This window comes from Spinacia oleracea, chromosome 4 (assembly GCF_020520425.1).
Source record: "Spinacia oleracea cultivar Varoflay chromosome 4, BTI_SOV_V1, whole genome shotgun sequence".
NCBI classification, from domain to species: Eukaryota; Viridiplantae; Streptophyta; class Magnoliopsida; order Caryophyllales; family Amaranthaceae; genus Spinacia; species Spinacia oleracea.
In genome coordinates this window covers 112,231,181-112,303,269 of record NC_079490.1, presented here as the reverse complement: position 1 = coordinate 112,303,269, position 72,089 = coordinate 112,231,181, and the positions used below count along the sequence as shown (strand labels likewise).

At 37.5% G+C, this 72,089-nt stretch overlaps 5 protein-coding genes across 5 annotated transcripts in view; 3 read left to right on the top strand and 2 right to left on the bottom strand.

Moving 5' to 3' along the window:
* The window catches only part of LOC130472514 (protein trichome birefringence-like 31), a 2,336-nt gene extending 149 nt beyond the window's left edge, over positions 1-2,187 (top strand). The window contains exons 1-5 of the mRNA XM_056843733.1: positions 1-324; positions 901-1,072; positions 1,163-1,362; positions 1,479-1,625; positions 1,824-2,187. The exon at positions 1-324 is cut by the window's left edge and continues 149 nt beyond it. Of these exons, the coding sequence (XP_056699711.1) occupies positions 1-324; positions 901-1,072; positions 1,163-1,362; positions 1,479-1,625; positions 1,824-2,172 (1,192 nt within the window). The 3' untranslated portion in view covers positions 2,173-2,187. The remainder of the gene's footprint in view (positions 325-900; positions 1,073-1,162; positions 1,363-1,478; positions 1,626-1,823) is intronic.
* Positions 2,188-2,395: 208 nt separating this feature from the next.
* LOC110788221 (uncharacterized) lies at positions 2,396-3,710 on the bottom strand. The gene is made up of 3 exons (XM_021992856.2): positions 3,484-3,710; positions 3,127-3,287; positions 2,396-2,683 (listed from the first exon to the last, which is right to left on the bottom strand). The coding sequence occupies exons 1-3, from the start codon at positions 3,583-3,585 to the stop codon at positions 2,644-2,646; spliced, it is 303 nt and encodes a 100-aa protein (XP_021848548.2). The 5' UTR covers positions 3,586-3,710; the 3' UTR covers positions 2,396-2,643.
* A 21,892-nt stretch (positions 3,711-25,602) lies between these two features.
* On the top strand, positions 25,603-27,939 carry LOC110788219 (protein trichome birefringence-like 31). The gene is made up of 5 exons (XM_021992854.2): positions 25,603-26,076; positions 26,653-26,824; positions 26,915-27,114; positions 27,231-27,377; positions 27,576-27,939. The coding sequence occupies exons 1-5, from the start codon at positions 25,682-25,684 to the stop codon at positions 27,922-27,924; spliced, it is 1,263 nt and encodes a 420-aa protein (XP_021848546.1). The 5' UTR covers positions 25,603-25,681; the 3' UTR covers positions 27,925-27,939.
* Positions 27,940-29,778: 1,839 nt separating this feature from the next.
* On the top strand, positions 29,779-31,247 carry LOC130459083 (uncharacterized). The gene is made up of 2 exons (XM_056842103.1): positions 29,779-31,156; positions 31,234-31,247. Exons 1-2 carry the CDS (start codon positions 29,779-29,781, stop codon positions 31,245-31,247), a joined length of 1,392 nt encoding a protein of 463 aa, XP_056698081.1.
* Positions 31,248-38,192: 6,945 nt separating this feature from the next.
* On the bottom strand, positions 38,193-48,998 carry LOC110788212 (uncharacterized). Its single transcript, XM_056842102.1, has 5 exons — positions 48,785-48,998; positions 48,502-48,739; positions 48,000-48,441; positions 38,473-38,722; positions 38,193-38,431 (listed from the first exon to the last, which is right to left on the bottom strand). The coding sequence occupies exons 1-5, from the start codon at positions 48,996-48,998 to the stop codon at positions 38,193-38,195; spliced, it is 1,383 nt and encodes a 460-aa protein (XP_056698080.1).
* Between the last annotated feature and the right edge of the window lie 23,091 nt (positions 48,999-72,089).

The following is a 72,089-nucleotide window of genomic DNA, read 5'->3' as shown; positions in this document are numbered from 1 at the left end:
TATGCTAGGTACCGCGAGGCTAGTGTTCGACAACCTAAAGAGTATCCGGGAAACCATTTTCGGCCACTGGCAATTTTGGTTACGAGGGACCGGATTTCATAGGTACATTATCAATTCTTTCGATGATGACGATAATAGTTATGAAGATATTGAAGATTGTAATGTTTTCGATGGGAAATGGGTTTGGGATAATGAGTCTCACCCGTTTTATAATGAGGAGAGTTGCCCTTTTCTGGTTAAGCAAGTTACTTGTCAAAGAAATGGGAGGCCTGATAATTTTTACCAGTTTTGGAGATGGCAGCCTAATGAATGCAATTTACCAAGGTACTACATACGTACTCCATTGTTGCTTCCGTTTCATTAAGTTTTTCCCATTTCTATATTACATGCTCTCTAATATGTACATTATTAACCGTTAATTAATATCTCTATATTGTCGTATTAGGCATATATGCATATTTATCTAAGTATTTTATGATAGTGAAAATACACAATCATGTGAATCTAATAAGATACAAATTCATAGGTTTTCTTATACATAAAATCACCAAAAATGGCCGGACTAGCTTTTAAAACTTTAGTACTCCCTCCGTCCCGAAATACTCACATCGTTTTGACTTTTTGCGTTATTCACATAATTCGCTTTGACCCTATTCTTTTTATAGTATATATATGAAAAACAAATGTTAGTATATAATATATTGTTGGCTTCATTTTAATATATTTTTAATATATTTTTAAGTATTAAAATTTTATAAAATATTTAGTTAAAGATATTAGTGGTCAAAGTTGAGCATTATCCAGCGTATTCAGTGAATACGGTGCGAGCTGAGTATCGCATGGGTTGTATACAAGACCTCTGCGTTGTTTGATAATAACACTTGTATGTGATGCGTGCAGGTTTAGTGCAGTAAAGCTATTGCGTATACTAAGGAACAAACGGTTGATGTTCGTAGGAGACTCGATTCAAAGAGGTCAATTCGACTCGATGGTTTGCATGTTACAGTCTGCAATTCCTGATGGAAAGAAATCACTTGACAAAGTTCCTTCTAAGAAGATTTTCTATGCTCAGGCACGTATGGTTACACTAGCTAGTAGCTTCTTCAGTTCTCTTTTATTTTATTTACAACGTTTATTTATGATAAATATTTTATATTTGCAGGAATATAATGCAACAATTGAGTTCTACTGGGCTCCATTCATAGTTGAGTCGAATTCGGACCATTCCACAAATCATACAGTAATTAAGAGGCTGGTTAAGCTTGATCGTATAGCTCATCACAGCGAAAACTGGCAAGGAGTGGACTATTTAGTATTTGAAACCTATGTTTGGTGGATGTACAAGCCTATAATTAATGTAACGTAAGTTTTTTAACTTAATTAGTATTCCTGATGTACAAAACTAATGATGATTCGATGCATGTATATTTCGAGTTTTCTCTAATTTAATTTCTATACAATGGATAAATATGTTACAGGTACGGAAATCTCAAAGATGTACACGAATATAATGTTACTACAGCTTACAAAATGGCATTACAAACATGGGCAAATTGGTTGGATTCCAGCATCAATTCTCAGACACAGAAAGTGTTCTTCATGAGTTTGTCTCCTACACATTTGTGGTACGATTTTCTTATCACAAATTCTCTACGTATTTTTTAGAGATAAAGTTTTCATTTTAATAAAAGTTATTGTTCAAATTCACTAATAATGAATAAAGGTAACCATTTAACCCATTTGAAAGTTTATCCATCTAAGAAACAATGCAAGACGTTGAGTTACTGATGTTAATTCTTGGCTTATTTCTTTGTAAATAACAGGAGCTCAGAATGGAACCCAGGAAGTGATGGAAACTGTTTTAACGAAAAGGAACCTATCCATGGACCGTACTGGGGGATGGGTACGAGTCTCGAAATCATGAAGATAGTGCAGGAAACATTACAAGAATTAAAGATAGATGTAACATTTATGAACATTACTCAGTTATCAGACTTCAGGAAAGATGCACATACCACAATTTATACAGAAAGGAAAGGCAAACTCTTAACCAAGGAACAAAAATCTGACCCCACAAACTTTGCAGATTGCATTCACTGGTGTTTGCCTGGAGTTCCTGATACATGGAATCATATTTTGTATGCAAATTTGTTACAGGAGTTTTATAATTGACCGATTTCTTTGTTATCCTAGCTCCTAGGAGGACCAAATTTTGATTCCATGAAATACTTTCAACACCAAATATTGCATTTACAATGTATTATCCTGTATATCAAATTTATCACCAATATCACGGTTTCCAGTAGTTTGGAGTTCAACAAGCTGATCTAAATCATGTAATTGATTTGCTTTGGATTAAATATTTAGATAAAATGATTAAAAAAAAGTGTAGCTCTACTTAAACTGTTGATTCATAATATACCATGAAAAAAAGTTTAGCCTTGTCTTTGAATTTTAATGGTCCTGAAGTTGAAATTTTATAAGATATCAGTCAAAAGTTTCCTTCCACATTTAAGTTTATGATCTCCCAGTCCATGTCTTCTACATACTCCACTGTTGTGTACTTGATTAAGACATCCTGAGCACTCAGGCTGAGATGACTGAAATCTCCACCGAGGTGGACGTTGTTGCGATACTGCTTTTCTAACTCTTCATTTTCTTCCACTGTCCTCTGTATTGCATTCTGGAACATTTCATGAAAGCAAAACCAGAAAATTAGAGACAGCTTTTAGGATTCAATACTTTCCATTTCATGAAAGAAAAATCAGACAGATACCACAGATCCGCAGAGGCAGAATTTTCAAAAACTACAAATCAAGTCATACAACTAATGAAAATTAGACTGAATTTAAGAACATGAGACTGCAAGCTCATAGTGTATTCGCATACTGATCTAATGTCGACAGTCATCTATTCAAAGACATTTGAATTCCTTAATTTTGCGCGAAAGCACCATCAGTAAGTCTAAACCTTGCTGACAGACAGTATATCAATATATCATATATCATATATCATATAACAAAGGTTTTGACTACACTACATGCATGCACTAAATGTGCAAGTACAGAAAAAAGAAAACAGAAAACAGAATTCTGTATAAATTAAACAAGGCTAATGTGGAACTACCTCAAAGCATTTTCATATATTCCATATCTTCTCCTATATGAAACAGAAGATGTATCCTCTTTAATGTCATCATCAAAGAGGGGTAAATTCTTCATGGCAATATCTAATAAGTTCCTGTATTTATTCTTGCTTTCTGTCTCCTCATGTTTTCCTGCAGCATTCTGCATTCACAAACGAACAAATCAAACATCCATCAGTAAAATAAAGTGCTGAAAACAGATTTTACTTACACAAAGCAAATACGTACCAACGGAACATTCAACAGCAGCATTAAAATTTAAACAAATAAACAAAAATTATCAAAACTTAGAACATCCTAAAACAAATACTAAAAAGAGTAACATGAAAAACTGTAACCTTGGTCATTATGGCATCAATTTCATGGAACAAATCATAGATTTTACGGTATATATCTGCAAGCCATGATATACACCCGCAACTTGATTTTGAGTTTGACATGATGGATTGGAGCTTTTGATGGAAATTAACTAGTAAGCTGCAATATCCAGAATTTATAATTTAACAATATAAAATAAGCCAATTAGAGCAGAACGTACAAATATTCAGTGTAAATCAAATTTATTTAGCATCAATTGTTTCCAAATTAATAAATGTATTAGAAGAGCCGCACATATCATTATCATTATCCAAAATAATATCATGCCAAATTTTGTTATGTAAAACAAATAAAATAAGCTTGTGAAAAATTATTATACCTAATTATGTCATGTAACAGGGTAACCCTAGCAAAACAAAATATTTGGTAAAAAAAGACGTTGTAATTTGTATGAATAGATAATAAAATTTGATATCCGATGTATTTCGAAATTAGCATATGATTTGCATATTGCATTTGTGAGTGTAATCCACAGGCAAAAACTAATCGCGACAGACAGCTAGGCAACATAGGGTTCCTAAGATTCGGAATTAATAGTCGTATTAAAACCTCGTTAATCGTGTAACTTTAATTAAAGTGATCGGAGCATTGGAGAGAAAAAGTGGAGACAGACGTAAACGAAGAAGAAGACGTAGAAAGAGTGAAAATAAACCTGCGACAACGTATAGCGATAGACGATAGTACGTTCTTCAAAGTCCTCTGGATTTGTTTGTAATGGAGTACTCCGTACGTATTTAAAGATTAAATTAGTCAGAAGGCAATTTGTAAATTACAATTACGACTTGTTTTCGGAAAAGTAGTTAAATATCGGGATTTGAGTTGTAGTCAAACTGAGAGCAACAAGGGAACCTGCTACATATTTAAATCTAAAATACCAACTTCACATGAAATTTAAAATTATAGACCAATTACAATCAAGGGTATTATATCCTTAGGGTATATGTAGCATTTATGTTAATACTTTTCTCATATGTTATATCAGTTTTCCACTAATATTTAACCCTTCTTCAGACTCATCCAATTTTAGCTTTTCATCCCCTCAAACTCATTTAAAATATCTCAAATAATATAACATTTTTTATTTTTTATTTTATTTAACTCACACATTGAGTCTTAAGTTGAATCTTAGTTTTTCAAGACTCGATTTAAGACTTTGTTAAGACTAACCCACTTCAATATTACAAACTAATATATCTAATCTTAAAAATAGCTGAATCATATGGCATGTCAGCAAAATTCAAATATTAAGACTTGGCGCTAATGTTGTTCTTATACGGACTTACGGAGTTTATCTTACTCTCTTTCCCGAATTACTGCCAAGTTTGACTTTTTTTTAAAAACTTTTGAAATACAATTTTGAATATTATTAGTAATGTTATGAAACTAGAGAAAAAGGGAAGAGGATAAGAGATACTCCCTTTGTCCCTTAATACTCGCACCGGTTTGACCGGTGCGGAGTTTAAGGCATTTAAATTGACTTATTAATTTAATGGGTGTTAGTTGATAGTGGGGTATTTTTTTAATATAGTTAGTGGAAAATGGGTAAGAGGTGGAGAGTGGTGAGTGGGGGTGTGAATTTTTAAATGATTTTTTGTAGGGAATAGGGGTGTAGGTGGGGTTAGTAAGTAAGTGCGAGAAATAATATAATATTGGTATAAATTTCCATTTATAGAAGCGGTGCAAGTATTAAGGGACGACCCGAAAAGGAAAGCGGTGCGAGTATTAAGGGACGGAGGGAGTAAACGGTAGAGAATAAATAAGTGGTTCTCTTATTGTAGAGATCAAAGTAATATATACTAGTATGTGCTCGTGTTATTGCACGGGTACCTATAAAAAAGTACGGAGTATAAAAAAAAATTCTTAAACGAAATCTCGATATTCATATTGGTCAAGTTAAGTAACATGATTCGAGCATTCCGAAACATCGCAACATATGGATTTACAATGTCAAACATTTTTTTTTGGCAAATAATAAGGGAATATATTTATTACCAAAGAGTGTTTACAACAGGACTACAACACACCAGAAACACCAAAATTAAGGAATTGAAATAAACAAACTGCCACACAGTTTGCCTTTGTTCTTGCTACTCTTGCACATCTTTTGAGCCCACTGAACTTCAGCAGACCAAGAACCAATACTTCTATGAATCCCACTTCGAAGCAAGACTTGAGACCAAATATCAGCGGTATAGCTGCAGCTAAAAAACAAATGGGAGAGATCTTCATCACATCCTTGACAAAAGCTACACAAACTGTCATTGATCATATTCTACTTGACCAACCTATCCTTTGTTGCTAGCCTATTTTGTAGAGCCAGCCAAGTGATAAAGATGCTTTTTGGACTAGCTCTACTATTGCAAATGATCCTTTTCCAAACCACAGAATCTCCTTGTTTCCTCAAAAAGTTGTAAATTTTCTGAATCTTGAATTTACCAGCAACAATAAACTGTTGTATATATGTCTCCAGACTGGCTAAGAATGTCTCTCTACTGCCATATTTTCCTTAGTGACCAAGAAAGACCATTAGGAACTGGCATGCTCTAAAAGTGTCTATGCTGCACATAGTAGGTGTGGATCCACCTCACCCACAACCTGTCTTCCTTCATAGATAAAGCCCAACAGTGCTTGGTGATGGAAGCCTTGTTCCAGATGATGAGATCTTTTAAGTTCCACCCCCCACAGCTCTTAGGGAGACACAAGTGTTCCCAAGCTATAGGAGCTTTCCTAGAACCACCTTCAGTACCAGTCCATAAAAAGCACCTGCAAATCCTTTGAATCTCTTTCATTACTTTTTTGGGCATCACAAAGATTTGATACCAATACAACTGGATGCCAAACAAAACTGATCTGATAAGCTGGAGTCTACCTGCATAAGACAACAACTTAGCTGCCCACCCTTTAACTCTAGCAACAATTTTTTCAATAAGTGGTTTACAGTCAGTGAAACTTAGTTTCCTAGTGGTTAGGGGCACTCCAAGGTATTTAAAAGGGAAAGATCCCCTAGGCATACTTAGCTTAGAAAGGAGATTATTAGCAATTGTATCAGTGACACCAGCCAGATACACTTCACTTTCATCAAATTGGCTTCCAACCCAGAGGCTGCAGAAAACTTACTAAAGGCATCAAATAACAGAGAGACGGAGGGGACATCACCCCTAGCAAACAACAACAAATCATCAGCAAACATCATATGTGTGAGCCCAATTCTTTTACATCTAGGGTGAAACTTAAAGAGATTATTAGTACTGAGAGTGTTCAAGCATCTGGAGAGATATTCCATACCTAGTGCAAACAGGAAAGGAGACATAGGATTTCCTTGCCTTAATCCTTTCTTTGCTAGAATAGGGAGAATGGGAAACTCATTCACCAAAATGGAACATGACACAGAAGAAAGGCAGGCCATCACCCATTTTACAAACTTGTCAGGAAAACCCAATTCATAGAGCATAGTCTGTAAAAATGGCCATTCCAGAGAATCATAGGCCTTTTTGAGGTCCACTTTGATCATGCATCTGGGAGACACATGTGTTCCTGAGTAGCATTTGATCAATTCTGTAGCCAAAAGAATGTTATCAGAGATTGCCCTTCCTAGAATAAATCCAGTTTGAGCTGAACTAACAACATTACTTATAACTAGTTGCATTCTATTAGTCAAAATTTTGGAGATCAGCTTGTAAATGGCAGTACAGCAGGCAATTGGCCTAAAATCTTTCACATGAGTAGCATTCTGAACCTTAGGCACCAAAGTCAAACAGTGTTATTTACTTGCTTTAGCATGTTTCCAGTAAGAAAAAAGTGCTTGACAGCAGCATAGACATCCTCCTTTACAATCCCCCATGTCTTTTTGAAGAAAAGACTATTAAACCCATCAATACCAGGGGCCTTATTACTATCAATCCCTTTTAAAGCAGCATCTATCTCCAAGTTAGTAACAGGTTGAATCAGATCTTCAGCAGCAGCAGATGATAGTTGATTTCCTTTCCTAACTAGCTCAATATCAATGGAGGTTAAAGGGGGGCAGCAGTACCAATAAGGTTCACATAGAAGCCTTTGATCTCCTCCTTGATAGCATCTGTTGATTCCAGCTTCTCTCCTGTAGCACTGTAAAGGACATCAATACTATTTCTTGCAATCATCTCCTTCATGGCACTAAAGAAGAATTTAGTATTAGCATCACCCTCCTTTAACCACTGAATTCTCGATTTTTGCTTGTAAGAACTTTCTTGCACTTTCAGAAATTTTTTCAGCTTCAAGCTGCACTCTGGAGGAAATATGTCCTTCACCCAAGGTGCATTAAGTCTAATAACAAAGGATCAGATTAATTGCGAACAATTAATTCAGTGAGATCAAGTGATCGGAACAGCTAGCTGGAGCAATGCTTCCGATCAGTGAGTTCTAATGGATATTAAACTCACAGCTTACTCTAGACTGAACCTACAAGGTCACACCAATGACACGTAACAGATCAACGGATTAAATGAATCGGAAATTTATTTAATATCTTTTCGGGAATTAGTTGGAAAACGTATTATACGATACGACCTTGCATTGAAATCGTATATTGTATCGCGAATATTCGTAAGCTGGGCGACACGAATAAATCGTATCGTACGACGGTGATTCGTCGAATACGAAACGATAAATAATATATCGGAAATATATTAAATCGCGAATAAGAAAGGCATCGGAGTTGACGGCCCGTCAAGCCAAGCACGTAAGCGTGCAAGGCCCAACGAGCCAGCAAGCTCGTGAGCAAAGGCGAGCAAGGCCAGCCCATTGGGCGCGAGCACGCAACAGCACGCACAACAAGCAACGCAGCGACGAGCGAGCAGGCCCATGGCCCAGCTGCTCGGTGCGCGTGCGCTGTGGGCTTCGGCCTGCAATGTGTGTCGCTGGGCGGGGCTGTGTGGTCCGTGTGCTTGCGTGATGTGGCCGGTCAAGGCTCTTTATGAAGGAAATAATGCCCTTGGTCCAAGTATGCATTCTATGTTAAGTCTAATAAATGCGGTTCAGTATTAATTAACAAGTTAATAATTCAGTGAGATCAAGTGAGCTGAATGCCTAGCTAGAGGCCGCTTCAGTTCAAGTGGAATTAATGATATTAATCCACAGCTTACTCTTGACTGAACCCGTAGGGTCACACAAATAGTACGTAAACGGATCAAGTATTTAATGGCATTAAATACTCCATCTATGAATATTCGGAACCGACGGATCTTGGTTTCAGTGGGAGCTAAGATCGTCACAGGCAAGAAATGAATACTCCGGAAACGATGATATTGCCGGAAACGGAAATATGGATCGTATCGGAAATATGAATATTATCCAAGTCGTAGATGTTGCCGGAAACGGAAACATGGTACGTATCGGAAAATATTATTGGAAATGGAAATATTACCAGAATTGGAAATATTGCCGGAAACGGAAATATTGTCAGAATCGGAAATATTACCGGAATCGGAAAATAATTTCGGAAACGGAAATATTAAATATTTGTTCGAAACGGAAATTAATTCCGGAATCGGAAATATTAAATATTGTTCGTATCAGAAATAGATTCCGGAAATGGAAATTTAATCGGAAGCGTATCGTACGAATTAGCATCGGACGAGGCCTGCCGGACGAAGGCCCAGCACGAAGCCAGGCCATCGCCCAGCAAGCACGCACGCCACAGCCCAGCGCGCACAAGGCCGCGCATGCGTGGGCCGTGCTGCGCGGGCTGCTGCTCGCACGCGCATGGGCAGCCCTTGTGGCTGCCGTGTGTGTGTGAGTTTCAGCTCATGCGAGATTCCTGAATCTGCAAGAGTCAGTGTATGATTAAATGTCTATTCCTATTGGATAAATTGATTAAGTAGAATTCATGTAGAATTCTAATTCCAATTAATTCGCATCCTACTAGGATTACGATTCCTTTTCCATAACTCTATAAATAAAGGCCTAGGGCTCATAATTTATACACAAGTTTTCAAGTATTCAAAAGTGAGTTTTTTGAGAGAAAATCAAACACACATCTTGCTCAAAAGTGCCGAATTTTCTGAGTACCTTAAGGGCGATTCTAGTTGGTCAATCTTAAGGCGGATCCGGACGTGCTGTGGACTTTCTACGGAGGGACGACACTTGGAGTCCTAAAAGACTTGTTCTTGTTCGGTTCGGGCGCAGCTAGGGAAGGCACGCAACAAAGAGTATGCATCTAATTATGCTATATGATTATGTGTAAATAATATGTTTCCTGGGTTAATGGTTGTTTCCGCATGATCTATGTATTTGTCATATGTATCATAACCTAACAGTGGTATCACGAGCCCCTTATTATTTTCATAATCTAAATTGCATGAACATGGTTAAATATTACAAATTTGCAAGAATTAAAAGGGGTGATTAATTTTCGTAATTGTTAATTAGTTGCAAATTGCGTTTATTTAATTATACGTACGCAGTTTTTCGGCAGTTTCTTCATTACTCATCCGAATTGAGTGATTTTTGTGTCAATTCCACATGTAAAAGGCATTCTAAAATTTTGACAAAAATAGTATTTTTCTGCCGAACCCAGAATTCTCAAATTCGAAGCCTAACTATGACTTTTCGAAGGTTTTAGTTTTTCGGATGCAAAATTTCGTAAATTTAAGATGTTAAATTAAATATTTGCGATTCCTGTTGATAAATCTTGAATTTTTGATTGACCTACTGCATATGTTTAACAAGTTTGAATGCCTAGTCTTGTTAATTATGCAATCTAATTTGTAATTATGATTAATTTGTTGAAAATTAGAATAATTTAGAATTAATTTGATTTTCATAATTAATTATAATTTAATTAGAAACCTATGATTAAAAACCACCATAAAAATTGTAAATTTACGATAAATTTTAAATTTTTTATGACCTAGACTTGAATCCATATCAATCGGAAATCAATTGGATAATAAATTTTCGATTTTTCGCCCTAAAATTATGAAATTAATAATATTTATTAATTTGTCATTAATTTTAAATATAAATTTTAAATTTTTATGCGATTCGTTCAAATAACTTGCACGCACGAAGCAATGGACGCTTCGTGTTACCCTTAAGGGGTGTTGTATAATGCGGGCATGCGACGACGAGCAAGGGAGCTCGTCGCCCGTGCGGCACGAATGCAATGAGCAAGGGCGTAGTGCACGAGCACAAGGCAGCAGCCCTGCCTTGTGTCGTGTGCCACGAGCAATGAACGGATGGGCATGGGCGAGGGGCGAGCCAAGGCAGTCGCGTGTGGGCAGCAAGCGAGCTGCGCCACAGCGCGCGCTGCCTCGCATAACAGCGCGCAGCCTCGTGCGCAACGAGCGCAAGCTCGCGTGCCACGAGCGCTGCGCATAGCATCACTCGCGCGCACCAGCGCGCGATCTCGCGCGCCAGCGAGCGATGGCTCGCGCGCACCAGCGCGCGATCTCGCGCGCCAGCGAGCGATGGCTCGCGCGCACCAGCGAGCGATGCAGCGCGCACCAGCGAGCGATCTCGCGCACCAGCGAGCGCGGTAGCGCGCGCGCGCTGCGAGCGATAGCTCGCGTGCGGTGGGCGCTGTGCGGAGGCTTGCGTATGGGACAGCAGCAGCTATGCAACGAGCGCATGGGCTGCGCGCACATGGCCAGCAATGGCTGTGTGCGTACAGCCCATGGGCGTGCAACGCGTAGGGTGTTTGCGTTTCGATTAGATCGTTTTGAATGTTTAATTTGAAAATTTCAGTTCACGTAATTTTAATTAATTTTAAAATTAATAATTTGAATAAATTTCTTGGATTTTAATTTTGAATATTATAATTATAATAAATGGAATTTATTCTAATTATTTTACTAAAATTAAAATCATGAATTAATTTAAATGCGACTGAAATTAAATTAAATTTTGGATTCAATTATAAATTTATATGAGCTTTAAATTTTAATTAAATTTGTATGTTTCCGGTTAGACTAGAAATACAATTTTATGTTTAAAATTAGTAAAGCATATGAATTTATTGGTTTGAGTGGGAGCACTTTTAGTCATAAACTCTTGATTAGGTCTACAAATCCTTAAGGTTAAAACAACTCGATTAGAATTAATAAGGACTGAATAATTGGTAGATTATTGGTGCCCTTGATTAATTGCTGCAAATGTTTACGTGATGCATAATGTGTTTTAACTAACCAGCTATGTGGGCCATTCATGATAATGAATGGGTGAATGGTATATATTGTATATGTACTGTTTTGCAGGTTATGAAGTGACTAGTATGGCCCAAATAGGATAGAAAATATGGTCTGCGTACCATTAATTTGAATGTAATTGGTCTAAAGTACCAAAATTGTTTTTCAATTCAAATATGGTCTGCGTACCATCAAATAGTTGTAATTAGTTATAACTTATCCTATTTGAAGAAAATGGTGCCTCCCACGGAGATTTTCAAGACGGACTTTGAAGTCAAAGCTTCAAGATGAAGTCGGGCCATACTAGATCACAAATATCTTATGCATGTTTTAAGTTATTTATTGCTTTAAATATGTCTTAAAACGCATGAGATCAAAAGCTTGATTATGTTGCATGATTAAGGATTTTAGTTCACTTAAAATCTAACCAACATAGTAAGAGCCTTAAGTTCCAAACTTAAAAATTGAGTTAAAAGGTGCCATGCCAAAATATACACTTGCTTGGATATCCTTTACATCAATCTAGTAATAGTTTTCGCTCAGCGAGGTGTTACTTATTGGTCCTAAAGGGGCAAGGTACACAAATAATTGTGAGTACATGTTAGTTTTGGTGAAACTCAACGATATAAGTAAGGAGTCCTTTTATGTCGTGGCAAATTCGATAGGTTTACCTAATAAGTTCTTAGACGTACCTATCAACCAAGAATAGTTTCTAGACTATTAGCAAAAGGCTTTTGCTTACCTAAGATGTTCTAGGATTAAGTCGACAAACTGTGCTTAGTTCTTCAATGATTTTAGGATCTTGGAATCATTTTATTCACACCTGCCGGAACACATAACTTGAATAAAATGCTTAATAAACATTGAATTATGCATGTATGCTAGAATTTAAGTTTATTAAGAGAAACTGTGAATGGTTATTTATTTGTTTATTCTTTTCAATTGTAGTTTTTAATATGGCAAACAACAATTCATTCAACATTCGATCAATTCTCGAAAAGGAGAAGTTGAACGGGAAAAACTTCCTTGACTGGCAAAGGAACTTGCAAATAGTTCTTATGCAGGAAGAAAAGGAGTATGTCCTAGATGAGGCGATGCCCGAAGCTCCAGGCGACGGGATCACTCAGGCAGCCCTCAATCGTTGGATTGATGCCAACAAGGATGTGAAATGTCTAATGCTCGCCACCATGAGTGCGGATCTGCAGAAAACGTTCATCAACTCAGATGCTTTCACAATCATCAGTGAGTTGAAGAACATGTTCCAAGATCTGGCTCGAGTCGAAAGATTCGAGACTCATAGGCAAATTCTTGAGACCAAGCTCAAGAAAGGCGAGCCCGTAAGTCCACATGTTCTCAAAATGATTGGACTCATTGAGAATATGAGTCGGCTGGATCAGCAATTTTCTCAGGAAATGGCTATAGACACCATCCTCCATTCTCTTCATAGCGGGTATGATCAGTTCAAACTGAACTACAGTATGAATAGTCTGGACAAAACGCTCACTGAGCTTCACGGTATGCTGAAGACCGCTGAAAAGACGCTCAAAAGTGATAAGCAAGATGTGCTTATGGTGCGTGGGGGCAAGTTCAAGAAATCTGGAAAGAAGAGGAATGCTAAGAAAGGTGGCAACAAGGCCAGCCCAACTAAGCAAACTGGCGCCAAATCTGCAAAGAGGAAGGTCAGTCAACCCACTTCTGAATCCGAATGCTTCTACTGCAAGAAGAAGGGGCATTGGAAGAGAGATTGCTTGAAGCTAAAGGAAGATCAGAAGAACGGAACAGTCGTTCCATCTTCAGGTATTTTCGTTATAGACTGTATACTTGCTAATTCAACTTCTTGGGTATTAGATACAGGTTGTGGCTCACACTTATGTTCCAATCCACAGGGACTAAGAAGAAGTAGAAAGTTAAGCAAGGGAGAAGTCGACCTACGAGTGGGAAATGGAGCACGGATTGCTGCATTAGCCGTAGGAACTTACTATTTGTCGTTGCCCTCCGGGCTAGTTTTGGAACTGGAAGAATGTTTCCATGTTCCAAGTCTTACTAAAAACATCATTTCAGTTTCTTGCTTAGATGCTAAGGGATTTTCCTTTATAATAAAAGACAATAGTTGTTCGTTTTATTTTAAAGAGATGTTTTATGGATCTGCTAGATTAGTCAATGGACTTTATTTATTAGATCACGACAAACAAGTATATAACATAAATACCAAAAAGGCCAAAAAGGATGATTCAGATCTCACCTATCTGTGGCATTGTCGATTAGGCCATATAAACTTGAAACGCTTAGAAAGACTTCAAAGGGAAGGAATTCTAGAACCATTTGACTTAGAGGATTATGGTAAATGCGAATCATGTTTACTTGGCAAAATGACAAAGCAACCTTTCTCTAAAGTTGGAGAAAGAGCAAATGAACTATTGGGTTTAATCCATACAGATGTATGTGGACCAATGAGTACAAATGCTAGAGGTGGTTTCAGCTACTTTATCACTTTCACTGATGACTTCAGTAGGTATGGTTATGTCTACCTAATGAAGCATAAGTCTGAATCCTTTGACAAATTCAAGGAATTTCAGAGTGAAGTAGAGAATCAATTAGGCAAGAAGATCAAGGCACTGCGGTCTGATAGAGGCGGTGAATATCTGAGCTATGAATTTGATGACCATCTGAAAGAATGTGGAATTCTATCAGAATTGACTCCTCCTGGAACACCACAATGGAACGGTGTGTCAGAACGGAGGAACAGAACCTTGCTAGACATGGTCAGGTCAATGATGGGTCAGGCCGAACTTCCATTAGAATTTTGGGGACATGCACTAAATACAGCTGCACTCACTATAAATAGAGCTCCGTCTAAAGCTGTCGAAAAGACTCCATACGAATTATGGTTTGGAAAGCCTCCAAATGTGTCTTTTCTTAAGATTTGGGGATGTGAAGTATACGTCAAACGATTAATTTCAGACAAACTTCATCCAAAATCTGACAAATGTATCCTTGTGGGCTATCCAAAGGAAACAAAGGGGTATTACTTCTACAATACATCTGAGAACAAAGTGTTTGTTGCTCGAGATGGTGTCTTTTTGGAGAAAGATCACATTTCCAAAATGACAAGTGGGAGAAAAGTAGACCTCGAAGAAATTCGAGTCGAACAACAAACTCTAGAGAATGCTCAAGATGACATTCAGGATGAAACTCAGAGATCTTTAGAAGAATCTGGTGAGAATCATGGTCAATCTAGAAATGTTACCCCGCGTAGATCGCAAAGATATAGATCTCAACCGGAAAGGTACTTAGGTATTTTGACGAACGAGAGCTATGACGTTCTATTACTTGAAAGTGATGAACCTGCGACTTACAAGCAAGCTATGACGAGCCCTAGCTCCAAGCAATGGCAAGAAGCCATGCAATCTGAATTAGACTCCATGTCTGAAAACCAAGTATGGGATTTGGTCGATTTGCCAGATGGCTACCAAGCCATTGGAAGCAAATGGGTTTTCAAACTGAAAAAGGACAAGGATGGGAAACTTGAAGTTTTCAAAGCTAGATTGGTTGCGAAAGGTTACAGGCAAGTCCACGGTGTGGATTACGATGAAACCTTTTCACCAGTTGCAATGCTAAAGTCTATTCGAATAATGTTAGCAATCGCTGCATATTACGATTACGAAATATGGCAGATGGATGTCAAAACTGCTTTCTTAAACGGCGTTTTAACAGAAACTGTGTTTATGACACAGCCTGAAGGTTTTGAGGATCCAAAGAATGCTAAAAAGGTATGCAAGCTAAAGAAGTCAATCTACGGATTGAAGCAGGCATCCAGGAGCTGGAATATACGTTTTGATGAAGCAGTCAGTGACTTTGGTTTCATCAAGAACGCGGACGAATCTTGTGTATACAAGAAGGTCAGTGGGAGCAAAATTGCTTTCCTAGTATTATATGTCGACGACATATTGCTTATCGGAAATGACATTCCTATGTTGAACTCTGTCAAGATTTGGCTTGGGAAATGTTTTTCGATGAAGGATCTAGGGGAAGCACAGTACATATTGGGCATCAAGATTTACAGAGATAGATCTAAAAAGATGATTGGACTTAGTCAAAGCACTTATATCAATAAGGTGCTTGATAGGTTCAAGATGGCGGACTCCAAGCGAGGCTACCTACCCATGTCTCATGGAATGACTCTAAGCAAGACTCAGTGCCCAAAAACACTTGATGAGCGTAGACGAATGAATGGGATTCCATATGCATCATTGATTGGTTCAATAATGTATGCTATGATATGTACACGCCCGGATGTTGCGTACGCACTCAGTGCTACGAGCAGATACCAGTCAGACCCAGGAGAGGCGCATTGGACTGCTGCCAAGAATATTCTGAAGTACCTGAAAAGGCACAAAGATGACTTCCTGGTCTATGGTGGAGATGATGAATTAATTGTTAAAGGCTATACGGACGCAAGTTTCCAAACCGACAAAGATGATTTCAGATCACAGTCTGGGTTTGTCTTCTGCCTCAACGGAGGAGCAGTAAGCTGGAAAAGTGCTAAGCAAAGCACCATTGCGGATTCTACAACTGAAGCGGAGTACATTGCTGCACATGAAGCAGCAAAGGAAGCTATATGGCTAAGGAAGTTCATAGGAGAACTTGGTGTAGTCCCCTCCATTAAAGGACCAATAGCCCTGTATTGTGATAATAACGGAGCTATTGCACAGGCAAAAGAGCCTAGACACCACCAGAGAGTCAAGCATGTACTTCGTAGATTTCACCTTCTACGAGAGTTCGTTGAAAGAAAAGAAGTCGAGATAAGCAAAATTGGAACTGATGACAACATATCAGATCCATTAACTAAACCTCTGCTGCAAGCGAAGCACAACTCGCACACTGCAGCTATGGGAATCAAGCATATTGGAGAATGGCTTTGATGTCTCTGTTTAATGTTTTAAAGTTTTAGAGTTTAAATCTTTGTAAAACATTATTGGTTAATCATTCACAATAAATGAAAGGAATTCATTTTTCCATTTAATTTGTGGTTTATTAAATGATGAGTCCCTTCAACTTGACGATATATTCAAGATAGACTGTCAGGACCAGTCCTGTGACTAAGAAATGTCTATCAAGTGAACTTGAATGTCAAAGGTTGAAAATGGTCCCTAGTCGGAGTTTTCTGTAAAATTGGACGCATAGAAAACGTTAGACGATTAGAATGCAAGATGACTAGTAGTTCTGTTTCTTGAACTATGTGGACATGGCAATGTCATAATCATTTGCATAGATACTTACTTTGGGAAGACTAGTATCGGACAAGACCTATGAAACTTTACTGTAAGAGATGAAAGTCTGTCATAAGTAAATTTCATTAAATTATTAGACACTAAATCCTCAATACCTGAGTGATTTGAGATTACTTGTTTGAGAACTGGTTACTTTGACGTTGACCAACCGTCGCACCGTAAAAGGAGGCTATAAAGGCAACGCTCAGGTAATCACCTATCAAACGAAGTCTAATCTCAAGATCGCAAGATTGGGATTGTCCTCCCATAAATCGGGATGAGATGCTTAAAAGTTGTACAAGGCCACTCGGAGAGCTAGAAACTGTGAAATGCATGGCCGTGCTCGGATGAATCATAGGCTATGATTATCTGTTTATTTGATCAGTTGAACTCTGAAACCGAGGAACACCTCTGGACATAATAAGGATGACAACTCTTACCTTATGTTCAAGAGCAAGCATCGAGCGACAAAGGAATTAGGAAATGCACACTTGTCCCTAAGGACAAGTGGGAGACTGAAGGAAATAATGCCCTTGGTCCAAGTATGCATTCTATGTTAAGTCTAATAAATGCGGTTCAGTATTAATTAACAAGTTAATAATTCAGTGAGATCAAGTGAGCTGAATGCCTAGCTAGAGGCCGCTTCAGTTCAAGTGGAATTAATGATATTAATCCACAGCTTACTCTTGACTGAACCCGTAGGGTCACACAAATAGTACGTAAACGGATCAAGTATTTAATGGCATTAAATACTCCATCTATGAATATTCGGAACCGACGGATCTTGGTTTCAGTGGGAGCTAAGATCGTCACAGGCAAGAAATGAATACTCCGGAAACGATGATATTGCCGGAAACGGAAATATGGATCGTATCGGAAATATGAATATTATCCAAGTCGTAGATGTTGCCGGAAACGGAAACATGGTACGTATCGGAAAATATTATTGGAAATGGAAATATTACCAGAATTGGAAATATTGCCGGAAACGGAAATATTGTCAGAATCGGAAATATTACCGGAATCGGAAAATAATTTCGGAAACGGAAATATTAAATATTTGTTCGAAACGGAAATTAATTCCGGAATCGGAAATATTAAATATTGTTCGTATCAGAAATAGATTCCGGAAATGGAAATTTAATCGGAAGCGTATCGTACGAATTAGCATCGGACGAGGCCTGCCGGACGAAGGCCCAGCACGAAGCCAGGCCATCGCCCAGCAAGCACGCACGCCACAGCCCAGCGCGCACAAGGCCGCGCATGCGTGGGCCGTGCTGCGCGGGCTGCTGCTCGCACGCGCATGGGCAGCCCTTGTGGCTGCCGTGTGTGTGTGAGTTTCAGCTCATGCGAGATTCCTGAATCTGCAAGAGTCAGTGTATGATTAAATGTCTATTCCTATTGGATAAATTGATTAAGTAGAATTCATGTAGAATTCTAATTCCAATTAATTCGCATCCTACTAGGATTACGATTCCTTTTCCATAACTCTATAAATAAAGGCCTAGGGCTCATAATTTATACACAAGTTTTCAAGTATTCAAAAGTGAGTTTTTTGAGAGAAAATCAAACACACATCTTGCTCAAAAGTGCCGAATTTTCTGAGTACCTTAAGGGCGATTCTAGTTGGTCAATCTTAAGGCGGATCCGGACGTGCTGTGGACTTTCTACGGAGGGACGACACTTGGAGTCCTAAAAGACTTGTTCTTGTTCGGTTCGGGCGCAGCTAGGGAAGGCACGCAACAAAGAGTATGCATCTAATTATGCTATATGATTATGTGTAAATAATATGTTTCCTGGGTTAATGGTTGTTTCCGCATGATCTATGTATTTGTCATATGTATCATAACCTAACACTTTAGTCTTGGCCAGTTACATCATTAATACAATAGGTCAATTGTATTTTCCAACACACAATTCATACTACTAAAACCCTAGACACAGAGAACCCTAATTCTCTCTGTGCCTCCAAAGTGAGTTCTTCCCAAAAGCAAAGTATCTTGATCGATTGTCTAAGCTACGATAATCAAGACGGATCTGATCGTGTCGGTGAACCAAGTAGAGGAACGAAAACTGGAGTTCTTTGTTCGGGTTCGTTGACAGATTATTGTGGAAAACACGCTTCGAATGTAAGTTTGCTTAATCTGTGCTTTATACATGTTTCCTGGCTTTGGGGATTGTTTCCGCACATGTTATTATGTTTAACTGTATTCCCCTACAGTGGTATCATGAGCCTTATGTATTCCAAGCATGAATTAGCATGATTTTATTGTTTTTGCATCTGTCGAAAATTTTGAATTTTTTGTTGGATTTTCGGAATTTTTTACGAATTATTGGATGAATTGCGTAATAATCAGGTCCGAAATCAAAAATATTCGTTTTTTCGAGTTTTAAAGCCCTAATCTGATTGAAAAGGATTTTCTAAGATCAACTCATGAGAACGGAATTGCAAAAACAGGCCTCGAAATATCGTTTTTTGGGCGTTTTTGTTAATTTTTCATTTAAAATTAAAAGTGTCAGACAGTAATTCAATTAAAAGGTCAACCTAAACTACTCGGAATTGCTTGAAATTTGGACACAATGTTGTTGGGTAAATTCTTGATCTATGGTAATATTTTCAGATTTTTTCGATAAGTATAAACCCTAATTTTGCCTTTCCCCAATTCGTAAAATTTGAAACCCTAATTGAATTTTAATTAATTTTGGTTTAATACTTCGGTTAATTGGGAAAGGGATATAATTTCATGGATCAGTGGCTAATTTTAAAAATTATTGGATTAAAATTTTGAATGGTTTCGTTAATTTTAATCGCACTTAAACCAAATTATTAAAAATCTGAAATTTAAATGTTAAAGAACGATTTAAAGCTTCGGATTTTATTAATTAAAAGTTCAAATTTTATTGTTGATTCGTTCGTTCATAAAATTTTGAATAATGTTAGCCTTTGATTTAATATTTTACGAAATTGGATTGTCGTTAAAGTTTATTAAATCGTTAAAAATCGTTGTTTTTCGAAAATAAAAATCGTAACTTTTTGAAAAATAAAATTAATGCAAGTTCGTGAAATTAAATTTAAATTTAATTGAGTTGGTCCGTATCACGAACCAAAGGCACGAACACAAGTGTGGTGGACGTATGGCTCGTCGGGCTGCTACACGAAGGCCGAGCCGCAGCGACACGGGCAGCAGCAAGCGTGCTGCATGCCTCGTGCGCGCTGGGCGAGGAAAGGGGCAGGCGGGACGCTTGTGGGGGCTGCGACGAAGCAAGGCGCGAGCCATGCGACGTCCAGGCACGAAGGCACAACACGCAGCGCAGGGGCAGCGATGGCTGCGGGCACGCGCGCGCGCGAAGGCCAGGGGGTGTGCGAGCTTGCTCGTTCGCCTCATGGGCCACACGCAAGGGATTGGGCTGGGCGCAAGCCAAGTCCAAGTACGTAATCGGACTTTTTTCGTTGAAAATTGTTTATTTCGTTGGGCTTCGTATATTTGCATTAATTTGGGCTAACGGGATATTTAATTTAATATTTTATTTGCTTGGGCCGGGCCGCGAGTTTTAATTTAATATTTCATAATTAATTATCCGGAATAATTATTGGTTTGAGTGGGAGCCACTAAATGAAATTAAAATGAAATAATTATTTTAATTATTTTCGTAGGTCGCATTATTTTAATTAAATTCAATTTTAATTAGAATAAAGTCCAAGGATTAATAATTTGGAAATTGATTCATCTTTTAGGACGCGTTTATGTGAACATGAATTTTAATTAATTCACGTAAATACTTGCATATTTATATGGGCCATTCGTTTTAGCACACGAATGGGTGAATGCATAGAATATATATTTTATGTAATGCAGGTACTCCAAGTGACTAGTATGGCCAATTTAGGATAGTTAAATACGGTCTGCGTACCGTTCTATCTTTGAATGTAAAGTTTTAAATATGGTCTGCGTACCATGGAAATTTTGATGTAATTTTATTATTTTCAAGTATTTCTAAGTTTAGAACTTTAAGTTAGCATTTGAACGAAGATTAAAGACGATGCCAAGCTAACAAGGAGGTGATGAAGATTGGATGCTTCAAGACAAGAAGTTTTGGGCCATACTAGATCACCATTTATTTATGCACTTCTATATATATTATGCGTGAATGTATGAATGTATGTATGCTTTGCATGAACAGTTTGTTTCATATGAATCGATTAGATTAAGTTCACTAAACAATCGAACCAACATAGAAACAACTAGGTCCAAGTAATATTGAGTTTAAAAATTGCCTTCCAAATCAAGCACTTACAAAAATCTAAGGATCTAAGGTAGTAGGTTTACGCTAAAGCGAGGTGCTATTTTAGTTGACTTAGATGGTAAGGCGTCCTAAACGAGCACGTTGATTGTGGTTACAACTCAAACAACAATGGTATTATGTTGTGGCAATGGGATAAATTATGGCATTAATTTATTAACCAAGAGTACTTTGGAGATTACTAGCAATAGGTTTTGCTTACCTAAAATCTTAAACTACTTAAGACATGCTAAAGCTGCTTAAGGATTTAGGACTTTTGGGGTCTTGGAATCGTTTCATTCATTTTGGACCATGTTTTTGCTTTTGCATGAATGAAATGTTTTAATAGCTTTAATGATTGCATGTTTGCTTTTATTTCAAAGTTATTAAAGTATGATAAATGTTTTTCTTAGCTAGTTCATTTTGTAGAATAGTAAATCTTCAATCTTATTACGTTCGGACAATAGAAATGCGATATTTCCTCGATCGATTGGTAACTATTTTTGAGAGCGATTCTCAAAGAAAAGGAGAGTGAGAACGTATCTTGAATGCTATTTTCTTATAGTGATCTTTATGGTTGTTTTCAAACTAGAATTTGAATGGTAGACCAATTGGACCTCATATATTCAGAATACTGGGCAGTTTTGGAATAATGAAGTATTGAGTTAAAGACTCATGTATAACCAATGGTTAACAACCAATTTTCTTTTGATTCGATGATGAATTAGACTCATTAGATGTTGTCATTCAAAGTGAATAAAAGAAAGGGACTTTGTACGCATAACAAAGCAAGAAGATCAAGAAAAGAGTAAAATCTTTAGGACTATAAGAAAACGTGCTAGAAAAGATAGGAAAGGGGAACAAAAGAAATGAATTCAATATTCAATTTCTACCTTGAAGTTTATGTTAAAGAGAAACGACTTAGAAAATAAACTCCTATGGTATGAGATTACCGCTTGAGGTTCTAACTCTTGTTAGGAACTCAAATTCCGGGAGCTAAGTCTGGTTATTGACCTACAAGTGGGAAATGAAGCAAAGTTGTGTTGCATTAATTGTAGGGTCATCATGTTTGTTTTAAAGTCCTTCTAAAGGCTGGAACTTAATGGTATTATGTTCCATTAATCATCATAATCAATTTCTGTTTGGATAACGGAAAGACTCAAGTTCAAAGTAAACAAAAACATTCGTTGAGTGTTTATTTGAATGAAATGGTCAATTAAGGGTTGAGTCATATGATTGATTAATAAAAAACGAATCTCTTCACACTCAAACTTCAGAAGGTTCAAATCAAACACTTTGATTTGTGTTCCACATATCTTTGGCAATGTCATACGACCATATCAACAAGTCAACATTCTAAGATTCCATGGCATGTATTTCTGAAAGTTGGTTAATTTAAGACACGTGGGTCTTGCTTGTTGAACATGACATCGAAATGGAATATTGTTAGAAGTTTCTAGACAATAAAGTTCATGGGCCAAAGATGGATTTTATGACCTACCTATTTCACAAGAATTTGAGAAAATATGGCTATATTTACTCAACGTGGAATATGTGAAATGCTTCAATGCAATTCACAAAAGGGTATAAAATCAACTTGGCAAGAATTTTGGAACATCTAGGCTAGGGTCAAGGTGATGTTTGCATGAGCCAAGAAAGATTATCTAGATTGTTTATATGGCATTATAACAATCGAAGCTCCATAAGAATATGGTATGTCCAAATGGAGAAATCGGAATCTATTTCGATTAATGATAATCACGACTATTTTCCTATATAGTTTCTAAATGATACTCTCAAGTGACTATCACACTAAACAAAGTTGTCAAAAGCTAAGGATAAGATGTCATAAGGATTGAACTTCGGTTCAGTACATCTTTTCAGTACATATATATCTAGGGTTGTCAAACCCGGTGGGAGTTAGTGTTTACACCAAACAAACTCAAGGATAGATATATGTTTCTTTATGAGCGACTCATAGAAACAAAAGGTATTGATTCTACCACAAATCTGAGAACATATGGTTGTTGCTTAAGATAATGTCTTTTAGGAAACCATCATATTTCCAAAAACGCAAGTGGGAGAAAAATGACCTCGAATGGACTTCGAGTCAAGCAACAAACAAATGTAGGATACTTAGGAGTCTTTGGAAAAGCTCCGTACTTAGAAGCCTTTGGAAGAGCTTCAGGAAGACTTTAGAAGTGCTTCAAGAGAATCCTAATACTCAAAGGACTTGAGTAATGTCTTTATAGACACTAACGTTTGATGTTCAATACCTAGGTAAATCGTATAAGGAATAGAATTCAACCAAGATAGATACATAGATATCTTGAGGAATGAAATCTGTGAAGACTTTGGAAAGTGCTTCAAGAACATACGACTTACAAGTTAGCTACGACGAATTAAAAATTCCCAAGTATGGTTTGAGGCCATAAGAAACATAAGTATGGTTCGAGGCCATACAAAATGGTTTGAGGCCATTTTATCCGAAACATCTTCATCTTAAAGAATCAAATCTATGATTTGGTTGATTTGCATAGAGGGTTCACTCCCATTAGTTGCAAACATGTTTTCTAAACATAGAACGTTGATTTGCATAAAGGGTTCACTCCCATTGGTTGCAAACATGTTTTCTAAACATACAACGTTGATTTGCATAAAGGGTTTACTCCCATTGGTTGCAAACATGTTTTCAATACATACAGATATGATATTGTATACACGTACAAAAGAGAAGCTAGATTGGTGGTTAAAGATTGTAAACAACTTCACGGCGTTGATAATGTTGAAATCCTTTTCACCAAGTCGGAATGCTTGAACTATTTTGGATAAATCTAGCAATCATTGCATATGGCAATATGGCAATTGGAAAATGAAACACCTTACTCAATTGGACTTGTAGAAAGGAATTGTGTACATCACACAATGTAAAAAGTTTTGGATACTAGATAAAAGAGCAAGCTTAAGAAATCTATTCGTAGATTAAAGCATGCAAGTGGGAATTAGACCATATTTGTCTAAAAGGCTATTGAGCAATCATAGCTTTATGAAAATATGGATCATCTTATAGATGAGGAGTTTAGTGGGAGCTAGGTCAAGTTTATTGGTTCTATATATGAGCTAGCTATTTTCTTGAAGAGTTGCGACGTTTTGAGGTGTTTTTAGGAGTGTTTTCTGTTTTAGTGTTGTACCGGAGCTTCAGATTGAGTGTTGTATCAGATATTCGGATGTCAAATTTTCTCCCATGATAACAAAATTTATTTGGGACTCTTACATATGTGGACTCATTGGGTGTGGATGATGATTTTGAAAGAAAACTCATGACAAAAATGATATGAAATTAACAAAATAATAGGAAAACTACAATAAACCGTCAGAAAAAGAGTATTTATAAGCAAACAATAAGCAACGGCTAATTTTCAAACACAAAAACTAGTCGTTGAGCATCAAAATGAGTAATTTTAAGTTATTGGTATTTGGTGAATTAAGTTTCTGAATAAGGGTATTTGGTGAAATAAGTATTAAAATAGGGGTATTTGGTGAATTTGAAAATTAGGTTAACGGAGGACTAACGGCGCATTATTAGTAAGGGTATTTTGGGTATTAAGTCATTTGTGAGGGGCATTTGGTGAATTTCTGAAAGTCGAGGGGCATTTGGTGAATTACGCCAAAATTCGGGGGTATTTCATGAAAAATCCGTAAATTTAATTTGATAACGTAATTCTTGGGCACAAATTTTGATAGAATACAAAGGTATTTATGTGATATATATAAAAGGAAAGATTCCCTAATATAAATAATGTTTTGGGACACCCATGTAAAGAACATATATTTAGGGACCGAGGGAGTAGATAAAATACTTAAGACTAATTCGTACTTAATTAAATGTGATTAAACCAATCTACCGTCTTGTCTTTTATAATTACGGGGTACGTAGTACTTACTCCCTCCGTACTTTTATGATCGATGCACTTTTCTTAATCGGCCGTATTTAAATGATTGGTGCACTTTCTATTTTTGAAAATTTCTCCCCTTATTTTATTATACGAGTATCATTTTTATTTAATACCCCTACTAATATTTAATTATTTAATTCACATTTACCCCCAATTACTCCACCTCCATTATCTTTTATTTTAATTATTTAATCTACACTTACCCCATTTCTTTCATTCTTTAACAAAATCAACTCACCATCGTTAAACTTTATGCCGGTGAATTCAAAGTGCTCGAATCATTAATATACGGAAGGAGTATATTGTAGCAGCAAAAGACACGTAATCCAAACGTCTTACCAAATACCAACCGGTAGTTGTATGGTTACTTGTGATTGTTCTTAAAATGCTTGAATCTAACGTTAAAACAAACCTAATCATACCAAAAAAAAAATGTGACAAACTCCTACCCATATTTCTTCATACTCCAAACATGAGCAGAAATCCGAAATGACGACTCAACAATCTCTAAATCGTGCTAAATACAAATCCATCTTACCTATCGCGTTGGCATGTGTACTTATGCTAGGTACCGCGAGGCTAGTGTTCGACAACCTAAAGAGTATCCGGGAAACCATTTTCGGCCACTGGCAATTTTGGTTACGAGGGACCGGATTTCATAGGTACATTATCAATTCTTTCGATGATGACGATAATAGTTATGAAGATATTGAAGATTGTAATGTTTTCGATGGGAAATGGGTTTGGGATAATGAGTCTCACCCGTTTTATAATGAGGAGAGTTGCCCTTTTCTGGTTAAGCAAGTTACTTGTCAAAGAAATGGGAGGCCTGATAATTTTTACCAGTTTTGGAGATGGCAGCCTAATGAATGCAATTTACCAAGGTACTACATACGTACTCCATTGTTGCTTCCGTTTCATTAAGTTTTTCCCATTTCTATATTACATGCTCTCTAATATGTACATTATTAACCGTTAATTAATATCTCTATATTGTCGTATTAGGCATATATGCATATTTATCTAAGTATTTTATGATAGTGAAAATACACAATCATGTGAATCTAATAAGATACAAATTCATAGGTTTTCTTATACATAAAATCACCAAAAATGGCCGGACTAGCTTTTAAAACTTTAGTACTCCCTCCGTCCCGAAATACTCACATCGTTTTGACTTTTTGCGTTATTCACATAATTCGCTTTGACCCTATTCTTTTTATAGTATATATATGAAAAACAAATGTTAGTATATAATATATTGTTGGCTTCATTTTAATATATTTTTAATATATTTTTAAGTATTAAAATTTTATAAAATATTTAGTTAAAGATATTAGTGGTCAAAGTTGAGCATTATCCAGCGTATTCAGTGAATACGGTGCGAGCTGAGTATCGCATGGGTTGTATACAAGACCTCTGCGTTGTTTGATAATAACACTTGTATGTGATGCGTGCAGGTTTAGTGCAGTAAAGCTATTGCGTATACTAAGGAACAAACGGTTGATGTTCGTAGGAGACTCGATTCAAAGAGGTCAATTCGACTCGATGGTTTGCATGTTACAGTCTGCAATTCCTGATGGAAAGAAATCACTTGACAAAGTTCCTTCTAAGAAGATTTTCTATGCTCAGGCACGTATGGTTACACTAGCTAGTAGCTTCTTCAGTTCTCTTTTATTTTATTTACAACGTTTATTTATGATAAATATTTTATATTTGCAGGAATATAATGCAACAATTGAGTTCTACTGGGCTCCATTCATAGTTGAGTCGAATTCGGACCATTCCACAAATCATACAGTAATTAAGAGGCTGGTTAAGCTTGATCGTATAGCTCATCACAGCGAAAACTGGCAAGGAGTGGACTATTTAGTATTTGAAACCTATGTTTGGTGGATGTACAAGCCTATAATTAATGTAACGTAAGTTTTTTAACTTAATTAGTATTCCTGATGTACAAAACTAATGATGATTCGATGCATGTATATTTCGAGTTTTCTCTAATTTAATTTCTATACAATGGATAAATATGTTACAGGTACGGAAATCTCAAAGATGTACACGAATATAATGTTACTACAGCTTACAAAATGGCATTACAAACATGGGCAAATTGGTTGGATTCCAGCATCAATTCTCAGACACAGAAAGTGTTCTTCATGAGTTTGTCTCCTACACATTTGTGGTACGATTTTCTTATCACAAATTCTCTACGTATTTTTTAGAGATAAAGTTTTCATTTTAATAAAAGTTATTGTTCAAATTCACTAATAATGAATAAAGGTAACCATTTAACCCATTTGAAAGTTTATCCATCTAAGAAACAATGCAAGACGTTGAGTTACTGATGTTAATTCTTGGCTTATTTCTTTGTAAATAACAGGAGCTCAGAATGGAACCCAGGAAGTGATGGAAACTGTTTTAACGAAAAGGAACCTATCCATGGACCGTACTGGGGGATGGGTACGAGTCTCGAAATCATGAAGATAGTGCAGGAAACATTACAAGAATTAAAGATAGATGTAACATTTATGAACATTACTCAGTTATCAGACTTCAGGAAAGATGCACATACCACAATTTATACAGAAAGGAAAGGCAAACTCTTAACCAAGGAACAAAAATCTGACCCCACAAACTTTGCAGATTGCATTCACTGGTGTTTGCCTGGAGTTCCTGATACATGGAATCATATTTTGTATGCAAATTTGTTACAGGAGTTTTATAATTGACCGATTTCTTTGTTATCCTAGCTCCTAGGAGGACCAAATTTTGATTCCATGAAATACTTTCAACACCAAATATTGCATTTACAATGTATTATCCTGTATATCAAATTTATCACCAATATCACGGTTTCCAGTAGTTTGGAGTTCAACAAGCTGATCTAAATCATGTAATTGATTTGCTTTGGATTAAATATTTAGATAAAATGATTAAAAAAAAGTGTAGCTCTACTTAAACTGTTGATTCATAATATACCATGAAAAAAAGTTTAGCCTTGTCTTTGAATTTTAATGGTCCTGAAGTTGAAATTTTATAAGATATCAGTCAAAAGTTTCCTTCCACATTTAAGTTTATGATCTCCCAGTCCATGTCTTCTACATACTCCACTGTTGTGTACTTGATTAAGACATCCTGAGCACTCAGGCTGAGATGACTGAAATCTCCACCGAGGTGGACGTTGTTGCGATACTGCTTTTCTAACTCTTCATTTTCTTCCACTGTCCTCTGTATTGCATTCTGGAACATTTCATGAAAGCAAAACCAGAAAATTAGAGACAGCTTTTAGGATTCAATACTTTCCATTTCATGAAAGAAAAATCAGACAGATACCACAGATCCGCAGAGGCAGAATTTTCAAAAACTACAAATCAAGTCATACAACTAATGAAAATTAGACTGAATTTAAGAACATGAGACTGCAAGCTCATAGTGTATTCGCATACTGATCTAATGTCGACAGTCATCTATTCAAAGACATTTGAATTCCTTAATTTTGCGCGAAAGCACCATCAGTAAGTCTAAACCTTGCTGACAGACAGTATATCAATATATCATATATCATATATCATATAACAAAGGTTTTGACTACACTACATGCATGCACTAAATGTGCAAGTACAGAAAAAAGAAAACAGAAAACAGAATTCTGTATAAATTAAACAAGGCTAATGTGGAACTACCTCAAAGCATTTTCATATATTCCATATCTTCTCCTATATGAAACAGAAGATGTATCCTCTTTAATGTCATCATCAAAGAGGGGTAAATTCTTCATGGCAATATCTAATAAGTTCCTGTATTTATTCTTGCTTTCTGTCTCCTCATGTTTTCCTGCAGCATTCTGCATTCACAAACGAACAAATCAAACATCCATCAGTAAAATAAAGTGCTGAAAACAGATTTTACTTACACAAAGCAAATACGTACCAACGGAACATTCAACAGCAGCATTAAAATTTAAACAAATAAACAAAAATTATCAAAACTTAGAACATCCTAAAACAAATACTAAAAAGAGTAACATGAAAAACTGTAACCTTGGTCATTATGGCATCAACTTCATGGAACAAATCATAGATTATGAGAGTTATAACTTAAATATACTTTCTTAGTAGACGAGTATTGACTTTCTTGTATAAATACTTCCTTTTTGTACAACTCATTTAATGTAATATTCTTTCAATTACATCATATTTCTTCCTCTCTTCTTTCGTCTCTTACCTCTCTGATTAAGAATCACATTTGTGATTATCATCATGGTATCAGAGCAAATATGATCCAATTCGCTCATTTTTTTCCCCTCGTAATCCTTGATTTGTTGCATTCAAAACAAATTAAATACAATCAGATTGTTTTGTTTGGATTGATTTCCAATTATTTTGTTTCCGCGTTTTTTTTTTGGAGGTGCTTTCAATCAATTTCTGGAAAATTGGTTTGAGATTTGCCACAATTGATTCTTCAGTTGTCCTTGTTGTGGTTACTGCAATTTATATTCGAAGTTTCAATTCTTTTTTGAGGTTGACAATTCAAGGGTTTATTTTGGGGAAGCAAGGTTTCTGGAAAAAATTTGGGCGTTATTAATGGCGATTTCGAGTAATGAAGAGGAATCGGTTCCACAACAACAAACTATGCAATCTAATGGAGGTAATTGCTTCAGTGATCCTCTATTTTTAGCCTCTTCCGATAATTCGACGACGCCTTTAGTTTCTGTTTTGTTTAATGGGGACAACTATATAGGGTGGTGTAAAAATGTTAAGAGAGCTCTTGGAGCCAAGAACAAACTAGGTTTTATTGAGGGATTTGTGAAGAAACCGGAGGTTACAGATTCCAATTATCATAGATGGATACGTTGTGACTATATGGTGATTGGTTGGATTTTGAGTTCAATGAAACCTGATATATCAGAGAACTTCAATCTTGTGAATTCTGCTGAGTGTTTATGGAGTGATATTCAAGAAAGATTTGGTCAGAGTAATGGACCACAAGTTTATCAGTTAAAGAAGGAGTTAGATGGCCTGAGACAACAAAATTTGACAATTCTGACGTATTACAATAAAATGAAGAATCTATGGGATAAATTGAAGGAGTTGAGAAGCTTTCCTGAATGTAGTTGTGGAGTTTTGAAGAATTGTAGTTGCAGTTTCTTGAAGAGGTTAGCTGAATTTGAATCCCAGGAGAAGGTGATGCAATTCCTGTTGGGACTCAATAGTGGTTTTGACAACACTATCACTAATGTTCTCTCAACAGACCCAATGCCTTCAATCAATAGAACTTTTTCTATTCTGCAACAAGTAGAGAAACAGAAAGAAATAAGTGGCATGGCCGATGTAACTACTGAAGTTAGTGCTCTGGCAGCACATAAGTTTCAGAAATCTCAACCAAGTTCCTCTACTACTGGTGGTAAAAGGGACTGGAAGAAAGAGAAGATGGATAGATATTGTGACTACTGCAAGAACAAAGGTCACACAAAGGATCAATGTTTCAAGTTAATAGGGTACCCTGATTGGTATCCTAAGAATTCGAAGAATGGAGTAAAAATGGCTGCTAATGTGGAATATGAGACCGGAATACTTGAGTCTCCTTTAGAGGAAGACGATGGAGGTGGACAGAATGAAGCTAATCTGGTCAATGCAATTTGCCAGGAAGTTCTAAGAGCCTTGAAAGGGAAGCAATCCATGGGTTCTCATTCTGCTGCATTTGCTAATAGTGCAGGTATGGATCCAAATTGCCTTACCTCTTGTAATCTTGTATATGGTGATAACTGGATAGTAGATTCTGGTGCCACAGATCACATGACACACAATGCTAAACTGTTCAAAACTAGTAAAACACTTAAGATTCCCATTCCTGTTTGTTTGCCTGATGGAACCTACAAATATGTGAAGGTACTAGGAGAGATAGTTCTGCATAATGGCTTGGTGTTGAAGGATGTTATGTTGATCGAAGATTTTAAACACAGTTTGTTATCTGTAGGAAAGTTTATTGAACATAACAAGTTGCTAGTAACATTCAATGATGTTGAATGTGTTTTCCAGGACCATATTACTAAGGAAACTCAAGCCGTTGGGAAGAAGCTTGGTCTGTTGTACTTCATGAAGATTGAAGGTACTTCTGAAGTTGTAAATACTGAAATAATTGATCATGCTAGATCAAACATTGTGTTTGTTGACTCTGGTATCCAAAATAAGGCAGTAAATGGTGTAGCTGCAAATCAGGTTGATGTTCAAGTGATTCATGCTAGGATAGGTCATGCCTCGTTGTCAAGAATGAAACATATTGATGTTTGTGCTTGTAAAGGTATTGACACTTTTGGTTGTGATGTTTGTTTTCAGTCAAAGTTTCACAAATTACCTTTCCCTAGGAGTGACAATAGAGCTACTGAAATTTTCCAGCTGGTTCATTTTGATTTGTGGGGACCATTTAGAGTTTGTGCTTTAAATGGTGCTTCTTATTTCTTGACTGTACTTGATGACCATAGTAGAACTACCTGGACTTTTATGCTGCATAATAAAGGACAGGTGTATAAAACCATTTCAGATTTCCTTAGTTTGGTAGAAAATCAATTTGGAAAGACTGTTAAATGTATACGGTCTGACAATGGAACAGAGATCATTAAGGAAGAGTGTAGTGCTTTGTTTGCCAAAAAGGGTATTGTCCATCAGAAAAGTGTTGTAGGTGTACCTCAACAGAATGGTCGAGTCGAAAGGAAACACAGACATCTTACTGAGGTTGCTAGAGCTTTGAGAATTCAGGCTAATCTTCCAAAAAAATTCTGGGGTGATTGTATTTTGACTGCCACCTATCTCATAAATAAGATTCCTACTTCAGTTTTAGATTGGAAATCTCCATATGAAGTTTTACTGGGAAAGAAGCCAGTTTATGACCATCTCAGGGTATTTGGAAGCCAATGTTATGTTTACAATTCTGATAGGGGTAAAGATAAATTTGATCCTCGAGGAAATAAATGTGTTTTCATAGGCTACCCTTATGGTCAAAAGGGTTACAAGGTTTACGATCTTAAGTCTCATAGAACTCTTGTTTCCAGAGATGTCATTTTTCAGGAACATATTTTTCCTTTCCAGTTGCCTAAAACGGATATTATTTCTTCATCTATTCCTATTGTTTCAGGATATGATGATGAGCGTTCTTTTCCTAATATAAATGGACCTCTTACCCCAACTAATTTTGAAAATCTAAACACAACTCCTGAAAATTCATATGAAAATTCAGATGACACTGACAATCTTGATCACATTTATGATCATACTCATACTTCTCCTCTTTCTTCTCCCATCCCTCAAAATTCTTCCATTTCTCCTTCTTTTCCTTTAGGCAACACTCATATTCCAGTATCTTCTAATGTTCCCAATGGAAGACAAACTGCACGGAACATTAAAGCTCCTGCAAAATTCAAGGATTATGAATGCAAGCTTCCTGGAAATTCTTTTAAGCATTTTTCTAATGTTGTCATATCTATCACAGATTCATGTTTTCTAGCATTTATTGCAAATGTTATGAAAATCGTGGAACCTGACTCTTATAATGAAGCCAAAAACAACCCTGGTTGGGTGGAAGCTATGGATAAAGAGCTTCAAGCTCTTGAGGAAAATGACACTTGGGACATCACAGAATTGCCCAGAGGAAAGAAAGCCATAGGCTCAAAATGGGTTTACCGGGCCAAGTTGGATCAAGATGGTAAAGTTGAACGATTAAAGGGTAGAGTGGTAGCCATTGGTTACCAACAGGTTCCCGGTAAAGACTTCAAAGACACCTTTTCTCCCGTTGCTAAACTAGCAACCGTTAGAGTAGCTATTGCTCTTGCTACTGTCCGCAATTGGCCTTTATGTCAAATAGACATAAATAATGCTTTTTTACATGGATACATCGAAGAGGAATTGTATATGAAGCCTCCTGCAGGTTACAAGAAGTGCAAACCAGGACAAGTTTGTAAGTTAAAAAGATCTCTATATGGCTTAAAACAGGCTTCTAGACAATGGAATAAGGAGTTATGCAAGCTTCTTCTCTCTCTCGGTTTCTGTCAGTCTACAGAGGATTATTCCTTGTTCACAAGGGAGCTAGAGGGAGAGTTCATAGTTGTTTTGATCTATGTAGATGATATCCTCCTCACTGGAACAAGTCAAAATCAAATTGATATTGTCAAGGCAAAGCTTCATCAGGTTTTTACAATAAAAGATCTTGGCTCTTTAAAGTACTTCCTTGGCATAGAGGTCATGAGAACATCTTCAGGTACTTTACTGTCTCAACGAAAGTACATCAAAGATATAGTTAGTCTTGCTGGTTTGGAAGATAGCACAGGAGCTTCAACACCTTTGCCAACTGGTCTAAAGCTATCCACTGATACAGGCACAATCTTAGCGAAACCAGAAGTTTATAGAAGGATAGTGGGAAAGTTGTTGTACCTTGGAATTACTAGACCTGATCTATCCTACTCGGTTCAGCATCTCTCTCAGTTCCTCAGTCAGCCAAGAGAACCTCATTTACAGGCTGCCTTACATGTTGTGAAGTATTTAAAGAATACATCTGATATTGGTTTGTTTTATGCTATTGATTCTCCATTATGCTTAAATGCTTATTCGGATGCAGACTGGAGTACTTGTCAATTTTCTAGCAGGTCTCTTAGCGCTTATTGTGTTTACCTCGGAGATAATTTGGTCTCTTGGAAGACAAAGAAACAGAAGACCGTCAGCAAGTCTTCTGCTGAGGCCGAGTATAGGGCTATGTCTAGCACTGCTAGTGAGCTTGTTTGGGTTGACGGGTTGCTAGAAAATCTGAAGGTCAATGTTCCTAAACCTATTCTTATGTACTGTGACAACAGGTCAGCAGAATATATTGCTAAAAATCCTGTTTTTCATGAGAGAACCAAACACATCAAAAGAGATTATCACTATGTCAGGGAACAGGTAGAGGAAGGCTTTCTGAATACAGTACATGTTCCTAGCTCTCTTCAAACTGCAGATTTGCTGACTAAAGCATTACCAGTTCAGCAACATCTCCTATTAACTTCCAAGCTTGGTCTTGTATCCAAAGTCCAGCTTGAGGGGGGAGTATGAGAGTTATAACTTAAATATACTTTCTTAGTAGACGAGTATTGACTTTCTTGTATAAATACTTCCTTTTTGTACAACTCATTTAATGTAATATTCTTTCAATTACATCATATTTCTTCCTCTCTTCTTTCGTCTCTTACCTCTCTGATTAAGAATCACATTTGTGATTATCATCATAGATTTTACGGTATATATCTGCAAGCCATGATATACACCCGCAACTTGATTTTGAGTTTGACATGATGGATTGGAGCTTTTGATGGAAATTAACTAGTAAGCTGCAATATCCAGAATTTATAATTTAACAATATAAAATAAGCCAATTAGAGCAGAACGTACAAATATTCAGTGTAAATCAAATTTATTTAGCATCAATTGTTTCCAAATTAATAAATGTATTAGAAGAGCCGCACATATCATTATCATTATCCAAAATAATATCATGCCAAATTTTGTTATGTAAAACAAATAAAATAAGCTTGTGAAAAATTATTATACCTAATTATGTCATGTAACAGGGTAACCCTAGCAAAACAAAATATTTGGTAAAAAAAGACGTTGTAATTTGTATGAATAGATAATAAAATTTGATATCCGATGTATTTCGAAATTAGCATATGATTTGCATATTGCATTTGTGAGTGTAATCCACAGGCAAAAACTAATCGCGACAGACATCTAGGCAACATAGGGTTCCTAAGATTCGGAATTAATAGTCGTATTAAAACCTCGTTAATCGTGTAACTTTAATTAAAGTGATCGGAGCATTGGAGAGAAAAAGTGAAGACAGACGTAAACGAAGAAGAAGACGTAGAAAGAGTGAAAATAAACCTGCGACAACGTATAGCGATAGACGATAGTACGTTCTTCAAAGTCCTCTGGATTTGTTTGTAATGGAGTACTCCGTACGTATTTAAAGATTAAATTAGTCAGAAGGCAATTTGTAAATTACAATTACGACTTGTTTTCGGAAAAGTAGTTAAATATCGGGATTTGAGTTGTAGTCAAACTGAGAGCAACAAGGGAACCTGCTACATATTTAAATCTAAAATACCAACTTCACATGAAATTTAAAATTATAGACCAATTACAATCAAGGGTATTATATCCTTAGGGTATATGTAGCATTTATGTTAATACTTTTCTCATATGTTATATCAGTTTTCCACTAATATTTAACCCTTCTTCAGACTCATCCAATTTTAGCTTTTCATCCCCTCAAACTCATTTAAAACATCTCAAATAATATAACATTTTTTATTTTTTATTTTATTTAACTCACACATTGAGTCTTAAGTTGAATCTTAGTTTTTCAAGACTCGATTTAAGACTTTGTTAAGACTAACCCACTTCAATATTACAAACTAATATATCTAATCTTAAAAATAGCTGAATCATATGGCATGTCAGCAAAATTCAAATATTAAGACTTGGCGCTAATGTTGTTCTTATACGGACTTACGGAGTTTATCTTACTCTCTTTCCCGAATTACTGCCAAGTTTGACTTTTTTTTAAAAACTTTTGAAATACAATTTTGAATATTATTAGTAATGTTATGAAACTAGAGAAAAAGGGAAGAGGATAAGAGATACTCCCTTTGTCCCTTAATACTCGCACCGGTTTGACCGGTGCGGAGTTTAAGGCATTTAAATTGACTTATTAATTTAATGGGTGTTAGTTGATAGTGGGGTATTTTTTTAATATAGTTAGTGGAAAATGGGTAAGAGGTGGAGAGTGGTGAGTGGGGGTGTGAATTTTTAAATGATTTTTTGTAGGGAATAGGGGTGTAGGTGGGGTTAGTAAGTGCGAGAAATAATATAATATTGGTATAAATTTCCATTTATAGAAGCGGTGCAAGTATTAAGGGACGACCCGAAAAGGAAAGCGGTGCGAGTATTAAGGGACGGAGGGAGTAAACGGTAGAAAATAAATAAGTGGTTCTCTTATTGTAGAGATCAAAGTAATATATACTAGTATGTGCTCGTGTTATTGCACGGGTACCTATAAAAAAGTACGGAGTATAAAAAAAATTCTTAAACGAAATCTCGATATTCATATTGGTCAAGTTAAGTAACATGATTCGAGCATTCCGAAACATCGCAACATATGGATTTACAATGTCAAACATTTTTTTTTTGGCAAATAATAAGGGAATATATTTATTACCAAAGAGTGTTTACAACAGGACTACAACACACCAGAAACACCAAAATTAAGGAATTGAAATAAACAAACTGCCACACAGTTTGCCTTTGTTCTTGCTACTCTTGCACATCTTTTGAGCCCACTGAACTTCAGCAGACCAAGAACCAATACTTCTATGAATCCCACTTCGAAGCAAGACTTGAGACCAAATATCAGCGGTATAGCTGCAGCTAAAAAACAAATGGGAGAGATCTTCATCACATCCTTGACAAAAGCTACACAAACTGTCATTGATCATATTCTACTTGACCAACCTATCCTTTGTTGCTAGCCTATTTTGTAGAGCCAACCAAGTGATAAAGATGCTTTTTGGACTAGCTCTACTATTGCAAATGATCCTTTTCCATACCACAGAATCTCCTTGTTTCCTCAAAAAGTTGTAAATTTTCTGAATCTTGAATTTACCAGCAACAATAAACTGTTGTATATATGTCTCCAGACTGGCTAAGAATGTCTCTCTACTGCCATATTTTCCTTAGTGACCAAGAAAGACCATTAGGAACTGGCATGCTCTAAAAGTGTCTATGCTGCACATAGTAGGTGTGGATCCACCTCACCCACAACCTGTCTTCCTTCATAGATAAAGCCCAACAGTGCTTGGTGATGGAAGCCTTGTTCCAGATGATGAGATCTTTTAAGTTCCACCCCCCACAGCTCTTAGGGAGACACAAGTGTTCCCAAGCTATAGGAGCTTTCCTAGAACCACCTTCAGTACCAGTCCATAAAAAGCACCTGCAAATCCTTTGAATCTCTTTCATTACTTTTTTGGGCATCACAAAGATTTGATACCAATACAACTGGATGCCAAACAAAACTGATCTGATAAGCTGGAGTCTACCTGCATAAGACAACAACTTAGCTGCCCACCCTTTAACTCTAGCAACAATTTTTTCAATAAGTGGTTTACAGTCAGTGAAACTTAGTTTCCTAGTGGTTAGGGGCACTCCAAGGTATTTAAAAGGGAAAGATCCCCTAGGCATACTTAGCTTAGAAAGGAGATTATTAGCAACTGTATCAGTGACACCAGCCAGATACACTTCACTTTTCATCAAATTGGCTTCCAACCCAGAGGCTGCAGAAAACTTACTAAAGGCATCAAATAACAGAGAGACGGAGGGGACATCACCCCTAGCAAACAACAACAAATCATCAGCAAACATCATATGTGTGAGCCCAATTCTTTTACATCTAGGGTGAAACTTAAAGAGATTATTAGTACTGAGAGTGTTCAAGCATCTGGAGAGATATTCCATACCTAGTGCAAACAGGAAAGGAGACATAGGATTTCCTTGCCTTAATCCTTTCTTTGCTAGAATAGGGAGAATGGGAAACTCATTCACCAAAATGGAACATGACACAGAAGAAAGGCAGGCCATCACCCATTTTACAAACTTGTCAGGAAAACCCAATTCATAGAGCATAGTCTGTAAAAATGGCCATTCCAGAGAATCATAGGCCTTTTTGAGGTCCACTTTGATCATGCATCTGGGAGACACATGTGTTCCTGAGTAGCATTTGATCAATTCTGTAGCCAAAAGAATGTTATCAGAGATTGCCCTTCCTAGAATAAATCCAGTTTGAGCTGAACTAACAACATTACTTATAACTAGTTGCATTCTATTAGTCAAAATTTTGGAGATCAGCTTGTAAATGGCAGTACAGCAGGCAATTGGCCTAAAATCTTTCACATGAGTAGCATTCTGAACCTTAGGCACCAAAGTCAAACAGTGTTATTTACTTGCTTTAGCATGTTTCCAGTAAGAAAAAAGTGCTTGACAGCAGCATAGACATCCTCCTTTACAATCCCCCATGTCTTTTTGAAGAAAAGACTATTAAACCCATCAATACCAGGGGCCTTATTACTATCAATCCCTTTTAAAGCAGCATCTATCTCCAAGTTAGTAACAGGTTGAATCAGATCTTCAGCAGCAGCAGATGATAGTTGATTTCCTTTCCTAACTAGCTCAATATCAATGGAGGTTAAAGGGGGGCAGCAGTACCAATAAGGTTCACATAGAAGCCTTTGATCTCCTCCTTGATAGCATCTGTTGATTCCAGCTTCTCTCCTGTAGCACTGTAAAGGACATCAATACTATTTCTTGCAATCATCTCCTTCATGGCACTAAAGAAGAATTTAGTATTAGCATCACCCTCCTTTAACCACTGAATTCTCGATTTTTGCTTGTAAGAACTTTCTTGCACTTTCAGAAATTTTTTCAGCTTCAAGCTGCACTCTGGAGGAAATATGTCCTTCACCCAAGGTGCATTAAGTCTAATAACAAAGGATCAGATTAATTGCGAACAATTAATTCAGTGAGATCAAGTGATCGGAACAGCTAGCTGGAGCAATGCTTCCGATCAGTGAGTTCTAATGGATATTAAACTCACAGCTTACTCTAGACTGAACCTACAAGGTCACACCAATGACACGTAACAGATCAACGGATTAAATGAATCGGAAATTTATTTAATATCTTTTCGGGAATTAGTTGGAAAACGTATTATACGATACGACCTTGCATTGAAATCGTATATTGTATCGCGAATATTCGTAAGCTGGGCGACACGAATAAATCGTATCGTACGACGGTGATTCGTCGAATACGAAACGATAAATAATATATCGGAAATATATTAAATCGCGAATAAGAAAGGCATCGGAGTTGACGGCCCGTCAAGCCAAGCACGTAAGCGTGCAAGGCCCAACGAGCCAGCAAGCTCGTGAGCAAAGGCGAGCAAGGCCAGCCCATTGGGCGCGAGCACGCAACAGCACGCACAACAAGCAACGCAGCGACGAGCGAGCAGGCCCATGGCCCAGCTGCTCGGTGCGCGTGCGCTGTGGGCTTCGGCCTGCAATGTGTGTCGCTGGGCGGGGCTGTGTGGTCCGTGTGCTTGCGTGATGTGGCCGGTCAAGGCTCTTTAGTCTTGGCCAGTTACATCATTAATACAATAGGTCAATTGTATTTTCCAACACACAATTCATACTACTAAAACCCTAGACACAGAGAACCCTAATTCTCTCTGTGCCTCCAAAGTGAGTTCTTCCCAAAAGCAAAGTATCTTGATCGATTGTCTAAGCTACGATAATCAAGACGGATCTGATCGTGTCGGTGAACCAAGTAGAGGAACGACAACTGGAGTTCTTTGTTCGGGTTCGTTGACAGATTATTGTGGAAAACACGCTTCGAATGTAAGTTTGCTTAATCTGTGCTTTATACATGTTTCCTGGCTTTGGGGATTGTTTCCGCACATGTTATTATGTTTAACTGTATTCCCCTACAGTGGTATCATGAGCCTTATGTATTCCAAGCATGAATTAGCATGATTTTATTGTTTTTGCATCTGTCGAAAATTTTGAATTTTTTGTTGGATTTTCGGAATTTTTTACGAATTATTGGATGAATTGCGTAATAATCAGGTCCGAAATCAAAAATATTCGTTTTTTTCGAGTTTTAAAGCCCTAATCTGATTGAAAAGGATTTTCTAAGATCAACTCATGAGAACGGAATTGCAAAAACAGGCCTCGAAATATCGTTTTTTGGGCGTTTTTGTTAATTTTTCATTTAAAATTAAAAGTGTCAGACAGTAATTCAATTAAAAGGTCAACCTAAACTACTCGGAATTGCTTGAAATTTGGACAAAATGTTGTTGGGTAAATTCTTGATCTATGGTAATATTTTCAGATTTTTCCGATAAGTATAAACCCTAATTTTGCCTTTCCCCAATTCGTAAAATTTGAAACCCTAATTGAATTTTAATTAATTTTGGTTTAATACTTCGGTTAATTGGGAAAGGGATATAATTTCATGGATCAGTGGCTAATTTTAAAAATTATTGGATTAAAATTTTGAATGGTTTCGTTAATTTTAATCGCACTTAAACCAAATTATTAAAAATCTGAAATTTAAATGTTAAAGAACGATTTAAAGCTTCGGATTTTATTAATTAAAAGTTCAAATTTTATTGTTGATTCGTTCGTTCATAAAATTTTGAATAATGTTAGCCTTTGATTTAATATTTTACGAAATTGGATTGTCGTTAAAGTTTATTAAATCGTTAAAAATCGTTGTTTTTCGAAAATAAAAATCGTAACTTTTTGAAAAATAAAATTAATGCAAGTTCGTGAAATTAAATTTAAATTTAATTGAGTTGGTCCGTATCACGAACCAAAGGCACGAACACAAGTGTGGTGGACGTATGGCTCGTCGGGCTGCTACACGAAGGCCGAGCCGCAGCGACACGGGCAGCAGCAAGCGTGCTGCATGCCTCGTGCGCGCTGGGCGAGGAAAGGGGCAGGCGGGACGCTTGTGGGGGCTGCGACGAAGCAAGGCGCGAGCCATGCGACGTCCAGGCACGAAGGCACAACACGCAGCGCAGGGGCAGCGATGGCTGCGGGCACGCGCGCGCGCGAAGGCCAGGGGGTGTGCGAGCTTGCTCGTTCGCCTCATGGGCCACACGCAAGGGATTGGGCTGGGCGCAAGCCAAGTCCAAGTACGTAATCGGACTTTTTTCGTTGAAAATTGTTTATTTCGTTGGGCTTCGTATATTTGCATTAATTTGGGCTAACGGGATATTTAATTTAATATTTTATTTGCTTGGGCCGGGCCGCGAGTTTTAATTTAATATTTCATAATTAATTATCCGGAATAATTATTGGTTTGAGTGGGAGCCACTAAATGAAATTAAAATGAAATAATTATTTTAATTATTTTCGTAGGTCGCATTATTTTAATTAAATTCAATTTTAATTAGAATAAAGTCCAAGGATTAATAATTTGGAAATTGATTAATCTTTTAGGACGCGTTTATGTGAACATGAATTTTAATTAATTCACGTAAATACTTGCATATTTATATGGGCCATTCGTTTTAGCACACGAATGGGTGAATGCATAGAATATATATTTTATGTAATGCAGGTACTCCAAGTGACTAGTATGGCCAATTTAGGATAGTTAAATACGGTATGCGTACCGTTCTATCTTTGAATGTAAAGTTTTAAATATGGTCTGCGTACCATGGAAATTTTGATGTAATTTTATTATTTTCAAGTATTTCTAAGTTTAGAACTTTAAGTTAGCATTTGAACGAAGATTAAAGACGATGCCAAGCTAACAAGGAGATGATGAAGATTGGATGCTTCAAGACAAGAAGTTTTGGGCCATACTAGATCACCATTTATTTATGCACTTCTATATATATTATGCGTGAATGTATGAATGTATGTATGCTTTGCATGAACAGTTTGTTTCATATGAATCGATTAGATTAAGTTCACTAAACAATCGAACCAACATAGAAACAACTAGGTCCAAGTAATATTGAGTTTAAAAATTGCCTTCCAAATCAAGCACTTACAAAAATCTAAGGATCTAAGGTAGTAGGTTTACGCTAAAGCGAGGTGCTATTTTAGTTGACTTAGATGGTAAGGCGTCCTAAACGAGCACGTTGATTGTGGTTACAACTCAAACAACAATGGCATTATGTTGTGGCAATGGGATAAATTATGGCATTAATTTATTAACCAAGAGTACTTTGGAGATTACTAGCAATAGGTTTTGCTTACCTAAAATCTTAAACTACTTAAGACATGCTAAAGCTGCTTAAGGATTTAGGACTTTTGGGGTCTTGGAATCGTTTCATTCATTTTGGACCATGTTTTTGCTTTTGCATGAATGAAATGTTTTAATAGCTTTAATGATTGCATGTTTGCTTTTATTTCAAAGTTATTAAAGTATGATAAATGTTTTTCTTAGCTAGTTCATTTTGTAGAATAGTAAATCTTCAATCTTATTACGTTCGGACAATAGAAATGCGATATTTCCTCGATCGATTGGTAACTATTTTTGAGAGCGATTCTCAAAGAAAAGGAGAGTGAGAACGTATCTTGAATGCTATTTTCTTATAGTGATCTTTATGGTTGTTTTCAAACTAGAATTTGAATGGTAGACCAATTGGACCTCATATATTCAGAATACTGGGCAGTTTTGGAATAATGAAGTATTGAGTTAAAGACTCATGTATAACCAATGGTTAACAACCAATTTTCTTTTGATTCGATGATGAATTAGACTCATTAGATGTTGTCATTCAAAGTGAATAAAAGAAAGGGACTTTGTACGCATAACAAAGCAAGAAGATCAAGAAAAGAGTAAAATCTTTAGGACTATAAGAAAACGTGCTAGAAAAGATAGGAAAGGGGAACAAAAGAAATGAATTCAATATTCAATTTCTACCTTGAAGTTTATGTTAAAGAGAAACGACTTAGAAAATAAACTCCTATGGTATGAGATTACCGCTTGAGGTTCTAACTCTTGTTAGGAACTCAAATTCCGGGAGCTAAGTCTGGTTATTGACCTACAAGTGGGAAATGAAGCAAAGTTGTGTTGCATTAATTGTAGGGTCATCATGTTTGTTTTAAAGTCCTTCTAAAGGCTGGAACTTAATGGTATTATGTTCCATTAATCATCATAATCAATTTCTGTTTGGATAACGGAAAGACTCAAGTTCAAAGTAAACAAAAACATTCGTTGAGTGTTTATTTGAATGAAATGGTCAATTAAGGGTTGAGTCATATGATTGATTAATAAAAAACGAATCTCTTCACACTCAAACTTCAGAAGGTTCAAATCAAACACTTTGATTTGTGTTCCACATATCTTTGGCAATGTCATACGACCATATCAACAAGTCAACATTCTAAGATTCCATGGCATGTATTTCTGAAAGTTGGTTAATTTAAGACACGTGGGTCTTGCTTGTTGAACATGACATCGAAATGGAATATTGTTAGAAGTTTCTAGACAATAAAGTTCATGGGCCAAAGATGGATTTTATGACCTACCTATTTCACAAGAATTTGAGAAAATATGGCTATATTTACTCAACGTGGAATATGTGAAATGCTTCAATGCAATTCACAAAAGGGTATAAAATCAACTTGGCAAGAATTTTGGAACATCTAGGCTAGGGTCAAGGTGATGTTTGCATGAGCCAAGAAAGATTATCTAGATTGTTTATATGGCATTATAACAATCGAAGCTCCATAAGAATATGGTATGTCCAAATGGAGAAATCGGAATCTATTTCGATTAATGATAATCACGACTATTTTCCTATATAGTTTCTAAATGATACTCTCAAGTGACTATCACACTAAACAAAGTTGTCAAAAGCTAAGGATAAGATGTCATAAGGATTGAACTTCGGTTCAGTACATCTTTTCAGTACATATATATCTAGGGTTGTCAAACCCGGTGGGAGTTAGTGTTTACATCAAACAAACTCAAGGATAGATATATGTTTCTTTATGAGCGACTCATAGAAACAAAAGGTATTGATTCTACCACAAATCTGAGAACATATGGTTGTTGCTTAAGATAATGTCTTTTAGGAAACCATCATATTTCCAAAAACGCAAGTGGGAGAAAAATGACCTCGAATGGACTTCGAGTCAAGCAACAAACAAATGTAGGATACTTAGGAGTCTTTGGAAAAGCTCCGTACTTAGAAGCCTTTGGAAGAGCTTCAGGAAGACTTTAGAAGTGCTTCAAGAGAATCCTAATACTCAAAGGACTTGAGTAATGTCTTTATAGACACTAACGTTTGATGTTCAATACCTAGGTAAATCGTATAAGGAATAGAATTCAACCAAGATAGATACATAGATATCTTGAGGAATGAAATCTGTGAAGACTTTGGAAAGTGCTTCAAGAACATACGACTTACAAGTTAGCTACGACGAATTAAAAATTCCCAAGTATGGTTTGAGGCCATAAGAAACATAAGTATGGTTCGAGGCCATACAAAATGGTTTGAGGCCATTTTATCCGAAACATCTTCATCTTAAAGAATCAAATCTATGATTTGGTTGATTTGCATAGAGGGTTCACTCCCATTAGTTGCAAACATGTTTTCTAAACATAGAACGTTGATTTGCATAAAGGGTTCACTCCCATTGGTTGCAAACATGTTTTCTAAACATACAACGTTGATTTGCATAAAGGGTTTACTCCCATTGGTTGCAAACATGTTTTCAATACATACAGATATGATATTGTATACACGTACAAAAGAGAAGCTACATTGGTGGTTAAAGATTGTAAACAACTTCACGGCGTTGATAATGTTGAAATCCTTTTCACCAAGTCGGAATGCTTGAACTATTTTGGATAAATCTAGCAATCATTGCATATGGCAATATGGCAATTGGAAAACGAAACACCTTACTCAATTGGACTTGTAGAAAGGAATTGTGTACATCACACAATGTAAAAAGTTTTGGATACTAGATAAAAGAGCAAGCTTAAGAAATCTATTCGTAGATTAAAGCATGCAAGTGGGAATTAGACCATATTTGTCTAAAAGGCTATTGAGCAATCATAGCTTTATGAAAATATGGATCATCTTATAGATGAGGAGTTTAGTGGGAGCTAGGTCAAGTTTATTGGTTCTATATATGAAATACATATCTCTCTATTGAAAATGACATTCAAATGGTTAGATTTGAAAGTATTTGTCAATATTAGAACCATGGAGAAACTTAGAACATACTGGGTTAAAGATCTATTGGATAGGATCTAAAGTGTTGTTTGGATTCTGTAAAAGTAATTACTAAATCAAACACAATGGAGAGACTCAAAAGAGACTCTCAACCCATATGAGTAAGTCTAAGTTATGAATGCTTTAACTAAGTATAAGTCTAGGCTTTTATCACTAGAGTTAAGCATGAAGGACCTTGAAGAGGTGCCTTCACCTTATATCACATGGCAATGCCAAGATTTTAGCAAGATTCAGTGTCTCTTGAAACAGAATGAAGCTAAAAGTTACATGGATGGATTTTAAAATGCGAATGGTTTTTGCATTATAATCAATCATGTATAATGTGATATATAGATTGCCAAGATAACTCGTGAACATTGGATCGTGACGAGTTTATACCAATCTCTATTGATCTGGATCAAAGATCATTGGAACAGTATCAAGAACATCTAATACATTTAGATATGTAGGATGAGCACTTGATAAGAGGAAGTGAAGATAACTAAAGTTTTGATGCTACATGCATTTGCCTAAGCAAAATTTGAATCTTGTTGGTAGGCAAACCACAAACAAACATGGGCAATTAGGCGTCGTGATTAAAAGGTGGTTACATAGGTTCTAAACCATATGTGATGTATGGGAAACTGAATCAATGATTAGTTTCCAAGTTCTCAGTTGAAAGATGTATCTCCCACATCTATGTGAACTGGTTGGAGTATTCCAAAAGGGAAGCATCATTTGAAATTCTACATAATTGAAATGAATTCATTATTGCCTAAGAAGCAATAAAAGGGAATTGTTTTTAGTGGGAGTTCTTCAGTGAACTCAGGTTGATCACAAGTCTACTACCTGGATGATTTTCTATTTTAGATATGATTATCATTCTAAACAGCAACGAAAGACTAGATCATTCTAGAAACATATTCAAAGATCTTTTCATCTTACATCGAAAGGCTTTCGATAGAAAAGATTCTAAGGATAGCAAAGTATGATAAACTAAACCTCTGCATTGAATGATACACAACATTCATATGCAGATATGGAATCAAGTTTGAGTTCCATGAATGTTTTAAGTATTGGGTGAAAGGCCTATATCTATAAAACATTGAATGCTTGATTTTGGGTTAGAGGCCCACAAATTGGTAAGCATTTGGTTTAAACATTTATCATTTATGAAATTTATTATTTCATATTAATTTAATTGTGGTTTAGAATTAAATGATAAGTCCATGTGATTCAAATCATTCAAATGGGATGTCAAGATGGATTCTTCGACAAAGAAACACCCATAAGTGAACTTGAATATTGAAGTCACAAAGGATCCCTAATCCAGGTCATTGAAAGGTGGACGACCAATGACTAATGAAGATTAGATTGTAAGTAGATTACTTAGTTCTGTTTCTTGAACTAAAGTGACTGGATGTCAGAATCTTTTGCATAGATACTTATTGGATCTTGTATCGGATTGACCATGAGAACACTTTAAGAGATTAAAGTCATGTCATAGGTAGTTCTCATTAATGGTGATTAGAAACCGTTCCTCAGAACATGAGCAATTATGTCTGCTCGTTTGAGAATTAGTTCGCTTTGATACTAGCTAAACGTCGCACCGTAAAAGGAGGCTATAAAAGCAGTTATTGGGCGTACTATGAATCAAAGTGAGTGTTCATAGATTGCAAGAATGGATTGTCCTCCTATCTTTGATAAGATATGGTGTTGTTGTGTAACAAGGCCTCTCGGAGAGTTAGATACTGTAAAATGCATGGCCGTGCTCAGAATGGTTAGGCTTAACCTTCTGCAAAAGTTTAACAGTTGAGCTTTGTAATCCGAGAAACACTTCTAGACCTAATAAGGATGGCTTAGATCTTACCTTATGTTCAGTAAGTAACACTAAGTGACAAAGGAATGTGGATGCACACTTGTCTGAATGACAAGTGGGAGATTGAAGGAAATATGTCCTTCACCCAAGGTGCATTAAGTCTAATACCAAAGGTTCAGATTAATTGCGAACAATTAATTCAGTGAGATCAAGTGATCGGAACAGCTAGCTAGAGCAATGCTTCCGATCAGTGAGTTCTAATGGATATTGAACTCACAGCTTACTCTTGACTGAACCTACAAGGTCACACCAATGACACGTAACAGATCAACGGATTAAATGAATCGGAAATTCATTTAATAGCTTTTCGGGAATTAGTTGGAAAACGTATTATACGATACGACCTTGCATCGGAATCGTATATCGTATCGCGAATATTCGTAAGCTGGGCGACACGAATAAATCGTATCGTACGACGGTGATTCGTCGAATACGAAACGATAAATAATATATCGAAAATATATTAAATCGCGAATACGAAGGGCATCGGAGTTGTCGGCCCGTCGAGCCAAGCACGTAAGCGTGCAAGGCCCAACGAGCCAGCAAGCTCGCGAGCAAAGGCGAGCAAGACCAGCCCATTAGGCGCGAGCACGCAACAGCATGCACAGCAAGCAACGCAGCGACGAGCGAGCAGGCCCATGGCCCAGCTGCTCGGTGCGCGCGCGTTGTGGGCTTCGGCCTGCAATGTGTGTCGCTGGGCGGGGCTGTGTGGTCCGTGTGCTTGCGTGATGTGGCCGGTCAAGGCTCTCTAATCTTGGCCGGTTACATCATTAATACAATAGGTCAATTATATTTTCCAACACACAATTCATACTACTAAAACCCTAGACACAGAGAACCCTAATTCTCTCTGTGCCTCCAAAGTGAGTTCTTCCCAAAAGCAAAGTATCTTGATCGATTGTCTAAGCTACGATAATCAAGACGGATCTGATCGTGTCGGTGAACCAAGTAGAGGAACGACAAGTGGTTCTTTTTTCGTGTTCGTTGACAGATTATTGTGGAAAACACGCTTCGAATGTAAGTTTGCTTAATCTGTGCTTTATACATGTTTCCTGGCTTTGGGGATTGTTTCCGCACATGTTATTATGTTTAACTGTATTCCCCTACACACTCTTTCTCTTGATTTTGAAGATGGTTATCAGTATAAGAAGTAGCCAACTGAGTCTGAATCCCATCCAGTTCCTGCCTAAGAAGTGCAATCTTCTCTTCTAGTCTAGCAAAATCTCTGTGATGGAGAACCTTCAACCCTCCTTTAATTGCTTTCATTTTCTGCCATAAGGTAAACATAGGAGTGCCACTAACAGTAACGTTCCATCCCTCTTGAACAAACTTCATGAAGTCACCATGTTCTGCCATGTAATTGAAGAATTTAAAAGGTCTACCACCAGTCTTCATATTAATGTTGCAACTCAAGACTAGGGGAGGGTGATCTGAAATCCCAGGATTCATGTAATCCACTACAACATCAAGAAAAGTACTATGCCAATCAGTGTTACCAAACACTTTATCAATTCTAGAACAAATCCTTGACTGACCTTGCCCCTTATTACTCCAGGAATAGAAGTACCCACAGCTTTTAACCTCAGTTAGCTAAGTAGCATCTAAGCACCCTTCAAAATCTCTAGTTTCAGCATGATTAACAGCATTACCATTTGCTCTATCACCAGAATACAGTACAGAGTTAAAATCTCCCATGACAAGCCAAGACCCTAGAGTAACTGAACTTAACTGAGTTAAATCAGTCCACATAGATTTCCTTGTATCAATAGAATGCAATCCATACACTACAGTAAAAGAGGTGCTAAATTTCCCTTTTTTAGCAGTAATACAACCATGAATCATCTGATCTGATTGGAAAATGGGATGAATGGTAATCACATCATGTTTCTAACCAATCCAGACTCTTCCTCTTGGAGAGTTGGTGTAGTTCATTACCCACCTCCAATTATTGCCAAACTTCTTCTGAACTTTCTCAGAATTAGTAACTTTAACTTTTGTCTCAACTAAAGCTACTACACTAACATTATTATGACTTAAAAACTTCTTTATTTCCACTACTTTTGAGGGATCATTCATCCCCCTAACATTCCATGAGCAAATATTCATGTAGCATAGATAGGGGTAATCCTATCTCCTCCTTCCCCACCACCATCAAAATTGCCTCTCTGCAATTCTTCATGAACCTGAGCCAAACCCACAATGCTTGGAGAATGTCTAGGTTCCCGATTCCTTCTTGTAACCACCCTCCACCCTTCATCTACAGGAGTAGAACCAGCAGTTATAGGCTGATTAGTATCCAAATTAGTGATCTCACCCTCCATTGTGGTTTTAGTTTCATTCTCTTTTTCAACTGGCTGAGTAACAACTTTCTTTGGCTGCCAGACTTGCATAACCTTTTTCGGTTGTTGTCCTGGAGGCTGAAATCTAGTAGTGTTACCATTTCCTTTCCCACACACATGACCAACCATGTTACACTTAGTGTAGTATGGAGGTAGCAATTCATAAACCACCTTCTGAACTATACCATTTCCTACAAGTTCTTGTATGGTGACAAATTTAGGCAATTCCTTGGTAACATCAATTTCCACAAGTAATCGAGCAAATGAGATTCTCATTTGCTTGGAAGTACATTCATCTGCATAAAGAGGAACACCAAGCAGGCTACCAATTCTACTCAAAGAATCACTCCCCCCAACAGTTCAAAGGCAAATTAGGAAGTTTTATCCAGACAGGGATTACTCTCAACATTTCCTCTTGGAAATTGAAATTCGCAGACCATGGTTTGATCATCATGGGTCTCCCATAGAAAGTGTAAGTTCCATCTACCATGACAGCATCCCTCTCAACTTTGTTCTTAAAACGAATGACAAAATATCCCTCATCATGGAGAAATACTTGTGGTTTGCTAGCCTTACCCCATTCTTTCTCAATAAATCAAATCACAGCCCCAATAGATGGTTTTTCCCCCACCACATACATAATCATAGCACTTTCCCAGTTCTTAGCCATTTTATCAATATATACTCTATCCAACACAGTTACTGGTTTGCCATCAAAAATAGAAGGTGCAATAAAAGCCAGAGATGTACCTTTCAAAGTGAGATTTTCCCCTGTAAATAGGCTTGTCCAAGGTTTTGAATGGCCCACATTAAGTTGCCTCTGCACTGGGTTTGAAGTTCCTACTTCATCTCCTTTATCGCCATGGCCATATTAGTGCTCTATTTCAGCAACTTCCATGGGAGTCTGCTGCCCCCTACTCGCACTAGAGTTGGACATCAACCCAAGTGAGGCATTCACACTCTGCATAATTTCTCTCATTCTAGATAGCGTCCCTCCATCCATCGGCTGGCCACCCTGCAATTTCTCCACTGCATCCTCTATCATCAATGGAGTTTGCGGCATGTTTGTGTGGGTATCTGCAAACTGGGGAATAGGACGCCTAACAGAGACATGGTACGCCATAATAACCTCCATTAACTCCGGTGACGGTGGCCCATTGCTCGGGTGAGGTGGCACTGCTGGGCTCAGATCTAACATTCGAATATCATCATTGCTGGGTATAACATTTCTCCGTTGGCTTTGATTCATCGTTCTCATGGTTTGAGCAGGAGGTTGGGGTGAGGATTCCACACTCGAATCTCATTGTTTGGTCTTATTCTGCTTCTTCTTCCTCGCCATAGCTAAAGAGGTGCACAATAGTACAGAACCTTACCGTACACCCTAAGTCGCCATTTCTAGAGAGAGAAGAGAGAAAATTTATTTTCAAGTTTTAGCTTTTTTCCTCGCATTTTTGTAGTCCTTCTATACAGTATTATGGGGTTTATCATAGAAGATTCAGAACCATCTATCACATGCATGCGATTTTGTACTTCATTATCAATGTCATAAATGTACAATTACGCCAACTTTAGCAAGTTCTTTGGCTCTGAGATTAAATATCCAATTTTATGATGATTACTACCACTTACGCGGAAGACATAAGGGCCTCCATCGTCATTAACAGTGTTGTCAATTATTTCTACCACCCATAGACGTGAATTCCAACAAAGAATTGAATGTTCGAGCTTTATATCTGGAATGGCGATTCGACAAAGGGGACTTGAATACCTTATCTTATTTCTCATTACCTTTTACATTATTTGAATACCTTAATACCCTCACTTACCCACTTGTATTTTTATTTAAACAAAATTAACTCATCCTCTTTAAACTTTGTGCCGGTCAAGTGCACCATTTATTATATATGGATGGAGTATGTTTTTTTTCTAATCATATCAACCACACGTTACTATAATCCCTTTATCCCAAACTATGGAAGATTTACTAATATATGTTTAGTTGGCTATGATATTAATGATCATGTTTTAGTTAGGGTTAAATGTTTCTTCGACAATAATGTAGCCATTTAACAAAATTCAAAATTAAAAATTAAAAAAGAAACAGAGGCAAGAGCTGCAGTGATCAAAAAAGTGGCAACTACTTGAAATACATCTCATATAGTTTTTGGTACGATAGTTAGGAGGTCATTCAGGTTTCAATGGACTCGAATGTGGCAGAAGGCTCTTCTTCGAAGGCAAAGGACTTTACTCCTTTTGTTGTTAGCGGTTCAACAATGATTAATTCGATTACCATTATTATTGACATGGAAGATGGAGAAATCACCAACAGTTATTTCTCCCAAGTGCCTCAGTAGTGTTTCATCTTTTGGCTTATATAGATAACCATGATTTTTTGTGGCCTCAAGGTTTATCTAAGTTATTGAGATATTTTATAGAAGTGAGGTGTGATCTTATTGTTATTTGCTTCACCAGAAGGGAAGCTGATTTTGTACCGAGCCTACCTTAATGTTTTGTTAATATAATCGTCTTTTCATATGTTAAAAAATCTATGTGGTATAGTGGTATACCAAGCTTAGTCAAAGGACATCTAACTCAAATTATTAAGCATAAGCTCCATTCTTTCTCCTCTTTCAAAGATTTCTCTTTCAATCTTCAACAATCTGTACACAATTACTCGTCCTTACGCCAACAAAATTAATAGGTTTGCTGACTTGTATAATTGCATATATTTTTATACTTGGTAAACTAAGAGTATTCCCTTAAAATAAACTCTAAGGATATGTTTCAATTCTGCTTCGATGGATGAAAATGCGATTTTCTCTCGAAAAACGTTCTTTCTCTAGATTTAACAACTTTTCAGATCTACTTCCTCTTATTCTATTTTTCTTTAGTTGTAAATTTACTTTTAATTGATCTAATCCTTGTTTAATATATTTTTCTTCATATTCTTATGTGTTTTTTTTTCCCCTTTTGTTGGAGTTTGCCGGTTTAATTTAATTAGAATGACATAAAATTTGGTAGAATATAGACATGCCTATTACAATAGTAGAGAAATTAAAATGTAGCGGCAAGTGGAAAATGCAGAGCTGTTGAAAATGTGAACGGAGTACTATTGTGCATGTAGGCAAGCTTAGAAGTAATTTTGTGTAATTTGATTTTCAATGTATAATTCCGCCAAAATTATAATATTTTTACTTTTATTTTCGTAGTGAAACTACGTAGATTTCGATCTTCCATGGCTAAAATATGTTATTTTTTAAATTTTTTTTGGGTAGAAGCTAAAATATGTAACGTTTTCATTTTGTACCATAAATTTGTCATGAAAGTTGAAAGTGAATAATTGTTCTAAATTATTTCCTTATTCTTTCATGTCCATTCTAAACTGTTCTAACATCATATGTTTTACCTATTCATATTTCAAGTACTGCATAAATAATAAAATTATATTTTCTTAATTTTGGATCATTATTAATTGGCTAGGTGCATTTGAAGGGAATTATAATTGTTCACTTGACTTAGCATGGATTTCAACTTTTGATTTTCAGCATTCGTACGTTGTAGTCAGCTTGAAGCACTACTAACTGATGAGTCATATATAAATGTAAAATAATTAATTAACGATTAAGAGATATGAATGAGTAATTTATTTCTTGCAAAATAATTAATGTTAAATAATTCATTTTTTGTTTTCTTATCTTCTGCATCCGTTGTAGACCAGTCTGTATTTTAAACAAAGAAATTATGAATATGAAAATAAATTAATACGGAGTAATTCCATGGATTACAAAAAAAAAAATGTAAACTAAATATATAAAGCATATATATAGTATTCAGTAGTTCAGTCCTAGCTGAATTATTCTTGAAACTAACTTTTTAGTTTTACTTTAATATGATAATTGTCCTTTTTTTTTAAATATGATAAATACGTATCTTTAATTATCTTATCACGAGATAATAAGTAATTAAGTACGTTTATCTTCCAATTAAACACATTGGTTATCTTACCATGAAGTCATTTTATATATTTTTTAATTAATTTAAAATAGCTTAATAATATATGTTTATATGTAAAGGGGAGTTTTTTAAAGAGCATTGAGAGCGTCCACGTAGAATTGTCGTCTAGTCACAAAATCATTATTTATACATTGTTGTGAAATACATAAAAAGAGAGAAAAAATTAGGAGAGAAAAACTGTGTCATTTATTCCATGAACAATGAGGTATATATATATATATATATATATATATAACACACACATACATACAATAGAATAGAATAGGGTTTACTTGGAGAACAATAAATCCTAAGATCTAGAATATTCTGGAAATATATTGGTGATATAATGGGCATCTAAAAAAGTATACGGTTCGCACGAATTTTCCCCTCTGGATGTGGCAAGCATATTAAGTAAATAGGAACTAACTGTGGGCGTTAGCCTCTTTATATTAGTATATAGGAGTCGCCATTCAGTTTAAGAAAACTGACAAAGCTCGGTTATCGTGATATGCCTGGAGTGCAAACATATTTGACTCACAATGGTCATATGTTCCCTTGTGATCCCTGGTGTGGAGATCCCTCAACGTACATCCAGTGGAGCAGAGATTGAGAATTCGGGGGACGTTTACTAATACGGGGAGTGCCCGACATTAGCCCACGCGGTGCGGTCCTTACTAGTTCAACGGGGATGGGACATGAGTTATGCTACATTATTACTCTGGATTGATTTTAATGCACATATGTTACTAAACAGATGTCAAAACGCTGATTTAGGTTGATTCAAGGTGCTTAGCAATAAACCGGTTTGTCCAAGTATTATCTGATTTAGGCGTGAACAATATAACAGGTTAAAGTTAACAGATTTATATGGTGACGAAAGCTGTAAAATATAGATTCAAGTTACAGTATAGCGTAGGATATACTGCGGTTCTCAAGAACACCTACCACTCGACTTTACTAGCTTTTCGTTTGGCTTTAGAACTTTCCGATGACTTACTGACTGCGGGACGAGATTCTTCTAGAGTTTTTGTATGTTTTAGGCTTAGGAATTGGGTTAAGAAATCAGCAGCACTTCGACAGTATTAATACTAATCAGGTGATCGTGCGGGCAGGGTCTGCTTAACATAGTGTTAAATGCGGCAGACACACGAATATGGGACAGAGAAAAGCTTCGTCAATACTCAAGCTTTGGGTTTAGGGTTAAGAATTTGTATTATTTTCCGGAATTAGAGCCCCTATTTATAGTAAAATAGGCCAGAATAAGATATATCTTCAAATTGTGATTTTTTCAACTGAGATCTGCGCAGCGCTAGAAATTTCTAGTGCTTTGATCAAGAGCGTTGTTTATTTCTAGCGCTTCAATCCTCAGCGCCAGATGTGTCTTGTGACAGCTGGATTAAATCTATCTTTGTGTGATTTGTGCGAGAACAAACTGCAGCGCCGGAATATCATGTCCCTTTTAATTTGTGCGCTGAAATTTTGTAGTGCTTACAATGCCAACGCTAAAATTTTCTAGCGCTCGTGTTTTATTTCGCTTTTCCAGTCTTATCGGTTTTTACCCGAACTCACTTACGGTTTCTACCCGTTTGGAATACGAGTTGGGATGCAACTCTTACCCTTTATCCAACGATAAATTGTAATGCGACTTAAACACCTGGATATTTTATCTTATACAGTTGCCATTCTGGGCAGCGTTCAGGTATAGAAGTTACTATAAATAGTAGTTTCTAAAAACGGAAATATGGTTTACGGGATCATCAGTCAGTCATGGATCGTCCGTGGCATATTCAGGAAAGCTTAGTCAAGCGGGGTTTGGTTCCATCATCGATCACACCGTGTCGGGTCTAGGGGAAAATGTAGGCGTCTACAATTAGCCCCCACTTTGATTGAGTCTGAGCAAGACGATAATCAAAGTATTGGTAGACGGAGTGCGTCTGGGACCTAGCCTGGTCAAAACCAAATCCGAACGAGGGTCTCACGAGCCCCCGAGTAATAACATTTGACTGAAGGGTCATCACTGAGAATGCCAATAGCTCCCTCACGAGTCATCAGTAATCTACTGACTTGAACTGACTTCTCACAGAGTCATTGAAGACGTTCAACTGGTGGAGCAGAGTTTTTCGAAAACAACTACGTAACTTGATTTTTTCGAGAACGAAATACAGGATATGGGATGACAACAGAATACAGGATATTGGATGACAACAGAATACATACGGAATGACAGAATATGAAATACGGAATAAAGAATAGGGAATAATGATATTTTTATTAACGGGGAATGAATAAACCACGAAATTAAATTGTAACACCCTAATAATTCCTTGCTTTTATAAAACCATTTTCCAACTTAAAATAGAGGAATTACTAAAGTATTACCGCCACCGTGATAACGGTTAAGGCTAGTACCAGAATTACGCAGCGGAATTAAATGTCAACTAACTTTTAAAAACCATAATTAATGAAATATTGAGGCCTCCTACAATTTGGAACCATGATGGCCCAAAAACCAAAGTATAAAAGTTCAACGAATTCAAACATAATTAAAGTATTAAATAAAATAGTTTCAAAGAACGAAAGCATGCAACTCTCTCAATCATCCCAAGCCACATGATTTCGATCGTACTTGATCTACCAACCTGCTATATTATTCTACTCCCCAACAATGCAAGTGCAAATGATGGATCATCATAGGGTCATTAAGGCAAAGGCCATGACCAAAACACACAAAGCACGTAGTCAGCAAAAGCTGAGTACTTACAAGTAGACCTGTCAAACGGGTCGGTCGGGTCGGGTTGTAAAAAATTACTTTCGGGTTCGGGTTGAATCGGGTCGGTCACTTTCGGGTTCGGGTTTGCAAATGCTTGTTCGGGACCCAGAACTTTCGGGTTCGGGTTGACCCAACGGGTTGAGAGATTTTAAAACGCGCATTATATTTTCATTAATTTAGGTTATAAATATACAAAATATTGGCACAAATTAACAAATTTTCCTACGAAAGTTTATATTTAGTCAAATTCAACCATAAAATGGCTTATAATTCAAATTAAAATCATATTACACACAACAATAGTAAAAATAACGTGTCTATTATGCTTAAATTTTCTCATAATCTCATTTATTACTATAAATACAATGATTTTCAATCGGTCGGGTCCAAAACGGGTTCGGTCGGGTTTTGACCCATTCCTTTTCGGGTTGCTCGGGTTCGGATAAAATCGGGTTACGGGTCACAAAATCTTGTTCAGGACCCAGTATTTTCGGGTCGGGTTCGGGTCGGTTTTCGGGTCGGGTCGATTTTTGACAGCTCTACTTACAAGCATAGAGTGAATGAAACTAAAACATGCATCACTCACTAAGTGCTAATCAACATGCAAAAGCCATATAATAATAAACAATCAATCATGAATACAAGACTCGACCCTTGACTCGACTCTTGCCTCACAATTTAATTAGAATAAGCTTCGAACGGGCCAAAAGAATAATCCACAAAGGGAAAAGTGATGGGAGCCAACCATACACCAAAGAATAAATAATAAAATCGGGCCATACCGAGTGTCGGGCCATACCGACGGAATTCCTGCGCATAATATAAATGAAACAACGTCTTGTATCATTAGTAGGAGTACGAGCTTTCCGGCAAGACTCCCCCCATTGTTCATACTCAAGGTATATACATTCCAAGAGTTTTGAAGCTTGTTCTGGTTGCACTTTACGTTTATTAATATTTTAATAAAGGCGAACTCAAGACTCGACAACATGCATACATACAATTAATAAACAACAACCAAAACAATCTTATTTTAATTGCTTTAGGACTTGTGATCAACCAAGCAGACACTTGTGATATTACTACCATGTTCCTCCTCACCAAAGTGAGACTCCATATCATGCACATTAACATGAGGGTTGTGCCCTTGCACGACAAATCCTAATTCATTTCATACATAATATTCCCAACTGAACCCTACATGTGCGGTGGCTTACGTGAGCTAACCCTTCACATGTGGTAAAATAAATAGTACAACGAGGTACGAATAATTGGCTCAAAGTATGCTAGACATCCCGTACAATAGCATACATATAATTAGTCCATCCCTTGCATGTGAAATAAACCATACATGCATAAATATTGAACAACATGATTGACAATGGAATCCATACTCATAATAATTTCAACATGCTTGTTCAACAATTAATCCAAATAAATCCAACCTCACAAATTACATGCTCGTTCACCAAAATAAACATGATTCACATAATGTAATTCACATCATCAACAATCATGTAATGTCATTGACAAAAGGTGTGGTCGCCCTAGACTTGTACGTACCTTGAATACCTAAGCGTAGGGGCCACTCTGCAATAACGAGCACTCAACTAGAAATCACCTCCTATCATCAAAATAATGAAACTTAAATTATTCCCATGTTCATTAAATTTCCAGCAACTTTATAAAATTTAAAACCTCCTTTAAACTTTAGAATTCAATCGTTTTTCAATAATAAAATCGTCTCAATTTGCAAAATCAATGCCTAGTACAAAAACATACTTTTTCCACCTTAAAAATCAATAAAAGTCAACACTTTAAACCTTTACTCAAATCTGAAAATATAATTGATTATCATAATTAAAATCATCACCTAATTATGTTAATCAATTGACTCATTAGGTCTAGGTTAAAACCCTAACTTGAAAATCCCAATAAAACTAGTTTATTATCATAAAAATCAATGCTTTAATAAATAAACAAATCTGAAAATTCCTCCTTTAATAATTAAAACCAACCTAATGAATCACAACACACAAATCCTCAAACCACGGTATTCATAACCGGTTCCCAGCATTTTAATTACTCAAAACAATATTAATATAATAATTTAAAATACGGAATTTAAATAGAATAGGTAAGGAAGAAGAGAATTATACCAATCCGGCCTATAGCACGGAACAACCACGAATATAATGTGATTGGGCGAAAAGAATTGAACAACGAACGAACAACACACACACACACGACCATGTGTGTGCGCGCAGCAAGGGCGACGAGGCAACAGGGGCGCGCGCTGCGACGAGGGGACGAGGGCAGCAGGGGCGCGCGCTGTGCGCGAGGAGAGAGCGAGAGAAGGCGAGAGTGTGGGCGCTGTGCGCGAGGGAAGCCGAGCGAAGCAGGGGCGCGTTGTGCGCGAGGGAGAGAGGAAGAGAGGGAGCGTGCGAGCGAAGGGCGCGAGGCACGCAGCGCTGGGCGTGAGGCCGAGCAGCACGAGCGCACGGGCACTGCTGTGCGGGCGTGCGGTGTGCCGAGCAAAGAGGAGAGAGAAGGAGGAGTGGGGTGCAAGCAAGCCAAAAAGGGTTTTATGAGATTTTAGGGGTTCATTTAATGATGGGGGAAACTATTTATAGGCTCCCTAATCCCTTGATGGGCTAGGCTTAGGATATTTGAGTTGGGCTTAGGAATTAAATGAATTGGGCTAGCTTAGGATTTAAATTAAATTCTTTTGATTGGGCTCGTTTAATAAAACGAATTGGACTTTTCACTTAAAACCCGAAGCCTTTAAAAATCATTTGCAACTCATTTATTTTCCCGGCTCAAGAATTAAATTCGTTTCGTAATTAATTAAAATAATAAATATTCTAATTATTAAAATACATTAAATAAAATACATTTAAATATTATTTAAATGTTAATAAATCGTAAAATGCTTTATAAATATAATAAAATATACTTATAAATATTATAAAAATACGAGGTATTACAGAACTACAGAATACGGAATAGTGACATTTTTATTAACGAGAAATGAATAAACCTCGAAACGGAATACGGAATACGAAATAATGACATTTTTATTAACGAGGAATGAATAAACCTCGAAACGGAATACGGAATACGGAATAATTAAATTTTTATTAACGAGGAATTAATAAACCTCGAAACGGAATCGGAATACACAATACGGAATACGAAATAATGACATTTTTATTAACGAGGAATGAATAAACCTCGAAACGGAATACGGAATAATGACATTTTTATTAACGAGGAATGAATAAACCTCGAAACAGAATACGAAATACGGAATACATAATAATGATATTTTTATTAACGCGGAATGAATAAACCTCGAAACGAAATACGAAATTTTTCAGAATACATTATTTTCCAGAATACGGGATACATTTTTCAGAATACAGGTTTTTTTGAAAATGAGTTTCGAAGTTTTCTTCTTTTTTTTTTTAAATTACCGTCAACTAAATAAGTTACGGTGATCCCGGAACGCATTTGCCTGTTAGTGGGCCGCCAGAATAATTATTATAATAAATTTTTGAAACACTGTTGCTTTTCCGCGGGAAGAAATGGAATAAGCTAAGCGGTTATTCGGCAAGAAATGGGGTGATGTGGCCCAACATTTGGTCTAAAATGGAACAATTATGCGCTGGAAAATTCCAACGCGTGCTTTCCAGCGCTGAAATTGAATTTAAGCGTTGGAAAATTCCTGCACACATCTTCTTTAAATACGAACAACGCAATGGCAGTTCGCCATTTCTGCTGCTGCTTTCCTCGATTTTTGCATTTTCACTCAACTGTTTTTCATCAATTCTGCTCAGTTTTACGCGATTTCTTCACCAAAATTGCTCCCAAGTCGATCTAAATCACATATATGTAAGTAATTTCGAGTTTAACTTGAGTTTTGGCTTAGTTTTGAGTAGAAATTCGTATGACATTTCATGCCCAAATTAAATTGGGGTTTTTGATTCTTGCCCCAATTTCTTGCAATTGTTTTCTTGTATGTGATGTTTGTAACATGTATGAGTGCCTAGGCATGTTAATTTCTGCAAGTATGTTGATTTTGGACAATTTTGAACTTGTTCAAAATTATCCCCCAAGTGTGCCTACGAATTGGTATTGGGGACACAATGTAGGTGTTCTAGGTGCATTGCTTGCTGTTTACATGGTGTATGGACGATAGAAAATGCATGATTTTGATGTTCGGAATAGTTTGTGGTCGATTTCGCATGTATGAACCTTATTACTAGTTGTGAACTTAGCAACATGCTCATACTTAGGGAACGAAATTGTTTGATGCCACTAGCTTGTTGTGTTTGGAATTTCAGAATGTAATTTCTTGCATTACTGGGCTCAAGGTGTGATGCGTTATGCTTTTTTGTACTTTTTTTTAAATGTAGTATGTCAGGTGGAAGCTCTGTTAGGTTATGAAAAATATAAAACATATATTTCATGCGAAAAAACTATAAAGCCAGGAATCCAAATTAATTGCCACATGGTCAATTAGCATAATTTAGGATACATACATGTGATGCGTGCCTTCCCTACCTGCTCCCGAACCGAACAAGAACAAGTTTAGGACTCCAAATGTTGCCCCTCCGTAGATAGCCACAGCACGTTCGGATCCGCCTTAGATTCAACCAACTAGGATATTCTCTAAGGTATTATGTTTATTCGAAAGCTTAGTTATATATATTTTAGGCAATTTATTAAATTCGTACTTGACCTTAAACTTAAACTATATGAATACTTACTGAATTGTTGTATATAAATGGTGATTATGAACCACGTATTTATAGGGTGGAAATAACGGACTTAGATTTCTACTAGGATTCAAATAACTAAATATATTAGGATTCTAGTTAAATTAATCCACTAGAATTTAATGTTTCATCAAACACAAAAAACATTTAATTCTTGTAGAATTAGGAAAACGATTTAATCAAGAAATCCTAAACGACCAAGGAATTGGTCGTACGTAGCATTGCACACACACGCAACACACATGGGTGTTGGTGCGCGACTCGGCGCAAGGCAGGCGCTGGCAGCACGCAGCCCATCGTGGGCGCCGCTGCTGGGCCTTGCCTTGCTCGCTTGCGGCTGGCTAGGCTTTTGCCTTGCTCGCTGCTCGCGGCCTTCGTTGGCCTTGTTGCTCGCTGCGCGCGGGCTACGCTAGGCGCGGGCCTGGCTTCGTGCTGGGCCTTGCGTCTAACAAGCTCATTCGTCGATCATTTCGTACGTCGCGCTTCCCATTCGTTTTCCGATTCCGAAATTCATTTCCGATTCGAACAATATTTAATATTTCCGATTCCGGAATTTATTTCCGATTCCGGAATTTATTTCCGATTCGAACAAATATTTAATATTTCCGATTCCGGAATTTATTTCCGATTCAGACAATATTTCCGATTTCGGTAATATTTCCGTTTCAGGCAATATTTCCGATTCCGACAATATTTCTATTTCCGATAATATTTTCCGATACGTACCATGTTTCCGTTTCCGGCAACATCTACGACTTGGTTAATATTTATATTTCCGTTATGATCCATATTTCCGTTTCCGGCAATATCATCATTTCCGGAGTATTCATATTTTGCGTTTTTGACGATTTCAGCTCCCACTGGAACCGAGATCCGTCGATTCTGATTATTCATAAATGGATTATTTAATTTACTTAAATACTTGATCTGTTCACGTACTATTTGTGTGACCCTACGGGTTCAGTCAAGAGTAAGTCGTGGATTAATATTATTAATTCCACTTGAACTGAAGCGGCCTCTAGCTAGGCATTCAGCTCACTTGATCTCACTGAATTATTAACTTGTTTAATTAAGTAATACTGAACCGCATTTATTAGACTTAGCATTTAATGCATACTTGGACCAAGGGAATTATTTCCTTCAAGTTCATCCTCCACTGATCAAGGGGGAGGCTTCGGATTACGTTATGCAGCCACAAGTGATCCTTTCTCGCCCGATGAGACGAGAAGGCACTTATCGGCCCGTTTGGGGCTCTCGGAGGGTGAGGAATGACTCTTTGTCTCCTCCGTTGGAGTCTGGAGGGGATCCTGACCCCGAGGACGAGCCCGATTGGTTGGGCCCGATAGAGTATGACGGGGTCGACCTTCACCATGACTTGGAGCATCATGTGGTGTCCTGCTTTCGTGCCGGTAGGGCCGAGTTGGACACAGGCACACAGCTTGTCGACCTTATGGTGTGTCGGTCTTTGTGGAGTGTTTGGGGAAACTGGACGAGCGGACTCGTGCAGTGGTGGAGGCATGCCCCTTGTATCCGACGGTGTGCGTTTTTAGGGAGGTCGTGGGCCCCAATTTGTCTAGGCGGTTCCTGCACTTGCTTCTGGAGTGGTGGTGGGATACCACCCACACTTTTCACTTCCCGTGGGGGGAGATGGACATTACTCCTGAGGACTACACTGCCCTTACGGGTCTGTCCTTTATGGGTACCTCGATTTACAACGTTAGAGACGGAGCTATGCCATCGCAGAGGATGGTTAGAGAGTGTATCAGGGAGGAGTTGGCCGTAGAGGTGGCCAGGTATAAAGTCATGTGGGCTCGGTGTATCTCCACAATGGGCCCTAAGACGAGGGTGATCTGACTCAAGTCTACCCCCAAAATTCATATGGGCCCAGGGCTCATCTGCTGGCCTAAACCTCATCACTTAAGCCCTGGAGGACCACTCCCTTGATAAAGGCCCAAGTTATCCATGACCAGGCCCAAGTCTAAAGAGTCCATCAGACTCTACTCAATACTCCCAACTCTGGACACGTGTTCCAATCCCTGAAGAAACCTAATCATGCAGCTAGGGTTATGGGATCAATTCCCAAGGAACCCTAGCCCTATAAATAGTTCAGATCCCAAGGTAAAAGGGGCACTCAATTCATTCCTACCTACCTTAAACTATCTTTGCTCTCCCTTCTCTCTACAAATTACTTCTCTCTCTAGCCAATACTTACTTAGGCTTCGGAGGGAATATTCCTACGGGAATATTCTTGTTTTGCAGGTTGCAGGAAGATCGTGCCAGCACATACTTGATACCTCTGAGGAACGCGTGACACGTCATCACCACAAAAGATCCCACAACATTTGGTGCCGTCTGTGGGGAGGTATAGTATCATGGCCAAACCGCAATATAAGAAAGATGCAGGAGGAGCACGGCCTACTATCGACAAGGGGCAGCCCACTGTAAGAGGCGAAGCTGACAAATGTTGTGATGTCTCAGCAAATTGACCAGCCTCCGCGAGATCCCTGCAGCACATGTTGCATGGTCTCCATCAGAACATCACGGACGAATGGCAAGAAAGACTTCAGCATGTCCTCCAAGAAGAAATCACAAGATCCTTCAGTGAAACCGTCCCAGTGCAAGAATGCAGCAGAGTGGCGAAGCAAAAGGGGAAGTCGGTTGCAGATGGACGCGGTCTACCCATGGAGGCCCGACCTCTGAAGGAGGAAAGCTATCATGTAAGGGAAGAACGTCCGGGGCGGCGGGCGAACTCGGCACAAGGAATACACGCTTACAAACCCCAGAGTCGTCACATTGCAAGTAGGTCCACCGCCATGACCTCGGGAAGGCCGCGAGCAGAACCCACTCGAAAAGAAACTGGCCGAGGCATCGAAATGAGGAGGAAACGTAGGAGGCCATCAACAGAAAGCTTGTTTGTCTACAATGCTAGTCTTGAGGACATTCTCCTGACAGAGGGACCGAATCTGGGGATAAAGCAGTGGTCTCCCAAAGGGCCGTCTTCAGCAAAACAGGGCACCCCATTCTATATCATTCACAAAGAGGCTGGGCACGGCACCCAAAACTGTCGGATGCTGAAGAGGATACTGGATGGCTTGGATCTTACCTTCTGTAAAAGTTTAACAGTTGAACTCAGTAATTCGAGAAACACTTATGGACCTAATAAGGATGGCTTGATTTTTACCTTATGTTGAGTAAGTAACACCAAGAGACAAAGGAATCGGAATGCACACTTGTCTGAATGACAAGTGGGAGACTGAAAGAAATATGTCCTTCACCCAAGGTGCATTAATTTAATACCAAGGTTCAAATTAATTACGAACAATTAATTCAGTGAGATCAAGTGATCGGAAAAGCTAGCTGGAGCACTGCTTCCGATCAGTGAGTTCTAATCTATATTAGAATCACAACTTACTCTTGACTGAACCTATAAGGTCACACCATTGGCATGTAACAGATCATAATATTAAATGAATCGTATATTCATTTAATATCTTTTCGGGAAATTAGTTCGAAAAATATAATTGTACGATTTAATATTGGATCGTGAAATCGTATATCGTGATTGCGTATATTCGTAAGCTAGGCGAAACGAATAATCGTATCCTACGACAATGGATCATCAAGTACGAAACGATAAATGAATTATTGAATGATAATTAAATAAAGCACACACGAATGCAAGCCCACGTACGAGCAAAGAGTAAGGAGAAAAGGCCCATGGACGCTGCCTTGGCTGTGCACGCACAGAGAAGCAACAGCAACAACAGCAGCGAGGCCCAGCCCACTGCGTGCTGTGTGCTGTGCGCTTGTGCGAGGCTTCGGTCGTGGGCCTTTCTAGTCGGTCAAACTCTATGCTTGGCCGGTTGGCTTGGCTCACTTGATAGGTTATTATCATAACCTAGTCTAATATGTTTTCCTAACCTTAATGCAAAAATTAGATTCTAACCTAAGGCAAGAGAAACCCTAAACTCTCTGTGCCTCCATTAGAATTGTTCTTCCCTAAAAGCAAAGATATCTTGAGTGATGTCTAAACTATTGATCTCAAGACGGATCTGAACGTGTCGGTGAACCAAGTAAAGGAACGACATTTGGAGTTCTTGTTCGTGTTCGTGGTTCGTTGAACTAGGGAAAACACGCTACAAATTTAAGTTTGCTTGATCTGTACTTTATACATGGTTCCTGGCTTTGGGGATTATTCGGCTGTGTTAATATGTTTTTAACTGTATTCCCCTACACTCAGTGCTTAAATGATTGGAGATTGAGGGTCTCAATCATCGTTGTGTGAGGTTATGATTCATATGACAAAACATAAATCATGCGGAAAAACCATAAAGCCAGGAAAGCATATTATTTACACATAATCATTTAGCATAGTTTAGATGCATACACTTTGTTGCGTGCCCTCCCTAGCTGCACCCGAACCGAACAAGAACAAGTCTTTAGGACTCCAAGTGTCGTCCCTCCGTAGATAGTCCACAGCACGTCCGGATCCGCCTTAAGCTTGACCAACTAGAATCGCCCTTAAGGTTGCTTAGGAATTTCGGCTATTAGGTGCAAGTGTATGGCTGATTTTTCTTCAAAATCTTACCTTTAGAATACTTCAATTGTGTCTATAAATTATGTCCCTAAGCACCTATTTATAGAGGTATGGAAAAGGAACTGGAATCCTACTAGGATACGAATTAATTAAACTAGAATCCTAGTAGAACTCTTATTTAATTAATTTATCCTTTTAGGATTAGGAATTTAATCATATATCGAATCCTGATAGCTTTAGGATTCGTATAGCACGTACACGAGCATCGCACGAGCACCGCACACTCGCGCAGGCCTTGCGGCCCACGCTGAGCGCACAGCGCTCGGCCCATGCTGCTGCCTGTGTCCGCGCGCGTGCCCAAGGCCATGGCTGGGCCTGGCCTTGCGCTGGGCCTGGTCGAGGCTTGGCGTGTGTTGGTGATGCGTGTGGCTTGCTGGGCGATGGCCTGGCTTCGTGCTGGGCCTTCGTCTAGCGAGCCTCGTCCGATGCTAATTCATACGATACGCTTTCGATTAAATTTCCGATTCCGGAAATCATTTCCGATACGAACAATATTTAATATTTCTGATTCCGGAATTAATTTCCGTTTCGAACAAATATTTAATATTTCCGTTTCCGGAATTATTTTCCGATTCTGATAATATTTCCGATTCTGACAATATTTCCGTTTCCGGCAATATTTCCGATTCCGGCAATATTTCCATTTCCATTAATATTTTCCGATACGTACCATGTTTCCGTTTCCGGCAACATTTACGACTTGGATAATATTTATATTTCCGATACGATCCATATTTCCGTTTCCGGTAATATCATCGTTTCTGGAGTATTCATTTCTTGCTTGTGACGATCTCTGCTCCAACTGAAACCAAGATCCGTCGATTCCGAATATCCATAGATGGAGTATTTAATGCCATTAAATATTTGATCCGTTTACGTACTATTTGTGTGACCCTACGGGTTCAGTCAAGAGTAAGTTGTGGATTAATATAATTAATTCCACTTGAACTGAAGCGGCCTCTAGCTAGGCATTCAGCTCACTTGATCTCACTGAATTATTAACTTGTTAATTATTACTGAACCGCATTTATTAGACTTAATATTATATGCATACTTGGACCAAGGGCACTATTTCCTTCAGTCTCCCACTTGTCCTTAGGGACAAGTGTGCATTACCTAATTCCTTTGTCGCTCGATGCTTGCTCTTGAACATAAGGTAAGAGTTGTCATCCTTATTATGTCCAGAGGTGTTTCTCGGTTTCAGAGTTCAACTGATCCAATAAACAGATAATCATAACCTATGATTCATCCGAGCACGGCCATGCATTTTACAGTTTCTAGCTCTCCGAGTGGCCTTGTACAACTTTTAAGCATCTCATCCCGATTTATGGGAGGACAATCCCAATCTTGTGATCTTGAGATTAGACTTCGTTTGATACGTGATTACCTGAGCGTTGCCTTTATAGCCTCCTTTTACGGTGCGACGGTTGGTCAACGTCAAAGCAACCAGTTCTCAAACAAGTAATCTCAAATCACTCAGGTATTGAGGATTTAGTGTCTAATAATTTTAATGAAATTTACTTATGACGGATTTTCATCTCTTACAGTAAAGTTTCATAGGTCTGTCCGATACTAGTCTTCCCAAAGTAAGTATCTATGCAAATGATTATGACATTGCCATGTCTACATAGTTCAAGAAACAGAACTACTAGTCATCTTGCATTCTAGTCGTCTAACGTTTTCTATGCGTCCAATTTTATAGAAAACTCCGACCAGGGACCATTTTCAACTTTTGACATTCAAGTTCACTTGATAGACATTTCTTAGTCACAGGACTGGTCCTGACAGTCTATCTTGAATATATCGTCAAATTGAAGGGACTCATCATTTAATAAACCACAAATTAAATGGAAAAATGAATTCTATTCATTTATTATGAATGATTAACCAATAATGTTTTACAAAGAATTAAACTCTAAAACTTTAAAACATTAAATAAGGACATCAAAGTCATTCTCCAATATGCTTGATTCCCATAGCTGCAGTGTGCGAGTTGTGCTTCGCCTGCGGCAGAGGTTTAGTCAATGGATCTGATATGTTGTCATCAGTTCCAATCTTTCTTATCTCGACTTCTTTTCTTTCAACGGACTCTCGTAGAAGGTGAAATCTACGAAGTACATGCTTGACTCTTTGGTGGTGTCTAGGCTCCTTTGCCTGTGCAATAGCTCCGTTATTATCACAATACATGGCTATTGGTCCTTTAATGGAGGGGACTACACCAAGTTCACCTATGAACTTCCTTAGCCATATAGCTTCCTTTGCTGCTTCATGTGCAGCAATGTACTCCGCTTCAGTTGTAGAATCCGCAATGGCGCTTTGCTTAGCACTTTTCCAGCTTACTGCACCTCCGTTGAGGCAGAAGACAAACCCAGACTGTGATCTGAAATCATCTTTGTCGGTTTGGAAACTTGCGTCCGTATAGCCTTTAACAATTAATTCATCATCTCCACCATAGACCAGGAAGTCATCTTTGTGCCTTTTCAGGTACTTCAGAATATGCTTGGCAGCAGTCCAATGTGCCTCTCCTGGGTCTGACTGGTATCTGCTCGTAGCACTGAGTGCGTACGCAACATCCGGGCGTGTACATATCATAGCATACATTATTGAACCAATCAATGATACATATGGAATCCTATTCATTCGTCTACGCTCATCAAGTGTTTTTGGGCACTGAGTCTTGCTTAGAGTTATTCCATGAGACATGGGTAGGTAGCCTCTCTTGAAGTCTGCCATCTTGAACCTATCAAGCACGTTATTGATATAAGTGATTTGACTAAGTCCAATCATCTTTTTAGATCTATCTCTGTAAATCTTGATGCCCAATATGTATTGTGCTTCTCCTAGATCCTTCATCGAAAAACATTTCCCAAGCCAAATCTTGACAGAGTTCAACATAGGAATGTCATTTCCGATAAGTAATATGTCATCGACATATAATACTAGGAAAGAAATTTTTCTCCCACTGACCTTCTTGTATACACAAGATTCGTCTGCGTTCTTGATGAAACCAAAGTCACTGACTGCTTCATCAAAACGTATATTCCAGCTCCTGGATGCCTGCTTCAATCCGTAGATTGATTTCTTTAGCTTGCATACCTTTTTAGCATTCTTTGGATCCTCAAAACCTTCAGGCTGTGTCATAAACACAGTTTCTGTTAAAACGCCGTTTAAGAAAGCGGTTTTGACATCCATCTGCCATATTTCGTAATCGTAATATGCAGCGATTGCTAACATTATCCGAATAGACTTTAGCATTGCAACTGGTGAAAAGGTTTCATCGTAATCCAAACCGTGGACTTCCCTGTAACCTTTTGCAACCAATCTAGCTTTGAAAACTTCAAGTTTCCCATCCTTGTCATTTTTCAGTTTGAAAACCCATTTGCTTCCAATGGCTTAGTAGCCATCTGGCAAATCGACCAAATCCCATACTTGGTTTTCAGACATGGAGTCTAATTCAGATTGCATAGCTTCATGCCATTGCTTGGAGCTAGGGCTCGTCATAGCTTGTTTGTAAGTCGCAGGTTCATCACTTTCAAGTAATAGAACGTCATAGCTTTCCGGTTGAGATCTATATCTCTGCGATCCACGCGGGGTTACATCTCTAGATTGACCATGATTCTCACCAGATACTTCTAAAGATCTCTGAGTTTCATCTTGAATGTCATCTTGAGCATTCTCTAGAGTTTGTTGTTCGACTCGAATTTCTTCGAGGTCTACTTTTCTCCCACTTGTCATTTTGGAAATGTGATCCTTTTCCAAAAAGATACCATCTCGAGCAACAAACACCTTGTTCTCAGATGTATTGTAGAAGTAATACCCCTTTGTTTCCTTTGGATAGCCCACAAGGATACATTTGTCAGATTTTGGTTGAAGTTTGTCTGAAATTAATCGTTTGACGTATACTTCACATCCCCAAATCTTAAGAAAAGATACTTTTGGAGGCTTTCCAAACCATAACTCATATGGAGTCTTTTCAACATCTTTAGACGGAGCTCTAATTATAGTGAGTGCAGCTGTATTTAGTGCATGTCCCCAAAATTCTATTGGAAGTTCGGCCTGACCCATCATTGACCTAACCATGTCTAGCAAGGTTCTGTTCCTCCGTTCCGACACACCGTTCCATTGTGGTGTTCCAGGAGGAGTCAATTCTGATAGAATTCCACATTCTTTCAGATGGTCATCAAATTCATAGCTCAGATATTCACCGCCTCTATCAGACCGCAGTGCCTTAATCTTCTTGCCTAATTGAATCTCTACTTCACTCTGAAATTCCTTGAATTTGTCAATGGATTCAGACTTATGCTTCATTAGGTAGACATAACCATATCTACTGAAGTCATCAGTGAAAGGATAAAGTAGCTGAAACCACCCCTAACATTTGTACTCATTGGTCCACATACATCTGTATGGATTAAACCCAATAGTTCAGTTGCTCTTTCTCCAACTTTAGAGAAAGGTTGCTTCGTCATTTTGCCAAGTAAACATGATTCGCAGTTACCATAATCCTCTAAGTCAAATGGTTCTAGAATTCCTTCCTTTTGAAGTCTTTCCATGCGTTTCAAGTTAATATGGCCTAATCGACAATGCCACAGATAGGTGAGATCTGAATCATCCTTTTTGGCCTTTTTGGTATTTATGTTATAAACTTGTTTGTCGTGATCTAATAAATAAAGTCCATTGACTAATCTAGCAGATCCATAAAACATCTCTTTAAAATAAAACGAACAACTATTGTCTTTTATTAAAAAGGAAAATCCCTTAGCATCTAAGCAAGAAACAGAAATGATGTTTTTAGTAAGGCTTGGAACATGGAAACACTCTTCCAGTTCCAAAACTAGCCCAGAGGGCAACGACAAATAATAAGTTCCTACAGCTAATGCAGCAATCCGTGCTCCATTTCCCACTCGTAGGTCGACTTCACCCTTGCTTAACTTTCTACTTCTTCTTAGTCCCTGAGAATTGGAACATAAGTGTGAGCCACAACCTGTACCTAATACCCAAGAAGTTGAATTAACAAGTGTACAGTCTATAACGAAAATACCTGAAGATGGAACGACTGTTCCGTTCTTCTGATCTTCCTTTAGCTTCAAGCAATCTCTCTTCCAATGCCCCTTCTTTTTGCAGTAGAAGCATTCGGATTCAGAAGTGGGTTGACTGACCTTCCTCTTTTCGGATTTGGCGCCAGTTTGCTTAGTTGGGCTGGCCTTGTTGCCACCTTTCTTAGCATTCCTCTTCTTTCCAGATTTCTTGAACTTGCCCCCACGCACCATAAGCACATCTTGCTTATCACTTTTGAGCGTCTTTTCAGCGGTCTTCATCATACCGTGAAGCTCAGTGAGCGTTTTTTCCAGACTATTCATACTGTAGTTCAGTTTGAACTGATCATACCCGTTATGAAGAGAATGGAGGATGGTGTCTACAGCCATTTCCTGAGAGAATTGCTGATCCAGCCGACTCATATTCTCAATGAGTCCAATCATTTTGAGAACATGTGGACTTACGGGCTCGCCTTTCTTGAGCTTGGTCTCGAGAATTTGCCTATGAGTCTCGAATCTTTCGACCTGAGCCAGATCTTGGAACATGTTCTTTAACTCACTGGTGATCGTGAAAGCATCTGAGTTGATGAACGTTTTCTGTAGATCTGCACTCATGGTTGCAAGCATTAGACATTTCACATCCTTGTTGGCATCAATCCAACGATTAAGGGCTGCTTGAGTGACCCCTTCGCCTGCGGCTTCGGGCATCGCCTCTTCCAGGACATACTCCTTTTCTTCCTGCATAAGAACTATTTGCAAGTTTCTTTTGCCAGTCAAGGAAGTTTTTCCCGCTCAACTTCTCCTTTTCGAGAATTGATCGAATGTTGAATGAATTGTTGTTTGCCATAATTAAAACTACAATTGAAAAAGAATAAACAAATAAATAACCATTCACAGTTTCTCTTAATAAACTTAAATTCTAGCATACATGCATAATTCAATGTTCATTAAGCATTTTATTCAAGTTATGTGTTCCGGCAGGTGTGAATAAAATGATTCCAAGACCCTAAAATCCATTGAAGAATTAAGCACATTATGTATTTAGACTCAATTCTAAAATCTTTTAGGTAAGCAAAAGCCTTTTGCTAATAGTCTAGAAACTACTCTTGGTTGATAGGTACGTCTAAGAACTTATTAGGTAAACCTATCGATTTTGCCACGACATAAAAGGACTCCTTAGTTATATCGTTGAGTTTCACCAAAACTAACATGTACTCACAATTACTTGTGTACCTTACCCCTTTAGTATCGATAAGTAACACCTCGCTATGGCGGAAAACTATTACTAAGATCGATGAAAAAAGGATATCCAAGTAAGTGTTATTTTGGCATGGCACCTTTTAACTCAATTTTTTTTAAGTTTGGAACTTAAGGCTCTTACTATGTTGGTTAGATTTTAAGTGAACTAAAATCCTTAATCATGCAACATAATCAAGCTTTGATCTCATGCATATTTAAGACATATTTAAAAGCAATAAATAACTTAAAACATGCATAAGATAAATGTGATCTAGTATGGCCCGACTTCATCTTGAAGCTTCAACTTCAAAGTCCGTCTTGAAAATCTCCGTGGGAGGCGCCATTTTCTTCAAATAGGATAAGCTATAATTAAACTATTACAACTATTTGATGGTACGCAGATCATATTTGAATTGAAAAACAATTTTGGTACTTTAGA

Bases quoted from the DNA above. Each gene is read 5' to 3' on its own strand.
- LOC110788221 (XM_021992856.2), bottom strand. From the start codon at position 3,585: ATGTCAAACTCAAAATCAAGTTGCGGGTGTATATCATGGCTTGCAGAT. The intron at 3,288-3,483 runs GTTACAGTTTTT...TTGTGAATGCAG, and splicing joins TTGATGCCATAATGACCAAG to AATGCTGCAGGAAAACATGA. The intron at 2,684-3,126 runs GTAGTTCCACAT...GAAATGTTCCAG, and splicing joins ATATATGAAAATGCTTTGAG to AATGCAATACAGAGGACAGT.
- LOC110788219 (XM_021992854.2), top strand. From the start codon at position 25,682: ATGACGACTCAACAATCTCTAAATCGTGCTAAATACAAATCCATCTTA. The intron at 26,077-26,652 runs GTACTACATACG...TGATGCGTGCAG, and splicing joins AATGAATGCAATTTACCAAG to GTTTAGTGCAGTAAAGCTAT. The intron at 26,825-26,914 runs GCACGTATGGTT...TTATATTTGCAG, and splicing joins AGAAGATTTTCTATGCTCAG to GAATATAATGCAACAATTGA.
- LOC130459083 (XM_056842103.1), top strand. From the start codon at position 29,779: ATGGCGATTTCGAGTAATGAAGAGGAATCGGTTCCACAACAACAAACT.
- LOC110788212 (XM_056842102.1), bottom strand. From the start codon at position 48,998: ATGAATATTTGCTCATGGAATGTTAGGGGGATGAATGATCCCTCAAAA. The intron at 48,442-48,501 runs GTGCTTAGATGC...CTATTCCTGGAG, and splicing joins GAAACTAGAGATTTTGAAGG to TAATAAGGGGCAAGGTCAGT. The intron at 38,723-47,999 runs GTAGGGGAATAC...CCTTGGGTGAAG, and splicing joins AAAATCAAGAGAAAGAGTGT to GACATATTTCCTCCAGAGTG.